We start from the raw sequence: 70,719 nt of genomic DNA on the forward strand, positions 1-70,719 counted from the left end.
AGTGCTCCTGGAGACCAGAAGAGGGCACTAGGTCACCTGGGACTGGACTCCCTATGGGCGCTGGCAATGGAACGCAGGTCTTCTGCGAGAGCAGCAAGCATTCTCCAGCTCTCCCGCCCCAGGCGTTAGAATTTGTATTCCTCAGTGCTCTGTCCAGTCTCAGAAATGACCCTCTGACACTCCACCTCAGAAGGACCTTCTGCCTCAGAAACCGCATCCGTTTGCTAAACCACCTTACTCTCCATGAATGACTTGGGCAGGACCCGACATCCCCAGCTGCTGTCTTTGTCAGCCCTGGCCTTGAGTGTTATGGAACACAGTCACCATTGGTCCAGCTCCCCTTCTCTGCTACTGGGGCAGCTGGCTATCCTTCTTCAAAGGAGAGCCAGGCTGTCATGGAGATAGCGGTAAGGCAGGGAGTTGAGGGCTTAGTCCTCATCGGCTCTCCCAAACTCTCAGCTACTCTTCTCCCAACTTTGTCGTTGTCCAAGACGGAAGAACAGCTCAGAGGCACAAACAGCCCCTCCTCCACATGGCCTTCTTGGTGGCCTTTTGGTTCCTAGGGGGAGGAAGAGCCTCTACCATTCTTTTCGGGATGGATACTGTTCTTAGCGGGATGGAGATTGATACATGCCTTGTGGGGTGCTGCCCCCCTGGCTTCCTTTCCTCCCAGATTTTAGCATAACCTGTGGTTAATAGAGAAATTCAGTCATTCCTAAAGCCCATATGTAGGCTTAGATTTTTTTAAAAAAATCTTTGTTTAGGGTTCTTAAGCGCTTCAACCCTCCCTTCTAACGCACTGACCAGAGGTAGGGGAGAAAGAAGGTTAGAAAGGAAAGGGTGTGTGGGCCTGTTTAGAAGTAGTTCCTTGGGGCTGGAGAGATGGCTGGGCTGGAGAGATGGCGGTTAAGAGCACCCGACTGCTCTTCCAGAGGTCATGAGTTCAATTCCCAGCAACCACATGGTGGCTCACAACCATCTGTAAAGAGATTTGATGCCCTCTTCTGGTGTGTCTGAGGACAGTTACAGTGTACTTATATATAATAAATAAATAAATCTTTAAAAAAAAAAAAGAAGTAGTTCCTTGGGGTGGGGGATTCCACTCTTCATTGTCAGTTCAATAGCAAACATCAAACACCATGCTCAGCAGAAATAGCAAGGTTCCGCCGAACTGGCACGAGTCAGCTGGAGACCAGGATCAACTGGAATACCACGATAAATTCTTTGGTGCGTTTCCCTCTATGATGTGAAAGCCAGCGAAGACCAGTGAAGCCTTGCACAGGCTGCAACGCAGAACTGTTCTCTCACTGTCTGTGGGGTTCCACTCATATTCTTTCCCCACACCACGCGGCCTCTCAAATGTCTGCTTTCAGCCAAACATCACAGGCCCTCACAAGGCAACTTCCAGGAAAACGTCACATGACTGAGTTGTTAAAGAAGCTAGACATTTCCACTTCATCTGTCACCCAGCCCGATGGCACCCCCAATTCCCTAATGGCACCACTCAGTCTGCAGGGCTCCTGGTCCCTTCTTTCTGTGTTCTGACATCAGAGCCCTGACCATATTATGACCTGCAGCTGTAGGTTTTCTTACAGGCTGGGGTTCTAGAGGCCTTTTAGTGGGACACCCATTATAGACCACTAGAGCAGTGGCTTGAAGGGGATCTTTGTTGCAGGTGACAAAGAGCCAAGCTGCGGCAGCATGAGGCACATTCTGAGCACTATTCTGAGTCCTTATTCTTCACAGTTTTTGTATTTTTAATTTTTTTATTTATTTTTATTTTATGCACATTGGTGATTTGACTACAAGTATATCTGTGTGAGAGTGTTGGATCCCTGGACATGAGTTAAGACAGTCGTGAGTTGTCATGTAGGTGTTGTGAATTGAATCCTGGTCCTCTGGAAGAGCAGCTCTTAACCACTGAACCATCTCTCCAGCTCCCTGGTTTGTTGCTGTTGTTGTTGTTGTTGTTGTTGTTGTTGTTGTTGTTGTAGACAAGGTCTTACTGTGTAGCCCTGTTTGTCCTGGAACTTGCTATGTAGAACAGTCAGTCTTCGAACTCACAGAGATCCACCTGCCTCTGCCTCCAAAGTGCTGGGATTAAAGATGTGCACCGCCATGCCCAATCTTCTCTAAACAACCCAGACTTTTTACAAGTTTGTCTATTCTTCAAATACCAGCTTTCCCTGTTTTGCTCAACTGGTCTCACCTCATGGTCTCAGATATTTGAGTTCAAACAATCCTCCTGTCTCAGCCTTCTGAGTGGCTGAGAGCAGCTTTATATTGGTGACTACTATTTTCCATAATTTACATCCTGTACTGGATATTTTAACGTCCACTTGACACAAGCCAAGTCATCTAAGAGGACAAAACCTCAATCGAGAAAATGCTTCCACAAGATCAGGTTCTAGGCAAAGCTATAGAGCTTTTTCTTAATCAGTGATTGATGGGGGAGGGCTCAGTCCATTGTGAGTGGAGCCACCCCTGGGCTGGTAGTCTTGGGTTCTATAGGAAGACAGACTGAGCAAGCCATGGAGAGCAAGTCAGTAAGCAGCACTCCTTCATAGCCTCCGCATTGGTTCCTGCCTCCAGGTACCTGCCTGTTTGAGTTTCTGCCCTGACTTCCTTTGATGATGAACAGTGATATGGGTGTGTAAGACCAATAAACTCTTTCCTCCTTGCATTGTTTTGGTCATGGCGTTTCACCGCAGCAATAGGAACACTGACTATGATACATCCTTGGCCTCAGTGGACCTGCTCTGTGATGGTCATTCTACAGAAACATCACGAGTTGGAGAGAAATGAGGACAGGTGGGTTGGTCACAGACAGAAGGCATCCCGTAAGGAACAGTGTACAGTAAATGATATGGTACCACCTGCATTCAGGGTAGGTCTTCCCACCTCAGTTTACCCAATTTACTGCTCCACAGACATACCCAAAGGTTTGGTGATCCTAGATCCTGTCACCCAAGTTAACAGTGTTAACTGTAACACTAGGAAAATACAATCTTGTCCTTTTTTTTTTAAAGAGTTATTTATTTTATGTATGCGAGTACACTGTAGCTGTTTTCAGACACACCAGAAGAGGGTGTCAGATCTCATTACAGATGGTTGTGAGCCACCATGTGGTTGCTGGGATTTGAACACAGGACCTCTGGAAGAGCAATCAGTGCTCTCAACCCCTGAGCCATCTCTCCAGCCCACAATCTTGTTCTTTAAAACAACAAAAACAGTGAAGCCTGTTGAGATGAAGGGAGAGACAGCCCGAGCAAGTATGTGAAGGCCCTGGGAGGAACGATGCCCCTATTTTAGGTCATCTTTCTGGATGGAGGTGTGGGCTTTGGGGAAAGGAAAAGAGATTTATGCTTCTTGCTTAATCCAGGCTTTACCGAGGGTTGTGGACACAGCCAGACAGTTTCCCTAGTGGGAGAATGGGGCTGTCTGTGGCCCAGACAGTGACCAGGCTGTGTCCTCTCAGTGCTGTGACCACAGACAATGGAGGAAAGCTAAGGCCTAGAGGAAAACCCTGTGCTCCAGAAGAGAGGCCTCCTGTGCCAGCAGGCGGACTGCCCTAGGATGTCTTCAGTTCGGGCTGCCCTGAATCCCTGCACAACCTCCTTCCCTGTACCAACTACTTAAAGAGTCACACATAGCAGATAGCTGTGTGCAGAAGGACTGAGAAGGAATCTCTCAAACAATACCCAAGCTGGGAGCACCCTATTGGGAAGGGGTGGGATGGTGAGGACACCGGTTTTCCCTTCCCCTGTGGGTCCCTGGGGGATGGAGGAGCAGTTGGGGCAGAGCAGGTAAGAGGCAGATCTACAGTACCACAGAGAATAGCTAACACTCAGGTTCCTTTACAGAGGCCGGAAGTGCTGCCCATTCTGAACCAGCTCTCTATAGAAGGCAAATAGGGCAAATTGTTACCATGCGGGAGCAGCAGCAGCAGGCTGGAGGGAAACAGTGTAACACCACACGGAATGAAGAAGGTGGTTAACCCTGTCATCTTGACTTCAGAAAGTCAAAATAGGAAGGTAACCTCTAGCATAGTAATTCTGTTTGATTGGGGGTAGTAATAAAATGATGTAGCTTTAACATTAAGAACAAGACTGTTAGAGAAAATGATTCCTTGCAGAAGACTGTGTAAGACAAGTCATAGCTCTGGGCAGAACCATAGATCCCAGCAGCCGCTCCATTGCTTTGTTTCGTCGGCCGCTTTGTAAAAGCATGTTTATAGACACCGTCCATTTCCGTCTCCGGCTGCGGGAGAAAAGTCTGACTTTGCAGTTTATCACAGAATGCCAGATTTCCCCAGCATGTAATTTAATCTCTTGCTTGGAGACCTCTGCATTATGTGGTTATCACAAATTTATTCTTTAATAAAAATGCATGCTTTGCAGTCCCTATTTTATTAATTTGGCATGTCATTTCATCCATCACCACGGACGCCAGGAATTCCGCTCGTCACAGTTATGGGCCCGCTAGCAGGGGGTGCTCATGCTGCGTCACAGATCCCCATTCCCAGGCTTTGTGGAAATAAGTGTCTTGATCTGCAGGGGACAGGGCTGGAATGGCAGCTGTCATCAGTCCTAGCAGGGCTGCAGTGTCAGTGTCAACATCATCATAATGGGATTTTTTTTCCCTTCTTACAGAACATCTTCTGTCCTCCAGGAAAGAGGTAGCTGTCCCTGTGGAAGTCAGGACAGCCAGTCCTATGAGAAAAAAAAAGCTGTCCCCCAGCAGGAGTCCTGGCCCCTCTGATGACATCAGAACCCCCAGGAGGGCAGGCTGGACCCTGGAGGAGGGGCCACCGGCAGTTTGCAGAGTTGCCCCTAACTGTTATCAAAGTAAAAGGTGGCTTTGACAGTGCAACTCTGTGCTAGCATTCCTCACTTTATCTACTTAAAAATGATGAGACCACCACACTTCATTGCGACAGCCCAGGTGATTCTCTCATTGCTCATTTTGGTGGAGCTGGAGAACTAATGACTGAACCTCACGGGTGTGGGTTCCTGACTCAGAGGTACGATTCTCAGCTGGCCACGTGAACTGCAGTGGCTGCCTCTCCTGTCTTTCCTGAAAGAAGCTCCCACTCCTTTAGAATATGGAGGACCTAAGTTCTAGGCCCCAGCGTCATGGAAGGTCTGTGATGAGTGGGCTCATGGTGGGGGACAGAGCGGGGACCTTGGTGATGGGGAATGTAATTCCTTATGCCCTCCTCTCTACCCTGGAGCAGGGCCAGGCCGCTTCCCCTCCCTTCTTTACATCCCTTCTGTGGGAGGAGGGGGCTCTGGACACAGAATGACGCCCAAAAGGTGGTAGGCAGTAAGAGGACTGCTGCCTTCACTGTGTCCCTCAAATGGGCCTGCTGCCCCCACATGGGAACTTCATAACTGTCTCCCACCAAGCCCAAAGCGAGCCTCGGCAAAATGAGGCAAGGCAGCAAAACAAGAAGTAAAACCTTTAAATGAGATCTAAATAAGGGGAGACTGAGGCCTGGTTGGGCGCTTGTGTGTGCATATTAGTGTCCCCTAGGTCTCCTTTGACAGCTGTCCTGTGGGACCCTCCATACTGACTTTGAAGTAAGGCTCTAGAAAGTACTATGTGCATCTTTAGCAGATCTCGATGTGCTCCGAGTGATTCACTCATGTGCAGCATCTGTAAAACGGGAACCTGAACAGAGCAATTTTACCCAGCATCCTCCCCCCCTCGGTGCTCCTGTGTCTGGTGTTTCTGCCTCTGCCCTTCTAGAAGCCCAGCAGAATGTTGGTGGCTTTGCAGCCAACGGTTTAGAGCACTGGTTCTCAACCCGTGGACCACGACCCCTTTGTGCAAATCTCTGTCTCTGAAAACATTACCGTTCATAATGGTGGCAGATTTACTGTTATGAAGTAGCAATGAAAATGATTTTATGGCTGGGGGTTACCATAGCATGAGGGATTGTATTAAAGGGTCCCAGCATTAGGAAGGCGGAGACCCACTGGTTTAGAGAAATGATCTTTTTTTCCAAATAGACAGTAAATATAGACCCTCTTCATTTCCTTTCTCTCTTCCCCGTATGCATGTGCATCAGAAGAAGATAAAGTGTTGCACGATCATTTATATTTTTAGTCTTTTGCTTCTCTCATCTCTTTGTGGCAGTTCAGCTAGCCCTTTCCTCCTTCCTGCAGTGCTCTGCTTGTGTATGGAGCAAGACTTCCTAGTGGGTTTTCCTTGCTTTGCCCACCTTCAGTCCTATTCTAAGAAAACCAGACCAGCTCCAGCTGCATATGTAGCAGAGGATGGCCTTGTTGGGCACCAACGGAAGGAGAAGCCCTTGGTCCTGCCAAGGCTGGACCTCCCCAGTGTAGGGGAATGTCGGGGAGAGGCGGGAAGGGGGGGCTGATGGGGAGGGGAACACCCTTATAGATGAAGGGAAGGGGAACAGGATAGGGAAAATGGGATCTTTGGGAAAACGGGAAAGGGAATAATATTTGAAATATAAATTTAAAAAAATCCAATAAAAGAGGAGGAAGAGGAAGAAGAGGAGGAGGAGGAGGGGAGGAGGAGGAGGAGGAGGAGGGGGAGGGGAAGGGGAGGAGGAGGAGACCAGACCACACCCTGCCCCAGACACTCCATATGGTTCGGAACAGTAGCTTTCATGCTGCCTTGCCCAAGGTAACTCCATGTCACCAGCAGCACTTGGTATGGACATATTAAAACCATATCAGAGGGCTTGGAGATGGCCCAGAAGTAGCATGATCCCTGCACTTGCAGAGGACCCAAGTTCATTTCCAGCACCCACATTAGGTGCCTCCCAACAGGCAGGAACTCCAGCTCTAGGGGATCAGACGCCTCTGGTTTCTGCGGGCAGCTGCATACACATGCACAGATTTATGCAGAGACATACTTGCGTGCACATACTCATGTAGAGACACCATCACATGAAGACAAAGAATAAGTAAAATAAATGTTGAAATGACATATCATAGGACCAGGTCCCAGAACTTATGGAGTACATCATAACAAGGAAAGGTGGCGTGCTGTCACCTGGAACCCATAAAAAGGAGATGTGTAACACTGAAATGGCTGTGACAGCCCCACTGACCTGTTATCCAGACACCCTGTGAAGGAACCATCAGGCAGAGAACTCCTGACTTACTCAGGATTCTAACTCAATTGGTTCCCAGGACTTTACATGGTCCAGTTGAATTTCAATTGTTTACAAATCCACCCACCCATCCACCCACCCACCCATCCATCCATCCATCCATCCATCCCACCTATCTCTTTAGACATGTCCAAACCTTACGTCCATTGATGGTTCTCTGCTTGTTTATGTCTCCGCCTGCAGCTTGGTTTTGCCTCCAGCAGCTGAGCCAAGCTCAGTTCTTTTTAGTGTCTTGTCTCCTACCTGCAGTGATGTTTCTGCAACGCTATCAGCTCTGTCCACAGTGTGTTCTGTGAGTGAGTGAGTGAGTGTGTGTGTGTGTGTGTGTGTGTGTGTGTGTGTGTGTGTGTGTGTGTTGGGGGCGGGGGAAGGGTTGTAGTCCCTGAGAGGCAAGCCTCAGGAGCTGTCAAAATGACGGCACCTGTCAAAATAGTGGCACCTGTCACAATAGTGTCATTTCCTGCCTCAGCCTGCTGTCACAGGAGCTGTCCACGGTGGCAGCAACTCCTTTCCTACCTCAGCCTTAGCGAGGTACAGCTTCGGGAACTGTCCACGGTGGCAGCAGCGCTTCCTCTCTTCCAGTCTCAGCAAGCAGCTCACGCGTGATGGTGTCTTAGCCAAAGCCACCTTCAACCAGGAAGGTCTTCCCATCTCAACCCATGGGCCCAATGCAGGGGAAAGGGGGTGAAAAAGAGCTACCAATCCTGAGGAGAAAAATCCACCAGTCCCTGAGCTTCTTACCAATCCCCGAACAAGAAAACCCACCAATCCTTGAGCTCCCCAGGCTCAGACTTGAAATCTAACCAATCTTTACTCTGGAAATCTTAGCCCCGAAAAAGCTCCACCCCCTAAGAAATCCTACATAAGCCCCGCCCCGCGCTCTTGTCCTATTCCCTGCTGTCCCTTATGGGAGTTCTCTCTCTCGTGTGTGTGTGTGTGTGTGTGTGTGTGTGTGTGTGTGTGTGTGTGTACACATGTGTGTGCGTGAATGCCACAGCCCATGCACGGACAGAGGACAATATGCTCTTTTTTGAGGTTCAGTCATCATAAATATACTGCAATTGAGAGCTCTTTTTACTTTTAGAATTTCTTTTTAGTGCTTCTATGGCTCTCACGGATCTGCTGAAATTTCCTGTTTGTTTATGCATGTTGTCCCTTCTCTGATCTATGCTCATAACTAAAGTCCCCTCTGACCACTGTATCAATGTACTGTCTACCCACATGTTTTCCTCATGTATCTGGTAATTGTTTTTCCTGGGACAGGTTTTCTCTGTGTGGCCGTGGCTGACCTGGACTCAATGTGTAGACCAGACTGGCCTTGAACTCACAGAGATCTGCTTGTTCCTGGTCCTGAGTGCTGGAACTAAAGGTGTGTGCTACCATGCCTGACTTTATTTTATTATTATTTTTAAAAATAGGCGTTTTACCTGCATGCAAGTCTGTGCACCACTTGCATGCCTGGCCCATAAGCATGCCAAGAGAGGATACCATAGACAGAGGAACTAGACTTATAGGGGGTTGTCGGTTGCCAGGTGGGTGCTGGGAGTCAAACCTGGATCTTCTGGAAGAACACCCATGCTCAGAACCAGTGAGGCATTTCTAGGGCACCATGGTAATTTTTAACTTTATGCTGTTCATTGTGAACAAAGACTTGTTGAGACACAAGGAAATAGTATCTATCTAGGAAGGACAGGTTTCCTCCGTGGTCAGAACACTCACGTGACAGGATGACCCAACTTATCTGAAGTCGAGCAGTTGAGACCAGGATGTGCTGAGACTTTAATGAGGTTCCGTCATTGTAAATACACTGCAACTTCCCTGCAGCAGAAGCCAGGGGTCTGAATGTGGATGAGATCGAAGCTCAGATCTCCAAAGCTTCACCACTGAACCACAGAGACCCACAAATGGGTCTGGTTCCTGCCCAGCCTGGTTTTCTGTGACTCTGGGCACCTCTGGCTGCCCCTGTCCTATCCTCAGACTTCAGAAAGCTGTGGTGTGTACTCAGATGAGACCTTTCATCCAAGAGGGACTCCTCCTAGGACTCCAGCCCCCAGTTACATACTCGAGGCCCATATGCTCTATGAGACCTACAGGAAGACTAGACATGGAACACAGGCCCCATGCTGGACTGGGAGAGCGTGTCCACGTCACCCACTCATTGCGCATGCCGTAAACCTGCTGCCTCTCTTTTCTCTACAGAAGTGAAAGCAGCCACCGTTCCAGTGCCCAGGCTTCCTGGCATCTTTAGGCATTTTGATGACGTCAGGAAAACGAGCAATGTGGGTGTGGCTTGTCCAGCTGTTCCCCCATGGTCCAGTGGGCGGGACCACATTCTGTGGGCAGACTTCGCTCTGTCAGCCTCCACAGCCTGCGGGGAGGCAGACGTCGCGTAAGGCTGATTTTTGCAAACCTGAAAAGACTGGAGCCAAGCACTTCAGGGCAGCGATTCCCATCTGTCCTCAGTCACGATGGCCTCACCAGTCATGAGCCTCAGCTCAACCCTCAGACCGTTTGGTGCGAATGAATTTTTCACTACAGTAAAAATAGGTTTGTTATTCTCTGAAACAGAGTGTCCCTCTGCTCTCCGAGGGTAATTACTCACTCTAAAATCCCAGCGTCTCATAATATCGCTCCCTGAATTTTAGTCATTTTTTTTTATGCCAAGTCACCGATGTGCTCAGGCTTTCTGTGTATTTTTATTGCTTGAGTTAGAGCCACAATCTTAATTAGAAAAATTTGAACCAGGTATGGTGGCGAATGCCTATAATCCAAGCACTCCAGAGGCTGAGGTAGGAGGCTTGAGATATCCACAGAGCACCAATAACAATTTTAAATTCCTTCATTAGTATAATGAAACAGAAAGGCGAATGTAAGCCTCATCTGGGAAGTCTTTTCTGTGGGGGTTTAAGCATGCCAGTGTGTAGGGTTCGATGCTTTAATATGTACAGCCCACATCAGGAGTTTTATTTTTGCTGTGGGAGGGTTCAGACGCTATTTGCATGAAGCCTGCACCTGCCTTAGAGTTTTCTGGGCACTAGGATGCAGGCCTTGCCTAGAGTCGATGGTTTGACAGGCCATAGAGTCCATAGGATAGAGTGGACATGCTCCTGGAGCTCCCTGTGGCTAGAGCCTGGGAGGGCTGCCTTCCTGATGCTAGACCTCACAGAGTGTGGGCATGCAGAGGCTCCAGAGGCAGCTGTGAGCCAGGTACCTGTGAGGCCTGGACATGTATGTTCACATCATGCTTGTTCCAAGAACAGGAAGGAATAGAGGGGTTGGAGAGACGACTCAGCAGTTAAGAGTGCTTCCTGCTCTTGTAGAGGAACTGGGCTTGGTTCCTAGCACTCACTGTTTATAACCCTAACTCCAGGGAAATCCAATGCCCTCTTCTGGCCTCTGCACATTACATGCATATGATACAAACAAAGTCATGTACACACAACATGAGCACGAACACACACACACACACACACACACACACACACATACAAATAAAATAAAGAACTACCTAGGCATGGTGACATTTTAATCCCAGCTCTTAGGAGACAGAGGCAGGCAGATTTCAAGACCACCCTGGTGTACATCACAGGAGTGTGAGTTCCAGACCAGTCAGGTATACCATAGTGAGACAGTGTCTTAAGAATAAGTAAATACAGTTGGGCAGTGGTGGTGACGCATGTCTACAAACCCAATACTTGGAAGGCAGAGGCAAGCAGAATTTGAGGCCAGCCAGGGTTACACAGAGAAACCCTATTTCAAACAAACAAATAAAACAAAAAATCCTCAAACAAAACAAAACAAAAGGAATAAATAAATAAATCTTTAAAAGGCGATATTGGTGGGGATTTAGCTCAGTTTGCTAGCAAACATAAGGTTCTGGGTGTGGACCTCAGCCTCAGTTAAAAAGGAGCTCAGGGCGTTGAGGTGAGAGAGACAGGATCCTTCTCTTACCACAGTCTAGTGTACACTGCTAAGGAGTCCTTGAACACGCCATTCCATCTTGCCTAGGCAGGGCATCTGCCAATGGGAAGGTATAGGGCAGACTCAGTGCCAGCAGCTTGATAATACTGTGTGTCCCCAGGCCCTGGTGTGGGCCTCCAGGACTGAGCTCTGTATGGCTGACCAGCCTGGCCTCAGAACCAGTGCTCCCCACTACCGTTTCATTGACAATAAAGGACAAGTGGTCTTCCCCGTGTCCTGTGGGTTTGCGTGTGGCAGACTTTTGTAATTGGTGGCAGACGTGAAGCTACTTTTTGTGAATACTTCCAATGATGCAGAAAGCTGTGTCTCAGATAATCAGTATCCCCACCCCCACTTATCTTACTTTAACAGGAGGCATGTGAATTATCATTTTGGAGGGCGTCATCTTTAGCTTGGGTGTGTGTACATGGTAGGAAAAGAGGCTGTGACTCCTGGGAGACCTGGCTCAGTCTCCATAGGTGGAACTGTCATCCTGCCTTCCTCAGGAGCTGTCACCATCTCCATTTCAAAACAGGGACATCAGAGTCCCTCCATGGAACAAGTTGGTCAGTGGTACACCAGCAGGAAAACAGAAGAAGTGAAACAAGTGATCTGACAGAAACCTCAGTGCAGCCACAGGCAGGGGCTGGGCCTTGAGGGAATTCCATGCGGCTCGCTGAAGCCATGGGAGACATGTTGGCAATGGAAGTCAGCACGGGGTAGCATGTTAGGAGACCGTGAGCACAGGACAGCAGCGGTTAATGTCCCAAGTGTCTGTAAGCACACTCTGGATAGAAAGGGACACAAGCGAGGGAGAAAGTCTGAGTGCTCTGGGGTGAGAGCTTGGATTCTGTAATACCTTCACTTCTACACACATACATGCACGCACGCACAGAGGAGGAGGCAGAATAGGAACCAGCAACACAGTGTGTTTCTCTAGGACTTTGCTATTCAACAAGAAACTTGAGGGGACAACAAGGAGAGGGGGAGCCACCCCACCCCCCCCAAGGTAGGTTATATCCTGCCATGCCTGGGCCCCAAGGTTGGCTTGCTGTTGGGTCCTGGCTTTGCTGCTCTCAGTGCATGGAGCACAGGAAGGTTGCCTCGCTGTCTCTGACTCAGTTTCCTCACCGGTTAAATGGAGGGCAGCAGTGCTTAGCTGCTCTAGGGCTTACTCAATGTGTGTGATAAAATGGTGTATCTCTCTGAAGAGAGGCAGACATGTGCCTTCTGGTATCTATCACCTTCTCCTCAAAGTCCCTGCTATGATTTCACTATTGCTACTCCACATTTTACTACAAGTCCTATTCATAGTATAGAGGGGAAAAGAAAAGGATGAGAAAATCCATTCAAATTAGGAAGGAAGCAATTCCACACAGAGCAGCTTCTAAAAGAGCTCCACATCTAAGAGTCAGCTTAACCAGAGAGATGAGGGGCATGTATGCTAAAGGCCATGAAGGTCAGTTAAAAACAACAGACAGCAGGAAGATTTGTCCTCAAGGCATCTGGAGATGGAACACTCCAGATATGCTTGGCGTTTGTCTTACCTCTTAACACGGGCCTTGGGGAGCAAGAAGGGAGCTGATCCTTTCTTCCCACCTCTTTACTGTTAAACTGTATCTTGTCAACATTACCAGATGTGACTAAAAGACAACTCCGTTGTCTGTGCTCAGTCACAAAAGATCTCCACCCAGAAGGACACACATTATTTGATCCCACAGCAATGTCTGGAGCCACAAGAGCTGAAGCATTGCTAATGGGGAACCTGCTGTGTGAGGCACAGACTTCCCAGGCACCCCTCCACCTCACCCACAACATACATACATACATACATACATACATACATTTATTTATTTATGTATTTATTTATTTATTTATTTATTTTCTGAGCCAGGGTTTCTCTGTGTAGTCCTGCCAGTCTTGGAGCTCACTCTGAAGACCAGGATGGGCTTGAACTCAGAGATCCTTCTGCTTCTGCCTCTCAAGTGCTGGGACTAATGTACCACGTGCCTGGCTGAAATTAAATATGCTGAAGTGCTCTGGCCACTAACAATGCTATTTACATGAATGACGTATTTGTTCTGGGAAAATATATGGAAACTCACTTATACACACTGACATCACAGTGACCACAGAGCAGGAAGAAACACACATCTGGAGGTTGTGCTGAGGCGGCCTCTGTAGGCAGCCCTGCCCTCCCTCCAGCCACAGTGCATCGTTGAGGACCCCATAGAAAGCCTTTCAAGACATTGTAAGCTTTCATGTTATTTTACAAAATAATTGTATTAGCAAAGTTAGAGTCTCTACCGCTTTTACCTTGTGTGAGTGATCCCACCGCCATGACAGAATGTCTGACATAAACAACCTAATGGGTTATTTTGTTATTTTGCTCATAGTTTCTGAGGTCTCAGTCCATGGTCAGGAGGGCACAGGGGAGAAGAACATCTCAGCGAGCCATACCAGCTGGCTGCTTTTCTTCACTTCACTGGGCCTCCAGCCCATGATGGATACAACCACATTCTGGATGAATCTTCGTCCTTAGTCTTCCTGGAAACCAGCCCAACACGTGCAGAACTAACCTCATTGGTCTTAATCTAATGAAGCTGCCAATCAAGATGGATCATGTGGTGTTGTGAATCCTTTGTAGCAATGCTTTAATTATTTACTATTTGTTGACAAACTATCGCTGTAGATATGGGAAATCTTGAGGAGAGGAGATACACTAGCGGTGGCATCAATGAACGATGCATGGTTTCCCACAAAGCACTGAGAATCTGGGTGGGAAAGTGAGGCCTCAGCTGCAGGATCCATAGATGCTTGTGGCCCCTGTGGTGCAGATCTGCTGTGAGGTTCAAATTTTGCAGGGCCTTGGTGTGGGTTCGCTACAGATGTCTACCATATTCCCACTGGAGCCTTCTAGTGGAGCTGTGAGCCTCCATGCTCAGTGAAATGGAGCTGTGTGTATCTTTATACAGACCCAGTCTTGCAGTTTCTGGCTACATCAAACCTCTCTTCTGGTAGCGTTTATCTCTCTTCCAGGTTGATCCTGGTAGCTCTGGAGCTCTGGGAGGATCCTGATTGCTGTTTCAGGATGGAGATTGGGAAAGAACCAAATTCAGCAGGTGCGATGTGTCAGGGAGCTTTGAGAAACACGGGGCCATGTGAACGGAAAGTTGCTTGTTGTTCATGAGTGTAAGTGTCTTGACTCTGGTCACTGCACCAGATAGCAGATAAGAGTTCTCTGGGTGGCCATAACTCCAGCTAGAGAACACAGCACCAGGAGTAAGTAACACTGGTAACAGAGGAGATACAATTGCCAGTTCAAAACGTTTGGATACTTGCTTTCCAGATGGTGGCCCTGTTTACAGAGGTTGTAAAACCTTCTGGACTTGTGGATTACTTAGCAGAAGTAGGTCACTGTGTGCACACAGGGGTGGGGTGGGGAGTGGTGTGTTGGAGGTGGTATCTGCTCTCTGCTTTCCTGATCCACTAAGATGTGAGGAGTTCCGCCATATGCTCCCAGCACCATGGGCTGACTCGCTCTCATTTCCACCTTCTCTGCCATGACAGACTGCCTCTCCTGGGCTGTACGCTACAATAAACACTCACTCTTCTTACCTGTTTCTTTCAGTTTGTTTGTTTTTTTTTTTTGTTTGTTTTTTTTTCATGGTGATAAGAAAAGAAGCCAGTGCACAGAGGAGTCGTGGCCCAGCACTGACTAGGCTGAAGGGAGGCCGTGGAGGATGCAGCTGAGTGGCTGCTGATCTGTGGCTTGCTCTCACTGTTGTCTATTTTTCTATTTCTGGGAAGAGATGCCATGACTGAGACAACTTATACAATAAAACATTTAATTCAAGGGTTCCAAGAGCTGCAAAGGGTTAGAGTTTATGACAGGGAGCAAGGACATAGATAGGTAGGCATGGTGCCAAAGCAGTACCTGGGAATAGCATGGGGGGGAGGGGCTTTTGAAGCCTCAAAGTCCATTCCCAGTGACACACCTCCTAATCCTTCCCAAACAGTTCCATCAACCTGGGATCAAGAATTCAAATACATGAGCCTACTTTAGTCATCTTCTTTTAAATCACATTTGCTGAATTTTAAGATGCACCACAGAAGCTGGGGGAGGGGTTGGCTACAGCTACATTTCAAAACAAAATACATCAAAACGGTCGGAGAGTGCCTGTTCCCAGGAACCCTGTTTACTGGACTCAATTCGGTGTGAAATTTCTGCACGTTACCTTCTTTCTGCAAGCTCTGTTGTTATTCAAAGTCCAAGGCAGAGGCCTAGACTTCTTTCTCTGTTTATCTCCACCTTGGTGTATTTCAGCCTGATTCCTAATAGAGAGGATGGAGTAGAGTAGAAGGAACCCTGTCCCCACAAGCTTTTCTGCTTAGTGGCCAGACTTTGGCTCTGCTCCCTGTCCCCAATACTAAACTCTCTCTAGATGTCACTAGGTATCTTTTGAGTCACCCATCCACATCAAGCTGACAAGCCCCATGGGGTCTCTGCCATTTGTATCCCAACAACCATGACCTCCCTTCCCCAAACCTGCAAACCCAGCTCTTTCTAGCCTCCAGCCACAGCCTTCTGTTTCCTGCACTGTATCTGGGCTCTGGATTTTCTGCTCACTTTCTGCAGTGTTGTTGTCCAAAGTCTCTGTAGAGCTGCTCCCTACTCCTCCGGGGCTCCATGTTCCCAAACACCAGATCTCATTGACTGAGACAACGCCCCTAAACTTTCCAAATACTTTCCAGGGGCTCAGCAGATATGTATGTGTCTATCTTTTGGTGACCAGGAGAGGAAGTAAGCATTACACTGGAGACCTTCTTAGAGCATCAGAATGCACCTAGGTCTTACAGTGGATATGCTTAACGCTCTATCCAGATTCGATGCTATCATTCTGTAAGTTGTGTAAATCAGCCAAACATCTGAGAAAGGCAGAGTGTAAATCTTTCATGTTAGATTCTCGAATTACTTCCAGCAAGGGCTGGTACACAGGGCAGTGCCTTGGGCCTGTCCCTTCATAGATCTCTTTGGCTGAGTACAGGGTACCCTCCAGCCTCAGCACGTAGATGTGATTTTGATTAACCTGTGTTACCAGGCCCATTCCTTGGATGAAAACCTAGTGCTTTCTGATAAGAGAAGAACTGGGGTTCCCTTATCAGAGGGGGTCTGGTCCTCCCAGAAAAAGTACAGTTTTGCTAGAGTACAGCTGAGGCAGGCAGGATGGGTCCTAAGGTACCCAGTTCAGCCTGTAGCCTGGGGTGGAGACAGCCAGGTAAGGGTAAACACCACACTCTCTTACTGGCACCGGGATGATGGCTCAGGGGTCAGGCAGTACTGAGCAGAGTGGAGTGAGGGTGAATGCGGCCCAACAGACACCAGATCCTCTCTTAGAAGCAGGTGGTTACAGATGCCTTTGGGCAAGCCTAAGGTCAGAGGGTCTCTTAGGATGGGCATGTTCAGAACCACCTGTCCGTTTCCACATCTCTACCTAGTGGTTTTCCACCTCACATCCTTAGGGGCAGACTCCTGCCTGCAGGGACCCTCCTTGGAATAGGAGTCCAAGTCAGTGTGGTGGTGCCAAGAAGCCTGGGTTTCCGTTCAGTGCTTCCGTCCCTAAGGGTTTTTAAACAAGCCCGAATATAATCCCTCACCGGGATGGAGTGATGTGGTGGTCCTAGTCGCACTGTGCAGGAAAAATGTTTGGCAGGCTGAGAAGGAACGGGAGGTGTCACGCTGCCGTGGAGTTGCTATGCTAGGGTGGAAGAACTGGGAGGAGCTCTTTGGATGATTCGTAGGGAGTTACCTGCAGCTCGAGAAAACGGAGCAGAGGAGAGACAGTCCGGGATAGGGGTGGGGATTAAGGTGGGGTACACCTGCTGGCTTCCCCCTAGCCCTCAATCTATTTCCTCGGTATTGTAGCAGGCTTGAGACTCCACCTGTTAGATCCTTTTCTCCATTCATGTCTGCCAATGGATCGAATTGGAAAGGTATTTTCAAAGCATTTGTTCTGTAAACAGATGCCCAGACCCTTGTCATCCCGCACGGAATCTGCCTACCTTTCTTAAAGATTTGGTTTTCAAAACACGTAGGTAACCAGATGGCTTTCAGCATCCTTCAGTTTGGGTTGTTTTCGTGATTTAAATATACACATATTTTTTAAACAGGTAAGCGGTATCACTGGCTACGCTCGCCTGACAGTTCCACCAACAGCTAGGCTCTTACTCTGCGTGCCCGGAGGGTATGTGACCCTGTGCACAGATCACTTTCCCTGGCTGGGGCGCTGTCCAGCTCCTGGGTCCTGCGTTCTGGGTCCGCGGCCCCAGCTCCAGCGCACAAGGGGCCGAGTGCACCCTCTCGCTGTCCTCTTGAGTCCACGGCGACTAGCCCGGTAGCGCCCCACGCGGATGGGCTGCTTCACCACTCGGGCTCCAGCCCAGGTCACCGCGCCAAGGAGTGGCAGGGGCGCAGTCCCGGGACCGCGCAGGGGAGGGGACGCGGGGGGGGGCTACAGTTGGGGGCGTGTCAAGGAAGGTAATCCAGCCTGGGGGGGGCGCGGGGGGTGGGGGCCGAGCGCCGGGCCGGCGGGCAGCTGGGCCCCTGAGCCGCCCGCGTACGTCCAGCGCGCCGCCTTGCCGGCAAACAGCAGACCAACCGAGGCCACGCCCGCGCGCGTTGCGTGTCCCCGCCCGCTCGTCGGTCGGAGCGCGGCTGGCGGCGCGGTGGCGGCTCGGCACGGCGGTGGCCGGTCGCAGGCGGCCGGGCGGAGTAGCAGACTGCGCCGAAGCCGCCCCAGGCGCAGGGCTCGCGGCGGCGGAGAGCGCCGGACTCATCGAGGCCCGCGGCCACCCGCGCCTTTCAATGGGCAGCTCGCACTTGCTCAACAAGGGCCTGCCGCTGGGTAAGGCCGCGCGCGCGCATTTCCGGCTGCGGGCGGGGGGCGGGGGCGGGGCGGCCGGGCGCGCGCAGCGCTGGCTTTGTGTACGAGTGCGCGTGCGCGCTCGGCGCGCGCGCTGGGGACCCGTGCGGCTAACGGGTGGTGCGCATGCGCGAACTGCTGTACAGGCGTGCGCGTGCGTGTGCGCGTCCCTATTTTCCGCTGCCCGCTCGCGACCCGTGCAGGTGACAAAGGGGTCTGTGGTGTTACGACCCAGGCTGTGACGAGCGGGGCCTATCCTCCTGGCCCGCGGCCCCGCGAGAATCCTTCTCGTGGATACCCAGGCGGGACCTAGGTGTTCCCAGAGTGAGGAGCCTGCGGATTCCGCATGGGCCTCGGGTCGGCAAATCCGGGAGCGGGTAGTCTCTAGAGGTGGCACTGAGGGGACGTGGGTGGCCTACATGCCTATCACCCCTCTAGACGACTTAGTGATGCTCAGCTTGGCCCCTGGATTTGGACCACTTAAGTTTTTTATTCATTTATGAAAGTCCTTAAGCCACAGGGGTCCTGCCTGTGGAGGGCAGTCCTTCCTTGGCAGCGTTCCCTGGCCGCGCAGCCTGGCGCACGCGCAGTGAAGACGACCCCACCTTCGGGCGGGGCAGCCCAGAGGTTTCAGAGCTCCGGAGGAGCTTTGGCCCGCTGTCCAAGCGCCCCATGGTGTCTATCTCTGGCGCTGCCACCTTAATGATGACAGGGCTTGACCCGAGCTCTGCCCTCACAAGGGTACTGCCTTCTTCCTCATAACCTGAAAGATGGCAGAGGAAGAATCCTTGCAGCGTGTGCTGCCAGCAGGAAATAAGAACTGTGGGCAGGAGGGAAAAAGGGAGGCGCCCTGTGATGGCCTACTGCACCTCTTATCAGACAAGGCCATTTTGCAGATCCTGTCAGTCTGTTTCAGGGTGTGGCGGGGTAAGGCCCTCCAGGCCTGCCTCCATCCTGGACTGGTGGTGGGTACTCCTCCCCCACACTGCAACACACACACACACACACACACACACACACACACACACACACACACACACACACACACATATATACACACACACACACACACCCACACGTATGTGTGTGTTTGTGGGAAGAGACTCTGCACTCAAACCAGCAGGGTTATAGGCCAGAATTTCCCATGGGTTGGGGAGGATAGGCCCAGCCATTGCCTTCCAGAAATAAGCAGGACAGCCTTCATCCTGGCCTTGCCTGTCAAACCTTTCCTGGTCCAGAGCCATGCCCCTTGTCTTGATGAGCTTTCAATTGGTTAGGACAAATTTGCCTTCTAGGAAAGAAAAGGGAAAGAATTTAGTTGTCCAGTATTCAGGAAGGTGAACCTGTGAGACAGGGTGTCAGCAAGATGATACCTAGTGGTTTTATTCCCCAGGTAGTGTGTTACCTTACTGTGTTCTGCTTTGTCACTTCCAGAATCCGAGAGCACATGGCTATTATAAAAAAGAATGCACAGGATGCTTACCCCAGTGTGGGCAGCATGTAGGACATCGGGGCTACTGCCCTAGAGTGGGGCCAACATCTTTGAGTCCTGGGGTAGCATGATCTCTGGAAGAATGATGGCAGGGCATGGTTATGGGCCTGGGCTCATGTGTGATCTCTCTGTTTCATCTGCAACATGGGGTGACAGCTGTGAGATGTGCCAAGTTCAGGGACAGCATTGTGGGTAGTGTGGGGTAATATTGTTCCCTGGAACTGTATGTGTTTCCTTGTCTTGTTACTATTTACGGTGGCAGCTGTGGTTTGAGGCTGCCCTTTTCTCTGCTCTGGAGCTTGGTCAGGCATGGCCCTGCTGTGTGTGTTAGCCTGGCTTCCACAGATGTCTGAGGGCACTGTGCCATGTTAGTTGTACATAATGTGGACTGGGGCCTGTAGATTCTTGGTGGGACCTCCGTGATACGCTGCTCTTGCGGTGGCCTCTGATCTCTCTTCTGTAACCTGTGGGTCTTTGACGAGTTTCAGCCAAGTGCTTCGCCTTTCTCCAGAAGATCCTCATGCTCAGAGAGGTCTGGTATCCCCTTCAGGGTTCCAAGTGGGATCAGATCCCTGGCTCCAGCCTTCCAACAGCTCACTGTTTCCTACCTGCCTTTTGAACTTCATTGGTGAGTGCCCTCTGGCAAGAAACTTCTGTGAGCATTCATCCTCAGTCCTGGGTACTGCTGAGGACACTCTTGGCTAGGGCCCTGTCCGTGTGACCTACTAGCCCTGTGGCTCCCTGGCATGGTATGTGAAGCAGACCTGTCCTGAGGTCTTTTCTGCACGGCAACACCTTTACACTAGCTTTCATTCTACTAGTGTCAGGAAAGGATTTGGCTTGCATGGTGCTGGGCAGGGTGGCCTGCCTGTAAGCCCTGAGATGTAAGCTGCTACACAGGAGAAGTAGCAGCTTATGTGGAGTTGGTTTTGTAGTTCAGCTATGTCACCTGAAGTCTGCCAGCACCAGGGCCTGCATTCTGCATCCTCCCAGTCACTGCCATCAGTGACTCGCTGAGTTCTGTGGGGTAGGTATGTTCAGCCTCCTGAGTCTTTCAGCAGTCCTGCAGCAGCTGTAGCACCCTTGACCCTCAGGTTCTGAGGGTCATGATCATGAACGTGTTCTGTCTTTCCCAAGCCCAGACTGTTACTGTGTCAGGTGGTAGCTTTAAAGACATGACCATTTTCTATAAAGCTGAAACTTTGTGTGTGGCCTCTTGTCAGATTTGCCTGACTTAGCTTCTGTGAGGTCCTAGGTCTTTGTGTGTCCACAGTCAGCATCAGACCTGTGTTATAAAGGCAGTGTAGGAGCTTGAAGGCTTTGGGGACAGGGCTGCATTGGCTTGCGTGGGTCAAAGAAAAATTTAGTAGGCTTGGGATGTTGTTGTGGACCAGAGGTGCTGGTTTGTCCCTCACAGGGAGGCATGGAAGTGGGGACCCAGAAAGATCTGCACTCCTCCCCAGGCATTGCTATCCCTTGTTTTGTGTGACTGTGGTGTTCTTCCTGCCACTGTCTGCAGTAGAAATACACAGGGCTGCTTCGTCTGGAGATAAGTCTCCAGTGAAGCTTTCTGTAAATCCCATGACCTCTGTGTCCTTTACAAGGCCAGGGCTCTCTACAGCATTGGAAAGATGTCCTATTAAGAAAAACAGGGAGGGTGGCAGCCCCTAATAAACCGGATTGTGTTCTTCCAGTAAGAATAGTTTTCTCAGCTGGGCAGGTGTTCTCGAGTGTCAAGATGGGCAGTATTTGTTGTAACACACAGAGGCAAACTGATACACATGGACACAAAATAGCCAACATGACTGGAGATGAGTCTGGGTGGCAAGTCTATGCCCTTTATCATGTTTTCTATTCTGAGCCTTTCCTGATGTGTGGTACAAGTCATAGCTGACTATGGAACTCTTGTTTCTCATGGACACCTTCAGTGCCACCTCATTGTCCTGCTGGACTTTCCCCATGCCTTTGGCAGGGCCTCCCCTCCCCTGGAGGCTCATGTAGCAGTGCTTTGCATAGCTTACTCCTGTTGCCCTTACTTTTCAGCTCCATTCTTGTCAGGTAGCAGACACTTCCACCTGATCTGAGTGTCAGGCTCTGGCCTCTGGGTAGGGACCAGCCCATAGCATAGCTTTGTAATGCGAGAGGGCTATTTGGGATTAGAACTGGCCTTGTACTCCAGAAGGATCTGTGCTTAGAGGTAGGGGGAGACCCCCTCTGTCCCTGGGAAATTTTTCCCAGAGGGCCTTTAAGGAGGATGGGAGTGACTGAAGGGTAGGAGTGGCTGAAGGGTAGGAGGGATCAGGTCTTGGTTGAGAAGTGCTGGCCATTCCCAGAAGGAAGTTTTTGATTGGTCAGTTGGTTGGTTGAGATAGGGTCCCAGAGTCCCCACGGCCCAGGTGACTGTTGTTTTTGATATTGCAGATGGCGGTGGGCCATGCAAGGGACAAACTTTGCACCCTTGTCAGAGCTTCCAGCATCCTGACTTTTGGTCTGTTCTTCTGCAGTGGCTCTGTAGTGCCCTCTGCTGGGAAAGTTCAGCATGGCACCTACTAGGGGAAGGGTTGGGCCTGTGGCAGGTGCCTGGCACGGGCAGGCTGTGACTCTAGGGCGTTGTTGCAGCTTTACTGACTGGCTCTGCATTGTCTGTAGTGTTCCTCAGGGCTGGGCATATCTGGAGGTTAGCACTGAGCACATGTGCTGGGAATCCACAGAGAGAGCTTGTGATAAAGTTTGTGAGTATTCTGGAAAGAGATATTCCCCAAATACGTTGGGTGCTAGGTTCTGAGGCCCCAGCGTACTTTGGATTGGTGGCCATGTGTAGCCTTTATGGATGAGCATTGACTAGCAGGTGGTCTTGTCTCTTGGTGGTGCTAAGGGTGGCAAGGCCAGGCTCCATCTTAGCATCCTAGCATCCTAGCATCCTGATATCCAGCTAAACTGAGGGGTTGGCCCTTGTGTGGGGTCCAAATGCTAGGAACAGAGACCAGGGCTTTGGTTGCTCAGTGCCACACTTTGGGGATTGGGCCTTTGTGCTCACCTGTAATGCCTAGGTTTCTAGGCTATAGGTCCTACCAAAATGTGTGTGCGTGTCAAGGCCCACCCTTTCAGCACAACGAGGCAGCGCTTTCAGGAGAAGCAGGTGACTGTTAGCTGTGCTGGGATGCTTTGAGCAGGGATTGGGAAGGAAGTTGGGTAGAATGTTGGAAAGCCAGCATCTAGCAAGCTTTTCTGAAAGCCTCATTAAAAGGTCCATGTTGGGACATGATTGGGACAGCCTTAGATGTCAAGAAATGTAAGTATAAAAGAGAAACTCCCAGGACCAGCTGGTAGGCCCCATTCTGTAGTTGCACGTTCCTGTATTCAGTAGAGGCTGCCTTTACCTCTCTCAGTTTGAGAACACAAGGCTAAGCCAGAAGTCTGTGGGGTAACCAACTACAGAGCTGCTCTAGGTCCACATAGATGACTTGGGGGCTTGCTCTAACCTAGAATCACAAACTCAGGGTGAGTGAGTGCCTTGCTGTCCAGGTTGGTCTTCCGGCTGCTGCTGCCGGACAGGGCTAAGGATATAGCAAAAAGCTTCACTTTCATGAAGCTTCCTGGAGTCTGAGTTTTAGCTGGCCTTTGATGGCATTTTAACTTGTCTCTTGTGTTTGATTTTTAGTAAGACTTTGAACCCGACGCAGGCTTCAGTGGCTGCTGTGGAGCAGAAGCCTGAGAGATTTGGTTGGAGACAATAAGACGTGGGATGAGGCTCCGTGACAGAACGCGGTTCGGCCTGGGGATTCTGAAGACAAAAAGCTTTGGACAGGCGAATTCATGGTCGTGGAAACCCCGCCCCAATTAAGCAATGTCAGGTTGGTAGGGGCTGCAAAGTGAAGCCATCTCTGCGAAGGAACTACAAGAGGGACATGGGCTGCATAAGTCAGGCAGGCTGACCTTTGCTGACGGTTGTGGGATGCCCGAGGAATATGCTTGGTGTTTGCAGGCTGCCTTGGATCTCAGACCCCAGCCTAGCCACATCTGCATCTGTAGGTCCTCTGTGAGGCATTGTCTACAGGGTGAGAAGATGGAGTTTCTATTAGACTGTCAGTCTGGGCAGGTCCTTGAGGAGCTAGAGGCCACTTCCTAGGCAGTTGGCTCAGACTGTGCTTTAAGGGCTTGCTTCGTAACCTTAGAGGATTTGTTGGCATGGGCATTGCTCGCCACAGTGGTGATTCTTAAAAAATATGGTGTTCAAGCCAGGGAATGGGAAAAGTAGAAGCTTGCCAACACCTTTAAAGTAGCAGTAAGTCCATTACCTGCTACAAGAAGTAACACTTTGATGTGAGAAAAGCTACTTTGTGAGTCCAAGCTGAAGCACAGTTAGATTGTTGCTGTTTGTCCACCTCTGTTGCCTGGTGATAGGAATAGCTAGGGACAGGGTCCATAGAGCTCAAGGAGGGAGTATGCAAATGCACGCCTGTGCCCTTGCAGATCCCATCTTGAAGGCTAGGTCCATCTAATCTCAGCACCTTTACTTTTACGTTTATGAAGGCATAGATGGGTCTAGCTATGTCGTCTCAGGCACATTGACCCTGGGAAGGGTTCTGTACAGCAACACCTCTATCCCACAGCTGGAGATCTTGGGCTTAGTGTTGTCTAGAAGGTAACTCCATTGTCTCTGGGTGGTCGGTGAGACCTGTGTCAGCCCAGGTACCCAGGTCCAGGCCTGGGAACACGTAGAGCCTTGCTGTACATGGGTGTGACAGTCCCTAGAGCATTGTCTTTATGTGACATGGATTCTTTGAGGCACTTCTTGGTACTGGAAGTTTGGGGTAGCCTCTGTAACTGAAGGCGAGAAAGGTGAGTGTGGACTGCACAGGCTGCTGCTAGCCAGCAACTACTGCGGGCTCCCTCTGGCCTGCTCAGCGCAAGACTGTGGTGACTTGTTTCTTGTCCTCCATTTCTCACTGTGCCTTGGTCAGCTTTTGGAAGGGCTGGACAAAGTCCTGCCTTGTGCTGTGCTACCTGCTACCATGGACCTACCTTTAGCCTCCTTAAGGTGTCTGCTGCCCAGCTGGAGGTGGCCAGACAGTACCTGGGAAATCCTTGCTCCTGTATTTGGCCCCAGGTGGGGTCTAGTTTAGTGTGTCATGTTGGGAACAAACTGATTTTGTATCCACAAAGGCTTTGATGGAGCTAGGAATCAGACCCAGGGCCTCACACCCACTAGACAGATGCTCTTCTCCTGAGTTGCACTCCAGGCCTAAGGTTCTTTCTCACCTTGATCTGGGAGGAGGGTTCTGAGAGTGTCATTACCCCTGCTTGCCCCCCTTTTTTTCTTCACTGTCTCACTGTTTTTAGCCTTTGAAATCTACCACTAGGAATGATATTAATTAAGGTCATATGCTAAACATCACTCTGTGGTCACTCTGTGGGGTTCTGGGCAGTCACATGGTGGTTTTAGGCATCAAAGAGCAACCAGGCACTTTCCTGAATCGAATCATTTTGTGATCTGCACATTCCTGTGTTGACAAGACAGCCTATGGCTGTAGGGAGTCAGGGTGGAGGTGCCTCCTACCTCCCCTGACCTCCTGTCTACCACAGCCTCCCTAGGGTCTACAAGGATTTCAGGTCCTATGCCCTTGAGGGATTGATGGACTGAGTCTACTCAGTCATCAGTAAGCTATAGAAAACTATTTTCTTCTTCACAGTTTTAATTTGCTTTTTACAAAGCCCCAGGTAACCCCATGTAACTCAGGTGCTGAGTACAGCAAGTCCTCAGGGCTGATCTTTCCAACTCGAGTGGGTAGTACTGCCCTCAGGGCACAGACTGGAGCTGCCGAGGGCATTAAGTAGTCTGCTCCTCTCTTGCAGGCGTCCGACCTCCCATCATGAACGGGCCCATGCACCCCCGGCCCCTGGTGGCGCTGCTGGATGGCCGGGACTGCACAGTGGAGATGCCTATCCTGAAGGATGTGGCCACAGTAGCCTTCTGTGATGCGCAGTCCACACAGGAGATCCATGAGAAGGTAGTGTCATATGCACCTAGTAATAGTTGGCTAATCTTTATGGGAGTATAGGGGACTCCAGAGCCTGAGCCAGGCAACCTCAGGCTGCAGTCTGAGTCAGCACACAGCCTGTTCCTTGGCCTCTGGCCACAGTGGGTCTGAATACCACCTGGTCTTGTGTGGCCTGTCCCTGTGCCTGGCCTGGTCAGGAGGTGTAGAGATGGCTTACTCTGTAGCTTCTTGACATATATCATAGCCAGTTCATTGGAAGCGGAACTGTGGGCACCTGGCAGTGATTGTGCTTGATGCTACCTGGCATACAGAAAAAAGGACCGATATCCTCACCCAGCGCCTGCCTAGAGCTTGAGGTCGGGTGGTTAGCAGCTCTGAGCAGCTCCTGTGATTCATGTTTGCTCAGATATGTTGTGTTTCTTTATTACCTGGAGTGTATTCATTTAGTTTCTGCTTGTATCAAGGTTAATTCATACTTTGTATTGAAGACAGCTTGAAAATGTTCTTAAAACAGTCTAAAGAGTTACTTCAGGAGCTGACAGGGATTGAAACCACAAGGGACCTGGCACCTGCTTGTATGGATGGTCTGCATGGTTAGCCTGAGATTTGCTTCACTGGGAAGACCGGTGAGCTCTGTTCTTGTCAGCACTATGGCCTCAAAGGCTGGGTCTTTTGGCCCATTGCAGATGTTGCCTCAAACCCAGAGCGCAGTGAAACCCATATCTGAACTTATCTTCACATAGCCTATTACTCAGCCTTCTAAGTCTGCCAGGTATGGGATTTAGCATGTAGTGAACCTACAGCCTTGCTTCCCAGTGGCTGCAGAGTATCTGGGACAGTCATTTCAGTCTGAGCCCAGTGCATGTCTGTAGTCCTTGGGTACTTGTCACTTCTGTATAGACAATCAGTTATAAGAAGGTAAGACTCTGTGAGTAGAATAGAGCTTCTGATCTACAGGAGACCCAGTCTGACTACGGGATGGACTGCCTTCCGCCAAGAGAAAAACTGAGATTGTCATGTTGAAGGTCATGAGGTAGATGTGAAGGAACAAAGTTGAAAACACAGGGCTTAAGACACTAAAGCTAAAAGTAAAAATTATCACTTAGGGCATAGAAGCAAGCAAGCAAGCAGAGATCAGAAGTCTTGATTCTTAGGCCTTGGGGAGAAGAGTGGCGAATGGGAGGGGAGTAGCAGCAAGGAGTAGGTAAGTTAATGAAACACAGGACTCAGAGGGGAGGAGCTGGTTGTACAGACTGAGAATACAGTGGTGGATGGATTCCCCACACAATAGGAAACTGTGTTAATTAAGGGCCTTGAGCCTGTAGCGTAGCGTGGCGTGGGCAGTAATCAGTGGTACTCTATACTGTTACACACCCTTATAGCATGTTACACACCCTTATAGCATGCCAGCAACCATACTGGGGGCCACTGTCCTAGCAGACATAACCTGCATTCACAGTCATACCTTACCTGATTCACAGTAGCCCAAACTGGACAACCACCCAGTGTCCTGTGGTGACATGCGGGGCACAGATTCTGCCACAGATTCTGGCCCAGGCAAGGTATGACCACAGGCACATAGCACCTTGGGTACATGGCACTGAGGGAAATCACCTTCCCTCTTTCTGCTGGCTGGAAATTGGGTGTGATAGCTGAAGCTTGGGTAGAAACCTTCTACTCTAAGAGGTAAGGGATATACAGAGAATGGCACAGCCACAAGACAGGAGAATGGTACCCAAATAACTGTGAAAATGCAATAGGGCATGTGGAATCACACCTGTCTCTAGGTGTGGAAAGGAGATAATTGTCTTATATATCCTTGCTATATGATAATTTCCACCTTTTTAGAGCAAAAAGTCCTCACAACTGGCTGGGTGTGACTGTCTGCAATGTGCATGAGCACCTTAAGTGTCAGTGAAGCACGTGATGAAGAAAACTTTACAGAGACCTTGGCTCTTCTGACGTGGATCCAGGAGGAGTATTAGAGGGACTGTGGATGTGAGAAAGTCACCTTGTGGCAGAAATCTCAGAGCATCCCTGGGCTGTACAACTTGTCAGCCAAATGATCTTTAGCCCAGGGCTGCATGGAGCCCAGGAGGAACCCAGGGACACGGCTCTCAGCATGTGCTAAGTGAGGACTTAGGGGAGTAGATGTCTCCGAAGGGATCCTGTGGAGATGGGAGAATGACGCTCTATGACCCATGGGTAGAGAACACCCCAGGCCAGAGGAAGTCTCTTACACCTAAGATGCTCAAAAAAAAAAGTGGGCAGAAGTGTCTAATATGACCAGCAGGCTGCAAAGGCCCTGACCTTGGGCTCAAGCTGTAGACACATCTGGAATCAGGACAGTCGTTGAGAGGAGAGGGTTTCACTGTGTGCAGGAGTCCATTGCCACAGGTCAACAGGGCCCGAGACTCTGAGACCCATTGCTTATGCTTTGATGGAACAAAGCAGGGAACCAAGGAACGTGTGTGGCCCTCAGGTATTTGGGCAAAGTGCTGTTGAACTAAGATCCGGGGCTGGGATGGTTTCTGGTTGGATGGCAGCAGTTGGAAGAGCAGGAGACTTAATGCAACTTCAGAAGGAATCTGTAGGTATTCCAAATACTCACAGGGAAAAGAAGCAGCAGTAAAATTGAGTGAGGTCAAGCGAGCCCTTTGTGCCCTGGCCCAAGGGCCACATGTGAGATCTTCATGCTCTCCCAGTCAGCAGGAAAAGGAGTCCTTGCAGAAAGCTGGCAAGAGAAGTACTGCTTATGTTAACCACTGAGCAAGTCCCTTTCTGGCCCCATGAAAACTCAAAATTCACGGCAAGTGTCCAGCTGATCACTGACACGGTAGGAGACCTGGATGCCACTTCCTTCTGTGGAGCAGGACAGCTGCAAGGACCCCAGGTGTCTGTGAAGTTGGATAGTCTGCAGCTTGACTGTGTCAGCAGGAAAATATCTGGCGTGATGGTGAGGTGGGAAGAGCTGCAGTTTCATATGATAGCTGTTGCTGTTCATACCAGGTGATAAAACCATGCAGTAGGGTTGGGGATTTAGCTCAGAGGTAGAGCGCTTGCCTAGCAAACGCAAGGCCCTGGGTTCGATCCCCAGCTCTGAAAAAAAAAAAAAAACCATGCAGTATGGTTTGGAGTTTCAGTGTTCTCTCAGCAGGAGGTTGCCCTGACCTTGAAACCTCATGGTTTGGGGCATATGCTCCGTTCAAAACTTGTTGCCACTGGGTGCACTCAGGACCCATTTCCAGCCAAAGATAGCTGACCTACATTAGTCATTCATCGCATGTTCTGCCTGCTTTGAACATCTGGGACCCAGATTCTTCCATTCTGGTGTTGAGGACCAAGTCCACTAGGGTCAGATCTCTAACCTGGTTACACAGCTGATGGATGAGGAGATTGAGCTGCTTGCAAAGGATAGTTTCTTGGAGCCCTATCCTAAGTGGACAGACCCAGAAGCACCCATAGAAGAGGTACAGGCTAGGTGTTGGTGGTGACCTGGGCTGTAGACCTTTGCCCACTGTCTAGCAAGCTCACCCCTAGTATGCTTTTGTCCTGCATCTGGGCACAGGTGACTTCATACTAAGTACAAAAAAAAGACACCATGAAAAAAAAATTCACAGAGAAACATAGGCAGATTTCACCCAGGAAGGCAAATTCATGCACCAGTAGTAGATGAACAAACAGTAGAGTGTGTTTTAGTTGCAGAAAACCCAGGGTTGATATCAGCATGTCAGTTGGCCAACATGTCATAGGCAGTTGGACAACAGTGCCTAGAGCCTCAGAGGACCTTCCATTTCTAAGAAATTAATACAAGGAAATGAATTCACTAGCTTTTTATCAAGGAAGAGTATCACTGGCAGCACTCAGTGCAGTAGGAAGTTCAGATTCTTTGATTCCCCCTTCCCTGTTGGTACGTTCTGCAGTGCGTTGAAATATGCTCATGGTTAAGTGCTGAGGATAAAAAGCAGGCAGGCTGTCCACATACATGGTGACACATACACAACATAGGTATCTAGGGTATATATCTATCCTGTCCACAGTCAACCCTTTGCACACATAGTGAGGGACCCATGAGCATTTGGTTGTTGGGTGTTAAATCTGTCCAAAACTACAGACCCATCTTAATGCTACCCTGAGATCTTTCCATCTGGTCTGCACTGCTCTAACTGCCATGGGCCTCAACAGATAACCATTATGTGGAACTGATCTCTACTTTCCCCAGCCTCACCTGTTCTACGGAGCTGTCCCAGGTCCTTCCTGTGCTCGTGACTGACCATCAGAAGTCCATACAGCACAAAGTAGTCAATGACGTCCCTAAATCTTCCCTTATTCCTATCCCAAAGGCTGCCTCAGCTGCCTGTTCCCCTTTCACTCTTCCCCACATGGGTTCTCCATGACATCCCACTCTCAAATGGGTGACCGCTTTTCTATACAGGTCTAAGTATAATTGGGGCACATGTGGCCCCAATTCCCTCCTTGAAGACAGGGGCAACCATGAGTCTTTGCCCCCAAACTTATGCCACTCACCCTAGCATCCCAGAGACCCCTGTTTTAGCTTCTTATGATCTTCCCTCAGCTCCTAGCTGCGTCTTCCGTGCGTAGTAGTCTAAATGTTCCCTGGACCCAAGATGAGTGGGGAGGCTGTCCCTGTATTTGCCCTTAGGGTTCTTCATGACAGGCGAAGGCTGTTCTGCCTCAGTGACAGCTGTCTGCATTCTAGGCCGTGCACCTGGCTATTGAGGTTGTGTAGTAGAAAAGGGAGGCTGCATCAGCCTTTCCCCGGGGAGCAGCCCACTGCCCCAGAACGATGCCTTATGGCACTATTTTTTTTTAGCTGTCTTATTATGTTCTTATGTCTTTACCTCTCTTCCGACTCTTATTCCACCCTAATCCCTTCCAACCCCCAACACTAGTGAGGAGAGAAAGAAGATCAAAGAGGTAAGGGGGTGTAGACCTCTTTAGACTACTTCCTGCTGATTAGGGATGTTGTGTTTCTTGGTGCCAGTCCAATCAGCAGTTGCTGTCTTTGGAGTACCTCTGGCCTCTCTCGGGGCTCTGGCATTTATTCCTTCTCCAGAGTCCCCAGAATTAAGCTATCTGCAGCTGACAAAGGTCATACCTCTCCTAGAGCATAATTAATAGCTGTGGACAAACTGAAGCAGCTCCATATCCCACACGTTACCTGAGGCCCACAGCTAACTAGACCAGCCGGCAGGACCTGTGTGGAGGAGGACAGGTGCCAGAGTTGGCTTATTACAGAGTGTAGCGCCCTCTAGAGGCTGGCCCTGCCACTCCCAATAACGTGCTTCTGAGTATGTTCGTTAACATGGGTGCCCTTCACACCTCTTCACGGAGACTGGTGAGGACTGGGCCTCATTGTTTTGGGCATGGAGTCTGGTTGTTGGCAGGTGGTGCTAGTAGTCTTTGCCTCTGCACACCATCCACAGCCTCTCTGCTGAGTCTCTAATGGTGGCATGCTGCTCTTCTGAGAGAGCTGTTCTTGAGAGAGCACAGCTGTCCCTGCATGGTGTCCCCTCTGCCTCCCATGCCCCACTGTTTTGGCTGGCCACTCAGCCTTTGGGTACCTTTGGTGGGTCCTGGACAGCTTAGTAAGCAACCTGTTTTCCTTCCATGCAGGTACTGAATGAGGCAGTGGGCGCCCTGATGTACCATACCATCACACTGACCAGAGAAGATCTGGAGAAGTTTAAAGCTCTCAGAATCATCGTCCGAATTGGCAGCGGGTTTGACAACATAGACATCAAGTCAGCTGGTGATCTAGGTAGGAGCTCTGAAGCCCCTGTCTCCATTTACCAGGGTGTCTCACTTAACCTTCAGGCTCTGTTGGGCAATCCCAGCCTGCTGGGACTGCTCCTTGGGGTGAAGATGATTTGGGGCTATGGGCAGGACAGGTTGTGGGGGTCTGCACAGGACATGGGTGTAACTTTATTCACTGTGTTGTCACCAACTGACCAGGCCTAGGGTTTAGGCTGAAACCAGGGACCAGTCAGAGAGGTCATTGTCCTCTTCCCAGAACAGGGACTGTGTGCCATAGTCATACTTGTACATACATGAAACCATGTGTGCTCAAATTGTACACATATGCATGACTCTGCATCTGTGTATGCAGTTTTATTGAAGCAGTATGGCCATACTTAGCCATTTTAGCCTGTTTCTGTGCTAGTGGCCAACTGACAAAGCAAGGCTGCAGTCTACAGTGTCTGCCGTTGACATCATTCTGCCTTCTGTTCCTTAAGGCTGTCTGGGGAACCACAGGGCAGCTGAGAACTTGAGTAGTGTGGTGGGAAAGTCCGTCTTGTTCTGTTGGTTCATGCTGGCCTGGCATGCCACAGGGGCCAGAAGCTGGCCTGCCTTTCCTCTGGCAAGGCCCCACCATTTCTCTCTATAGTACCTAGAACTCACAGACTCCACTCTTGAGCTAGGGATGGCCAAGTTCCGCCCACTGTGGCCCAGATATGGGAAGGGCTGGGTCTTGTTTGCCTTATGTCTTCTCAGGGGTCAGTTTTGTTTCTGAGCCTCCAGGCTACCTACTACTGCTCCCTGTTCCCTTGCTTATTTCAAGGGAGTTGTTTCTAGAGGATGTGTGGGTCCTGTCTTGGTTCCTCCTGTGTCAGGTACCTCTAATTCTTAAGATAGTTTCTACAAAAACAGTCCTGTCCCAGCACCTCAGTGAGAAGCACAGGCAGAAGCATCCAGCCAAGGTGGGAAGTAGAGTTGTGGCCACTGTGGAGGATGGGCTCATGGTGGGATGGTGGGATCCTCCTCTGAGGACAAGGACCATGGGCAGCCCAAGGCAGCACAGACTGTGTCAGCTTACAGTGCCTGAGCTTGGGCTCTTGGGATAATTGGGGCACTGAGGTTAGGAAAGAGAAGCCCCATCTGACTTGTTCCCAGGACAGTGGGCATTGCTGAGCTCTGAAGTCAGGGCATTCCTGGCCTTGGAAGCTCTGGGGATCTGGAAGTTGTGATTCATGTAGTATCAATAGGTGGGGGCCGGCCAGTCCCAAGATGCACCTTGGCACTGGCCCTTTGCCAGTGTGGCCATGGCTGCTTAGGAATTTTGAGTGCCCAGTGATCCACGCGGGGAAGAAATGAGTACTGATGGGATTGGTCACCTGCACATCCAGACTATTCAGGCTAGGGATGGTCAGAGAAGCACTTAGCTGTCCCTGCTCTGTCTGTTTGCTTGTTGGTTGTCACATCTTTGTTGTACAAGGCTGTGACTCCAGGTTTAAGTGTGCCCAATGATAGAGACAGGTAGTCCTATCTGGTGGCTGTGGGATGTGTCTTCTGATGTGTTTCTGCTGAAGCACTACCCTGAGGTTGCGCTCGGACTGCAGCACCTCTGATTGTGATGACAGGAGGCTGTGGGCCTGGTACATGTGTCTCCATGTGTATTCTAGGCATCGCAGTGTGCAATGTACCAGCAGCATCTGTGGAAGAAACAGCAGACTCCACCCTGTGCCACATTCTGAACCTATACCGACGAACTACCTGGCTACACCAGGCGCTTCGGGAAGGCACTCGGGTCCAGAGTGTAGAGCAGATCCGAGAGGTGGCTTCAGGGGCTGCCAGGATCCGTGGAGAGACCTTGGGCATCATTGGACTAGGTGCGTTGGCCACTGTGACTCAGCACAAATGGCCTTTGTCTGTCTGTCCCCCTTGCACTTCATAAAGTTGAGGCCCCGGACTTTCTGGTTGTGTTGCTATCCTCAGCTCAGGATAGGACATAGGATAGAAAGTCCAGGGGCAGGGCTGAAGACACTAGGCTATGTCTTTCACAGGTGCCATCCATGGAGGTCATTCATGCATGGGCACGTGTGTATATTATATGTGGATGAAACAGATAGGGTATACACATGGACACGCTTAGATATGTATACAGTTACATACACACGCTGTAACTGACATGTTATTACTGAAGCACCACCTTGAGGGTGTGCTCTGGCTATAGCACCTTTGACTGTTGGTGTCATGGGGCTGTGGGCCTGGTACATGTGTACCCCACAGCTCCAAAGACTTGAGTGGTATGGCCTCAGGGCCTACTTCTGTCCTGCTTAGGTGGTACTCAGTTCCCACCCTCTCACTGCTGTTTGCTTTTTGTTGGTCCCCATTTGTTATGTGTCCCATAGAAATGGCACAGTAAGTTGTGCCACAGTTTCACCATTGAGGGCTCCCTTGTCACCAGACAGCCTACCCTTGGCTGACCCTAGCTGCACTGTACTCCTTCCTCAGCACTGCTGCTGCTTCAGTAGATGGGAAATGTGTGTGGGTCACCTGAGCTACTGAAGAGATAGACTTGGTATGTAGTTGTTGTCCCAGTGGACACTCACGGCAGGGCTGTTTGGTATTCCATGGCTCTGAATGTACCCTTCCTGTCCAGTGTATAGGATGAGTTAGTACCTCCTACCTCAGGGTTGTAGCCCTGAGACTCATTGAGGGTGAAGAAAGATAAACATGGGTAGAGTGAGGGTCAGGGGTGTCACTAGGCAGATTTTGGTGGTCAAGTTCTTGCCCTCCAGTCTGCTTGGTCTTACTCTGTTAGTGGCTCAGCCATGTGTCCTTTTGGTACCCTGCCTTGCAATGATACTTGATACTTTGCCCAGTGTGCCACGTGGCTGCCACTGACTACCTTTTGGCCTATCCTGCTGTCTTCTCTGCTGTGTCAAGCTGACTACTGTAGTCAAAGCTCCCCAGGTTTCAGGATCCATAGATGGTGACATGTATTCCATGTGAATGATGTAGATGACACAGACATGGTGATGCATGTGGACATATTTGTGTGTGAGTGTACAGTATATACAAGGGAGGATGGTAAATTGTGCCTCCTCAGAGGACAGCAAGGGCTCAGAAGGGAGTTGCTGTACCCTCTATCTTGGGGACCCCCTAGTCATGTAATTGCTACCAACTACAGAACAATTCTGAGGCTGGCTTCCATATACTGTGGCCTCGCTCTGGAAGGGAGATGACCACCTGCCCCCAGGTATCCCTGCTGCCTCCTGCTCTTCTTTCTCCGACCTGTGGAGGCTGCCTTCAGTGTAGACTTGGTGATTAGTTCTTGTTCAGAAGAGAGGACACACAGGCAGTGTGCGCTGTAAGTTTTGCTTCTGTAACATGGATGTGCCAGCTACTTTCCCATGTCTGTTGGCCTTCACACCCAGTCTTCTGCCTTCCCCTTCCTTGTTCTCTATCAAATATTTGCAAAATGCTCTGTTATAACTGAAAGATACTCTGTTTCTTTCCTGGAGTATACATTGTATTTCTGCCTGAGACAGCCCTGTACCTTTTCCAGCTAATGCTCCCTTGCTGCAGTCTCTGTATGCCATCTGGTACAGCTTGCTAGGTTCATCAGCCCCACTGAAAGGGACAAGTTTCCTGAGTTTGTGTTCTTCCAACAGACATGAGGTTCTAGGTGTTGTCTACATGTCTGTCTTACTCAGAAGCTCTTACTGTTAAACAGGATTCTGTTGATCTGTTTAGCCACTGGGCAGATGAAGCGGCTGTGAACAACTTTGGACATGTAACAACTTTGGACATGTCTTTTTGTGCATGTGATACTATTTTCCCGATTTAACCAGAAGTGCAATGACTTGACAGCAGGCAGGAGACCACCCAGGCTTTCTTCAAGCAGGTGTGTGACTTTGGCAGTTCTTAGCTGGGTAGCTGCTCTAGGACGTGGACTTTCAACGTCAGTGTTGCCTCTGCTGGGTTTCAGTCTGTACTGTCCCAGAGCCTGAGTGCCTTTCTTGCTGGAATGCCTGATCATTTGAGAACCTTGTACCTGTGTTTGAGGTGTGGTGCTTGTCAAGTTCTTTTTGTTTCTTCTTGGTGTGGATCTGCAAGATTCCATCTATGTTTTGACTCAGGCTTCATCAGACAAGTGTATTGACACCATGGCACCTGCTTAATATCTGTGATGAGAGCAGATTCTGGTTCTGAAGAAGTCCAGCCATTTCTTGTAAGTTGCTACCTTTTGTGTCTTAAGTAGTCTGCCTGCTCAAGGGCTATGAAAATAGTGCTTTCTTCTCGAAGTTTCATGGTTTTGATTTTACAAGTCTCAGATCACCTGAAATCACACACCTTGCCCACTGTTGTGAGAGTATTTTGACAGGAAATATAGACAAATATGTTTGTGTCTTTCCACAATGTCTGAATTTGTGGAATAACAATAAATTCACAGGGCTCAGTGGTTTCAGTGGCAACAATTTGCTAGGTAATTCTCCCTCCCCAGTAATCTGGCCAAGGCGAATGCAGGATTTTTTATTTTTAGGACAGGGTCTCGCTATGTAGTCCTGTGGGACCTACAACTTGATAACGAATAGCTCTGGCATTAGAGGAGTGTACTACCACACCCAGTGTTTTGTTCCAATCTTTTCTTTTTTGGATATTTAAAGTCTGATTTATTTATTACCCTTAAAGACTTATTTTTAACTGCACTCACTCAGGCTTAGAAGTAGAAGCTCTTAGTGAAGACAACATACTTCTCTTGGGGATGTGTTCCTGGTATTTTCTTTGGCTTCCTTCATTCTTTTGGCCAAAAGTTTAGCACATTCTGCAGCCTCCTCATTATTCTTAGTACATTGTGTTGGTGTTTGTGTTGTAGGTCACATGGAGTAACACAGCACTGAGTCTTGGGTGCTTTGGTCCTGGGCTTCTTACCTTCTTTGTATAAGGGCTTTCTGAAAACATTGGCAGATGTCTTTAGTGACATTTTTATTGCTTTTCTATGTTCACCATGACCAAGGATTTAACAAAGTATTTAATTTGAGGGCTCATGGTTCCAAAAGGGTAAAGTCCATAACCATCATGGTGAGGAACATGACAGCAGGAGGGCATAGTGCTGGAGAAGTAGCTGAGAGCTTACACCTGATTCACAAGCACGGGGGCTGGGGGGCGGGGAGAGAAAGAGAGAGAGAGAGAGACAGAGAGACAAAGACAGACAGACAGACAGACAGAGACAGAGACAGAGACAGAGACAGAGACAGACAGAGACAGAATGGGAGCCACTTTCATTCAGAACACCACAACAGACATCACTTCCTTTAGAGAGCTTGTAAAGCATTTGGATTTTGCTAGCTCTTTTGGACCCCAACTCCCAGTGTGCAGTAGTATCTGTCAGTCCAGAAATCAATCTCTCTCAATCTCTCTCCCTCTCCCATTCCCTCCCCCACTTCATAATAACCAAAATGAGATCACTGTGATTGGTACCCACAGTGCATTTATTCTCAAATAAACTAGTATTTCCTCTCTCCAGTTCTCTTGATCCATAACAATAATGGACCTTATTCAGTAGCAGTTACACTTTGCTGTCTGTAAGTTAAGATGTCTTGCTTCATGGGAAAACCTCGTTTGTCATTTGTCTTAGGGTTTCTATTACTGTGAAAAGATACCATGACTATGGCAACTCTTATAAATTTAATTTTAAATTAAATTTGGGGCTGTCTTGTAGTTCAGAGGTCAGTCCATTATTGTGGCAGGTAGCATGGCAGACGATAGGCAGACGTAGTGCTGGAGAAGGAGCTAAGAGTTCTAAGTCTCGATCTGAAGGCAGCAGGAAGAAACTAAATAACACTTCCTCCCCACACTTCCTAATGGTGCCACTCCCTATGGACATATGTAGGCCATTTTGTTCAAACCACCACATTCCACCCCCTGACCCTCATATGCTTATAGCCATCTCATAATGCAAAGTGTATTTAGTCCAACTTCAAAAGTCCCCATAGTCTATCATAGTCGCAACAATGAAGTTCCAAGTTCAGAGTCTCTTCTGAGACTCATGCAGTCTCTTAACTGTACTTTCCTATGACAAAATAAAAAAATCAGATCACATATGTCCTGCCTATAATGACATAGGATGTACTGACCATTTCTAAAGGAAGCATAGTAAGGAAATACAGGACTAAAGCAAGACCAAAAACCAGCTGGATAAACTCCAAACTCTGTATCTCCATGTCTGATGTCAAAGTGCTCTTTAGGTCTCCAACTCCTGTCAGTTTTGTTGACTACAACGCACTTCTTTCTCTTGGACCGGGTCCGCTCCCTCTTAGCGGCTTTCCCAGGAGGCATCTCATGTCTCTGGTATCCAACATTTTGAAGTCTTCAAGGCAATCTAGGCTTCACTTTCACAGTTTCACATGTCCTCTCTAGGCTTCCACACAGGGATATCCCTGACACATTCCTGGCCTAAGTAGCTTTCTTAGTCTTGGAGGAAGAGTCCATAACCCTTTTTTTTTCTATCTTTGACTCTAAACTCAGAACCGTGTGTCTGAAAGCTGCCAAGTTCTGCTGCTTGCTGGGGCTGAAACATGGCCCCTTCATTCAATTACAACTTCGTTAGCTTTCTGGTTTTGATGGTTTCCTTTACTACTTAAGCTTCGCTATCTTGGAACTTGCTTTGTAGACCTGGCTTTCCTTGACTCTGAAGTCGGCTTGCCTAGTCTCCTCAGTTCTGGGATTAAAGATGTGGGCCATCATGCTTGGACATGAGCTTTTCATTGGTTCTTTTTCACAAATTGGAAGCTTAACTGGCAGGGGTCGGGATGGGGGGTCTTGCCCTGAGGTCACTGCTCCTTTATTCCATTTAATATCAGGCTTTTCTTTAATCTCTGTATCTTCTTGAACACAGGATTGTAGGCGTAGATTTTTCAAAACCTACTTTAATAAGGGTTCTTAACTGCTTTAACCTCCCTTCTAGCCCACTACCCATCAGAGGGAGTGGAAAGGAAAGGCTAATAGAGCAAAAGAGGATGTGGACCTGTTTAGAAATAGTTCTTTGGGGGTGATTCCAGTCTTCGTTGTCAGGATGTTAGCATTTTTGTCCACACGACTCAGCAGTGGTAGCTAGACTCACTCACAGACACCATTCACAAATCAGCAGTTCAATCCAAAGAAACCACGTAACTCTGCCAATCGGCCTGGGTCCATGGAAGCAGCAACAAACTGCCAGAGTATCACAAGAAGTTCTTTGTGCATTTTTCCTCTACGAAGTCACAACAAATGATGATCAGCAAAGAAGGCAAGGAGAACCAATGCCACAGCATCGTTAGTGAAGACCAGCATCTGCGAAGCCCAGCAAAGAGTAGCAAGGCAACCAATGCACAGAGTTGTCCACTGTCTGTTGGGTTACCCTTGTACACTTTGCAAACATCGTGTGTCCTCTGAAGTGTTTGCTCCAGCAAAACATCACATGCCCCTTTTCCAGGCTGCTTCCAGAAAAACACATGTCTTTTCTCAGCAAAACATTCTTTCATATGACAGTTTCCAGAGAAACCTCACATGACACAACTGAGTTTCCAAAGAAACAAGAAATTTCCACTTCAGAGGATTTAGCTCCATTCTTCTTTCTGGTGTTCCTTTCCTCCTCGAATTGTACATTTTATGTTTTTTCCTTGCCCTGCTTGCTTCTTTTCATTACAGATTTGCATAAGAGCACTAAGAACTCCAGGTTAGAGTCAATACTAGGCTGTTTGAGATTTCCTCTGCCAACCTAATTAATCCATAACTCTTCAGTTTAGCTTCAGGCAGACTTTTTGGACAAGGGCAAAAAGTAGCCACATTCTTTGACAAAATATCACAAGAACAACCTCTAGGTCACATGCTAAAATTCTTCTCCTTTGACCAGGACCCTACAGTTCAAATTGCCCTCAGCACCACTGCCTTCCTTGTTCTTACTAGTATGACCCATTAAGCAATGCTTAAAGCATTCTGTTGTTTTTCTAATCCAAAGTCCACATTTCTCCAAACAAAATAATGGACCAACCTGTCACAGGACTATCCCAGTCCCTAGTACCAACATCTGTCTTCGGATTTCTATTGCTGTGAAGAGACACCGTGACCATGGCAGTTCTTCTAAAGGAAAACATCTAGTTGGGGCTGGCTTACAGTTCAAAGGTTTATGTAGGCAGATACGGTGCTGGAGAAGGAGCTGAGAGTTCCACATTCTTTAATCAGAAGGCAGCAGCAGGAGACTGAATCACACTTCCTCCAACAAGGCTACTCATAATGCCACTCTCTACAGTCTTATGGGTCCATTTTCATTCAGACAGACCACCATATCATTCATTTCTCTTTTTTTCTTTTAGTTTGAAGAGTTGTTCAAAACTCTTTTCTCTGTGTAGTGGTGGTTTCTGATAGTTTCACTTTAGAATCAGCTCATCAGTTTGTGTTTTGTTTAGTCCTTGTGTTATGGAGTACAATTCACCATGTCCTCAAGACGTTACATAGCCCTAGTATTTTGTGTTTTGATTTTTCTTAGTAGAGTTCTATAGTGATCAAAACAGAACTTTTATACAGAGTTTATAAAACTTGTTAATGTGCTTTCCCAATGCTGGTGATAAGACCTAAGTACCACCCCTCCAGCCAAGTGCTTGGTATAACTACTGTTAGAATGTGTGTGTTTTAATCTCCTGTAGTGTTTAGAAACACAGCTGCTCTTTGCATATTGACCTGTCCTGCAGTTTCCCTAGATTCTGGTTTGTAAGTTCTCCAGGCATTTCTCCACACCCCGCTGGCTCACCCGCAATGCTCTATGTGCTCTCTCCGCCAGCGTGTTTCACTGCCTTCCATTCTTTTTCTTGCTCCATTGGCATTAGCTGTGATGGTCAGTGCTTTATAAACTTCATTTTTCTCTCTGCTTTAGTTTGGGTCATTTTTTTTTTTTTTTTCTTTTTTTTCGGAGCTGGGGACCGAACTCAGGGCCTTGCGCTTGCTAGGCAAGCGCTCTACCACTGAGCTAAATCCCCAACCCCTAGTTTGGGTCATTTCTATTGGCTGCTGTTTGTCTTCAGTATTAGACCTTCTAATAAATTCTTCATTGCAGAATTTTTTTGTAGCGTTTCCAGCTCTAGAACAGGTGTCTGTGACAGGTGCTACAGTTGACTGTCCTCTCGAGTTTTTCACATGTACACAGGGTGCTGTCACATATTCCCAGCAGGTATCAGAAGTCCTCTCAGCTGATCCCTCAGCTGGTTTTACTTGTATCTGTTATAACTTTGTGGTACACTAAGTCTCATCTAGAAAGAAAATAGTGGAGACCTAAGTAAGTGACATTTATCCCTACAGCGGTTGTTCTGTGCTGGGATGGTACTGACTGACAGCTTTTGGTACTTCAGGAAACAGCTCTCTTTGATCACCCTCTACCCGTTTTTTTAGGCAGACCCCAGCGTTCGCATTAGGGAGGTTTTCTCCAAGTCTCTCCTGCTCACATTCTCAGCAGCAGCTGTCCTGTACTAGAAGCTGTTCTGTGACCTCTGTCATTCTACTTAGATTCTGCAGAGATCAACTGGCTGGCTGCTCTGCAGAGTCCTCCCTCCTGGCCTGTGACTGGTGTGTCCCTGGGCTCAGCATTCCTTTATAGACTTCCGTTATGTCAGACCCTCCTGACTCACCTTCCCTGTCTTTTGTGGCCTAGTCCTGCAGAGTCACTGGGAGGGCCTTCGGGCTTTGCTGGGCCCTGCCCTCCCTGTTGGTCCTGATGCTCTAGTGGAATCCTCACACTTGCTTTCATCTCCTTTGTGTCTCCCACAAACCTGAGTTTCCTGGGAGGCTGTCCTGGCTACCCTCTTTAAAACTGCCTGTGTCCTACCAACACCTACCAACATGCCTGAGTCTTCTCTTTGCTCATTTCTTGGTGGGTATTAGCTTTCTCTCTTGATGGCTGCAGCAGGAGAGGCTTACGTCCCCGGCATTCTCTTACCAGCAGCCTGTGATGCATGCTCCATCTGTATCCAGCATGCTGCTGGTGTGTGGATGTGTGGAGCTGCCCCCATACTATGCTCTTCAGCCCGTGGCTTCCATGTCAGAGCCAGGCTTGCCTCAGATGACACAGAATGTGGATTTGTGCAATTGGGCCAGGAAGGTGGCAGATACAGTGTACCCTCTCTGCTGCTAGATCCTTTTTTTCTTTCAAGATCTATTTCTTAATTTGTTTGAGGGGGGTGGGGGTATGAATGCAGATGCTCACAGATGCCAGAGGTGTCAGATTCCCCTGATGTTGTAATTAAATGTGGTTCTAAGCTGCTTGACATGAATGTTGGGAATTGAACTTGGTTCCTCTACAAGAACAGCAAGCATTGTCCTCTGAGCCAACTCTTCAAATCCCTGCTGCTGGATTCTAATGTTCACAATGGTCCCAGCATGTACTGATGTGGCCAGAATTGAGATTCCAAGGATGTCTGATAAGTGGACCCACTGATAAGTGGTCCGAGAAGGGGGCTAAGTTGATTGGGTATTGACTCTGTACATTAGTGAGAATAGCTGATCAATGGTAGGGTGCTGGAGGGTGACAGCTAGCATTGTTCCTCCCACACCTTAATTGGAAGCAGATATCTTGGCAGAATGTTTGTGACTGAGATCCCAGAGATCTGGTATAACATTGGCAGACAGGCAAAGTTCTATGTGAGGCCCTTTGAATTATGGCTATGAAGCCAGCCTCAAGCTCTGAGGATGCATGTCTCACTTCATCTTGACTCTGCCAGGTCGTGTGGGCCAGGCGGTGGCACTTCGGGCAAAGGCTTTTGGCTTCAACGTCCTCTTCTATGACCCATACCTATCTGATGGAATCGAGCGGGCCCTGGGGCTGCAGCGTGTGAGCACACTGCAGGACCTGCTCTTCCACAGTGACTGCGTTACCCTGCATTGCGGCCTCAATGAGCACAACCACCACCTCATCAATGACTTTACAGTCAAGCAGGTGCGCTGCAGCTGCCCTACCACCCCCTTCCCCCTCCCACAGGGCAGTGCTGTCCCTTCTTCACAGTGTAGCCCTCTACTCTTCCCTCAGGGTTTATCCTTCTCCCTTCTCCCCAGGAGACAATAGACCTCTGACCTAGACAGCAGCAGTAATTAAATTCTTGGGCCTGTCTCAGTCCATTGATGGACCAGGGTGTACTTGCTGGTGCTACTGCCCACCCTGGCCCAGGGTACCTCCCAGAACTAGTCTGTGTCAGGCCATGCCCTGGTGGGTGGGAAGTGAGATTTGCTTGTGGGTGTGCCATTACAATGAGAAGCCCCAGTGTCAGTCACTCACATGATCATCCTGTCTTCTCAGATGAGACAAGGAGCCTTCCTGGTGAACACAGCCCGTGGTGGCCTGGTGGATGAGAAGGCACTAGCCCAGGCCCTGAAGGAAGGGCGGATCCGTGGCGCAGCGCTGGACGTGCATGAGTCAGAGCCTTTCAGGTGCCCCTGTGCCCTAAGATGGACTATGCCCACCAGCCGAGGACTGTGACTTGGGGACCATGTCTTTCAGCACTGCCCTCTAGCTGGCTGGGTTAGGGGAGGGTTTGCTGTCTGCTTTCAAGAGGGGACAAGAGCCTCAAGAATCTGTCTAGCCTTGGCCACAGTAATGGGCTGGGCTTAGGCTTGGCTTGTTTTCCATTTGTCTCTTGATGTCCATGGTAGCCCCATGGTCCCCGGGCTCAGCAGGGCCAAGGCACACGCTAGCTTGGCTCCACACGCAGCCTCTAGTTTTGTCTGGGCTGACTTCCTGGCAAAGCCCATCATGGGAGAGCAGACCAGTTGAGTGATTAGTCACTGAAGAACAGACAGTGGAGTCTGCCTGAGAGCCCTCGTTCCTAGGGTTTGGTTTGTTCTGCTGGGCAGGGCTGTGCCAGCACCCCATTAGGGCTCCTCTAAGGCTCAGAAGACCCTCCGTCCCTTACTGTTAAGACCTTGGGGTAGGTTTGATGGTCCTGCAGTTCCACTTTTACAGACGCCTTGGGAAAGGTCAGGGGCCCTCAGATCCCAGGGCTGGTTGCCTTCTACACCTCTCCAGACTTGGGTGCTCAGATCATTCTGACTGTATGTGCTATCCTCAGCTTTAGCCAGGGACCCTTAAAGGATGCACCCAACCTCATCTGCACCCCCCATGCTGCATGGTACAGTGAGCAGGCGTCCATTGAGATGCGAGAGGAGGCAGCCCGGGAAATCCGACGAGCCATCACAGGTGGGTAGCCATGCTATCAGACTGACAAGTTTGTTTTATGCCTGTTCAAGGGAGGTAACACTTGGTTATTCCTTTATGGGGTGTCCCTTGGTGTGAAGTTGAGTAACACATGTATCATTTTTGTACATGAAGACCTGCCATGTTGGGTGCTGTCAGCTGCTTGTGAGCTGAGGGCTCAGGTGTAGGGCTAGTCTCCAGGTTGGGAGCTGACTTCACATGCAGAGGCTCTGTGGTGTTCACAGCCAGGGCTGTGGGAAGAAGGGTGGCTCTGGGTCTGCCTTCTGGCCCCTACAGAGGCCGCAGCTTTAACCCACGTTGTTGTCTCTCTCTGGTGTATCTTCCAACATCCTAGGCCGGATCCCAGATAGCTTGAAAAACTGTGTCAACAAGGACCACCTGACAGCTGCCACCCACTGGGCCAGCATGGACCCTGCTGTGGTACACCCTGAGCTCAATGGGGCTGCCTACAGGTGAGCAGGCAGGAGAGGGGACAGTCTCTAAGACAATGAGGCTTAAAGCTGGACCTTGGCTAGTAGGTAATGCGTGGGTAATATGGCTGGGGATACACCCTTATGTAAGACCCTGTGGATGTGAGAGGATTGAGTTGGATGGGATAGTCTACTTACTTGGGGCACAAGGTTTGACTTGGGAGCCTCCTGGACAGGAATGCTGGGCAGAACTATTGTTGGGCCAGAGAATAGTAAGGAGTCAGGGAATGGGGCTTGGGGAAGACTTCAAGTGAGAAGCCAGGCATTGATGCTGACCGGCACTGACCAAGTGCTTACTGCCTCCAACTTTTCTGGACCTTGGGGGTCATTGATAACCGTGCAGAAAGGGCTGCGTATAGCAGATGGGTCTCCATAGATCTCACACGTCTGCCCTTCTCCCCCAGCAGGTACCCTCCAGGTGTGGTGAGTGTGGCCCCCACTGGCATCCCAGCTGCTGTGGAAGGTATTGTTCCCAGCGCCATGTCCCTGTCCCATGGCCTGCCCCCTGTGGCCCACCCACCCCACGCTCCTTCTCCTGGCCAGACTGTCAAGCCTGAGGCGGATAGAGACCATACGACTGACCAGTTGTAGCCTGTGAGGAGCTCTCCAGCCTTGACACCTGGTGGAGGGAGCTGCACACCCTTGGACCCAAGTGTGCAGAGGTGGCATCCAGTGTGGCCCTAGCACTCCAGAGACTGGCCCGGGCGTGCACCAGGCGGGGCAAGAGGAAGCACGTCCCCAAGTTGATTGTAGTTGTCCCGTCCTGTGGGCTGGCTCACTGTCCTGTGTCCTTTGCGTTCCTCGTTTAAGCAAAAGAAGTTAGTAGCTAATTCTATCACGAATGTTCTTGTCTGTGTACAGTTTTTAGAACATTACCAAGGATTTGTTTGCTTAGCTGTCAACAAAAAGAAAACCTGAGGGAGCATTCAGCAAGTCAGTTTGAGATTATTTTTCCTTTTCTACGTTGGAACGTGCCCCGGAATGTGGCCGTCGGCACACTTCTCAGGACAATGAATCCTTCCTGTTTTTCTTTTTATGCCACACAGTGCATTGTTTTTCTACCTGCTTGTCTTATTTTTAGAATAATTTAGAAAAACAACAAAGGCTGTTTTTCCTAATTTTGGCATGAACCCCTTGTTCCAAATGAAGACGGCATCGCGAGTGGCTCTGAGGTGTGTCTGCAGTGCCCAGTGTGCTCAGGACCATCGGGGTCTGTCCTGGGGAAGGCAGGGGTTGGCAGACCCTTGCCTACGTGGTGCCGTCCTGCTGATGTGGTAGGCTAGCAATATTTTGGTTAAAATCATGTTTGTGACTGTAACCATTTGTATGAATTATTTTAAAGAAATAAAAATCCCAGAAAGAGCCGGCACGCCTGGCCCCAGCTTTAATGGCTTCATCAAGTGGGAGCACTGGTGGGTCCCTTCTGGGCCTAACTCTCATGACCTCCAGGGCCTGACTCAGCTTCTGGGGAGCAGGCAGTCCTGGGGAGACCCAGAAGAGGGCAGCAGCAGGTAGGACTATAGTCCCCACTACATCTTCAGGGGACAGAGGGCCCTGGTTGGGGAGGCCATTCTCACATGCAGGGAAGGAGGTCTGTGTGTGAGACTACCCCTTTTGTCTAGACAACAGCCCCTAGGCCAGCAGCTCTTGGACTGACATTTTGGACAGATCCACTGAAGGAAATAACCAGCAGAAAATTAAACAGAAATTTTAGCATGTAAGCACAGTGCCAGGCTGCTTATGATTCTGTTTCCTATTTCTTCCACTGCAATGTCTTTAGATGCAGGCCCTGATCCACGGAACTGATTTGATGGTGATTTCCAAAAGGCTCTGAGCCTGGCACCATTGGTCCAGCCTGGGAATCAACCAAAGAGGCACTGCCTCTGAGGATGCTGAAATAGTTGAAACTAGAAACAAGCCTTGTGAGTAGAACTGTAGAGCTTCAGTGAACAGGTGGCATCAATCCCAGAGCTCAGCTGTTTGTTTTTAATGGGTCAAATTTATATGGAATAATGAGTGTCTGCCATCTGGGTTATGAGACAAGGGCATAGTAAAATGCAGACGGTGACTGGGAGATGGCTCATGGGTAAGTACACTGGCTCTGCAGGCATGAGGGCTCATGTTTGAGTCCCCAGCACCTATGTAAAAAGCCAGGCGTGTACCTGTTACTCCGGCACTGGGAGACAGACAGGTGGGTCTGGGAGCTTGTGGATAAGCAAGCCTAGCCAAACAGGGAGCTTCCAGTTCAGTGAGAGGCCCTGTCACAAGGTAGAGTGATAGAATGTGACAGCTGGCATTCTGCTCTGACCCCTGCATCTATACCCATACTCTTTCGTGCACCTCACCCCCTCAAAGCAGGCAGGGTATCAATAGACCAATTCAGAACCAGATTAGTGGGCTAAAAGAGCAGGGAAACAGGGAGAATAGATTGGGGTACAAGTGTGTATGTTCCTGTGTCTGTATCTGCATGCAAATGTGTGTGAGAGCTTAGGACCTCAGCAAGGGGAACAAAGGAAGGAGCTTCACCCTTCAGTGGGCAGAACTGTAGAATGACTGGTCAGAGAGGGGTAGTTTGCTCAAATAGGATCAAAAAACACAAATCCTAGGGGCACAAACTGGGGCTGATTGTGTTTAGACTCCTTAGTAACACCTGCTTTTAGGAAAGACTGAGCAAGATACCTGAATGGTAGGGCGGGCAAGAGTGCTTGCTTTGGGAGCGAGAAGAAGGCTTGAGTCCCTGCAGCAGGAGGGAGAGGCTGCTTCAGTCCTGAGGAGCACTTGGGCAGGCCGGACAAGGAGCAAAGCAGGACCTGAGGATGGGTAGACCAGAGGGCCTGCTTCAGGGACCTCGGGCCTGTCCACATCCCCTTCTATGGCTTCTCTCAACCCCTCTATTTGGATAAGGATTTGGGAGAGGGTGGACATTCTAGGGCAACCTCGGCAGGGACATAGCAGTAGCCAGACTCCTCTTCTTGTGGCCATCCTAATCTGGCCTCACACTGATCCCAGAGTGGGCCCAGGGAGGCCAGGAAACACCCTCTTCTCCCCGATGCTCTGATTCAGAGCCCAGAGTGACTCTGGAAATGGATTTTCCAGCAAAAAACAACTATTAAAACGGAAGAATGGAGGAAGGCCAGCTGCCAGTCCCTCCTCTGGCTGCTGGCTCTCTGAGTAAAGAAACCATCTGGTCTGCTGGGCCTGAGCCCAGGGCCCAGAGGAGGAGCTCTAATCTCTCTGAGCAGTGCCGTTGACCCCCAGCTGGCCCTGTGGCCCCCTTCCTGCCTAGTCTTTTCCCACCTTGGACCCAAGCCCTAGAGGCCTCTACAGATGCCCAGACAGGTGGCCTGGGCCATCATGTGCTGACCATGCTGGGAACCTGAGTCTTTCCCGTACCAACACTGAGTTGAGTCCACATCTGCTCCCCTCCTCCCACCCACCATAGACCTGAGCCCTGACCACTTCTCCAGATCACCATGATGGCCTGCTCCCCAGGATCCACCTCTGCCAGTGGCCAGAGAGGACTCTGTTTCTTTTGCTGTGGTATAGCATGTTTAGAAGTGGCTTGAGGAAGAAAGGATTTATCTTACAACTCTGAGTTCACATTCCATCACTGAGGTAAGTCAGGGGAGGAACTCAAGGCAAGAACTTGGAGGCAGGAACTGAAGCAGAGGCCATAGAGGAGTGCTTCCTACTGGCTTGCTTCTCTTGGTTTTCAGTCTGCCTTAAACAACTCAGGGCCACCTGCCCAGGGGTGGCACCACCAATAGTGGGTTGGGCCCTCCCACATTAATCATTAATCAAAATGCCCTACTGGCCAATGTTATGGAGGCATTTTCTCAGTTAAGATTCCCTCTTCCCAGACATGTCTAGGTTTGTGCCAAGTTGACAAAACCCAACCAGGACAGTGTATAAAGATTTAGAAATCTCTAATAGATCGTTCATGGATCACCTTGAGCAATAGCCAAGAAGTACAGAAGGATGGAAGGTCATAGGCCTTCCCAGGCCTGGACTGGTTTGTGTCTCATCAGAGAAGTCTATAAACCAAAGACGTAAAGGCACCCTCCCACAGGCAGTGTCTGCTTCTCATTTAAGTAGTTATTTTGTAGTGTCAGCATTGGATGTCTGCATGGGGCCCTGCACTGCATGCTGGTGAAGCACCACTTACTCACAACCTCCATTCAGCCCTGGTGTGCCGCAGACTGTCATGGGTGAGCAGATGTGTGGTGAGATTCTCGGGGGTGGAGTTCAGAGACACAGCTGCGAGCAATCTGAGGAGACAGTCCCATGCTGCGTCTCCTTCACTGCATGATGATGGTACCTGTTTCTTACAGCCCCTCAACATGCATATCCTCAAATTCCACAGACCAGTCATGTGGAGACATGGTGCCTGTGTTTACCGTTCCTTTTCTATTGCTTGTGAAGCCTTTGTATTGCCTGCTGTGTGTGTGTGTGTGTGTGTGTGTATTGTGCATATGTGTATATATACATATACATTTCCATATATAGGTACATTTGCATGAGTATGCATGTGTGTATGTACATGTTTACATGTATGTGGTGCACATGTGTATAGGTGTGCATGTAAACATGTGCACATGAGTGTGGAAACCTGAGTTTGATGCTGGTTCCTTGGCCACTCTCCACATTGTATCCTTCGGCAAGTTCTCTCAATTGAACCCAGAGTCCATTGATTTGGCTAGTCTAACTAGTCAGCTTACTCCAGGTTTCCATGTCTCTGCCTCCCGTGTATGGGATTATACCATGCCCATCTGCTGGGTGAATGTCGGGGATTTGAACGTCAGTTCTTTCTTCTTGCACAGCAAGTCATTTACCCACTGGGTCATCTCCCCAGGCCCTTCAGCCATTTTTATTGTGTAAATAAAGCCACTGTACAAACGACGGCTTTGCATGACATTTTCATGCATGTTATAGTGACCTTTGTGTTCCCCCTTTGTTACTTGCTCACACACACACACCCCTTGATTTTTTACTTAGGGAGTTCTTCCTGGTGCTTTTTCTTATTGATTTACAAGAGTTCTTTGCATAGTTTGGGAAGCTCTACTTTTACCTGTGGCACACGTTGTAAATCATTTCCTCATCTGTTACGTCTGGCTCACATGTTCCTGGTTGCTCTATGTCCAAGATTAGGAATGGCTCCCCCTCACTCACAGCAGTGCTCTGCTCTTGTGTCTGCTGAGGTGGAGGAGGGATGTGGCCCATAAGGAGAAGGATGTGTCCCATGGGTAGCATGCAGAACATCTAGGAGGCCCCAAAGTAGTCACCACCATGTGGGTGGGCTCCTTAACTTGTTGATGTCTGGATTAATTGGGTCCAGAAGGCAAGGTTTCCTACAAGGAATGATCTAAAACTAACAGGGTTGAAAGATTGTAGGTCCGAGCATTTAGCACTTACATCTCTTCCCAAGGCTGAAAGCTTATGGGGTTTTGGGGTTCTTAGGGCCCTCGCCAAGGCAGACCAGCCCTCTAATACAAGACACTGGGCAATGCCCAGGATGTAGGCTGCTCCTGTCCTGACTTTGGTATGCCCTGCCTGAGCACTACTTTCGTCCCCAGGACCCAGAGTAGAGCATACAAATCAGCCCCTCCTCAGGAAGCCATGCGTGGAATGGCCCTCAGGGCAGCTGCCTGTCCTATACGGATTGCATTCACTCCCAGGCTTGGCTTCACATCCTTGAGGAGTCCTCCTTATGTGACCTCCATTGGTGTCCATTGAAGTAAGGCTGCCATGCTGGGCCTGGCACCATAGACTCCCTATCTATAGGTATTCTGTCCTCTGTTTTGTCCCTGCAGCCCTTTCCCCAGCTTTGTGGATAGAGAGGGAGGAGGCCCATGATGGCATTTATGGTATCAGAGCCAGCTGATGTGTGAACATGGTGGGTGAACAATGGCCTGGCCATGAGGACAATGACTGAGGAGGAATTTGGGCTCAGGGCCACTTCACACTGAGTAAGAGTGTTTTCCCCCAAGACCAAGGGTCTTTCGCCCCTCCTGGCCTTCCTTTGCCCCTGCCCTCTGCCCCTTGCCCATCACCTATCATCTATCCTGGTCCTGGCTTTGCCCTTGCACATTGTTCCTTGGATTCCCAGACCTGGTGAAGGGGCCCCGGAAAGCAGATTCTCCAAGTGGGGCACTGTGGCCCAGGCCTTCCAGAGTGGGCACCTGCCTTGGTCAGGGTGTTCAACATCACAGAAGAGGCCCTGCTTCTCGGGGAAGGGCCAGCTTCTCGGGGTTGCTTATTCCCAGCCTCCAGGGCTAAACTTTGTTTTTGGCTACACTACAGTGCAGCCCAGTCTGTTATCTCCCATCTGTGACCCCCCAGGTACCTGAGGCAACATTCTGAAAACCCCTTGAGCTTTCTCCAGGATCTCACCACATGCTCTGTGCATCTCTCGGGCTGCACATCGAAGACTACTCCAGGATAAAGACCAGAGCTGCTGCCCAGGCCCGGTCTCACGCTTGGCCTATCTCTGTCCTATGATATGTCTGGTGTGATCTGAGCCTCTGACCTTTAGGTGCAGCTTGGCACTAGAACTGGCTGGAGATGAACCTCACCGGCTCAAAGTAAGGGGCCAGGGCAAGGGGCATGCAGACATGAACCAGATAGATGGGACAGGCACAGGGCTCTGTCCCCACCTGGCCCGGAGTGGGTAGAACCAGGGGCTAGGCAAGGAAGTGTATGTGTGTGTCTGTGTCTGTGTGTCTGTGTGTATCTGTGTGTGTGTGTCTGTGTGTATCTGTGTGTATGTATGTGTGTGTGTGTCTGTGTGTATCTGTATCTCTCTCTCTCTGTGTGTGTCTGTATCTGTGTGTGTGTATGTGTGTGTGTGTGTGTGTGTGTGTGTGTGTGTGTGTGTGTGGGGGGTTGGACTAGGCAGAAGATGTTCAGGTTTGGGGCTAGGGTTGGCCAAGGTTAAGTCCAGTTTGAGGAGATGGGTCAACTAGAACAGGTCAAGACCAAAGCTGCAGTTGACTATTGTATCAACCTGTTGTGTCCTTGTTAGGGTTTTTATTGCTGTGATGAAACACCATGACCAAAGCAGCCTGGGGAGGAAAGGGTTTACTCGGCTTACACTTCCACATCACAGGTCATCATCAAAGGAAGTCAGGACAGGAACTCAAGCATGGCAGGAATTTGGAGGCAGGAGCCGATACAGAGACCATGGAGGAGTACTGTCTACTGGTTTTTTTTCTCCATGGCCTGTTCTGCCTGCCTTTTTTTTTTTTTTTTTTAAGAAATAGAACCCAGGACCACCCCCCACAATGAGCTGGGCCCTCTCCACTCAATCACTAATTATGAGAATACCCTACAAGTTTGTATAGAGCCTGAGCTCACACAGGCATTTTCTCAATTGAGGTTCCTTCCTCTGAGATGACTTCAGCTTGTGTCAAGTTGACATAAAGCCATCCAGCATTACTGACCTCTTGTCAACTTGATACACAAACATGTCACTGTTAAGCCATACTTTTTCATTCCTGTCCATCCCCAAGACCACACATTACTATAGACAACATAAAATATTTTATAAACTTAAAAAGTCCCATACTCTTACAAATTCAAATACTTAAAAGTTCACAGTCTTTTTTTTTTTTTTTAAAGAATTCAAGGTCTATTTTAAAACCCAAGTCTAAACTGTGGACTCTTATAAAGTGAAAAATAAATTAAATACTTCAGAATGGAGAACAAGGGTGCAGACAAGGCAAAACTGAAGTGAAAACAGTTTAATCACTAATTACCCACGTCTGGGATCCACTTACAACCTTCTGGGCTCCTCCAAAGGGACTGGGTCATTTTTCTGGCTCCGCCTTCTGCTACATATTCAGAATATTTTCTAGACTCGGGCCAGCTTCACTCCGTGGCTTCTGTTCTTTTTTTTTTTTTTTTTTTTTTTTTTTTTTTTGTTCTTTTTTTTTGAGCTGGGGACCTAACCCAGGGCCTTGCGCTTCCCAGGTAAGCGCTCTACCACTGAGCTAAATCCCCAGCCCCAATGGCTTCTGTTCTTGATGGTCCTCTCATGGCACTGGTGTCTCCAAAATCCTGGGATTTCCTGGTACAGCTGGGCTGCACTTTGACCAATAGCCTCTCTTGGGCTCTCTTCACAGTGCCAAGCTTCAGCTTCTCTCCATTATCCCTTCTATCCTGGGGCTTCAAATGCTGCTGAGGCTGTACCTTCACCAATGACCTCAGCCGACCTCTTCATGCCTTCAGTACAGTTCCATCTTGGAGACTCTTACACATGACCAAGTTTGGCTGCCAGCGTAAGGGCCACCTCTGGAGCACAGCTTCTGCGTGCTAACTGAGGAAACACTTCCCAGCAGATTTCACCTCAGTAATGCTGGTCTTCTTTTTAAAATAGGGTTTCTCCGTGTAGCCCTGGGTGTTCTGGAACTCACTCTATAGACCAGGGTGGCCTTAAACTCAGAGGTCCGCCTGCCTCTGCCTCCAGACTGCTGGAATTAAAGGGATTTGCCACCAACTCCCAGCTTCTGGTCTCTCCTCCGCCCCCCCACCCCACACCCCACCCCTGAGCTGAGGACTGAACCCAGGGCCTTGTGCTTGCTAGGCAAGCACTCTACCACTGAGCTAAATCCCCAACCCCTTCTGGTCTCTTCTTAATCACAGCTCCTATCTTAGCTCCAGCTGACCAGCATCCCAACAAGACAAAGCTTTTACTTTAGTGGTTCTGGTCTCTCATTAACCACTGCTCATTTTTCAGCTCCAACTGATCAGACACTGCACAGTTTTGTTTTGTTTTTCACACAATAGGTATGGTAGAGTCGTTGCTTTCTTCTGAAACACCCCAGGCCTCCACTCTCTGCACTGCTTTCAAGCCCTCCCAGAACAGCCCACTGAGCACTCAGCACTCAATGGCTCTTCTAGTTCCTCCAAAATCCTCCTCCAAACATCACAGTCAGGTCCATCACAGCAATACCCCACTCCTGGTACTGATCTCTGTCTTTGTTAGAGTTTCTATTTTGGTGATGAAACACCATGCCCAAAGTAACTGGAGAGGAAAGGATTTATTTGGCTTATACTTCCATATCACTGTTCATCACTGAGGCAGATGAGGACAGGAACTAAAGCAGGGCAGACCTGAGCTGAATCAGAGGCCATGGAGAGGTATTATTTACTGTTTTGTTCTTTGTGGCTTGCTCAGCCTGCTTTCTTACAGAACTCAGGACCACTATCTCAGAGATGGCCCCACCCACAATGGGTTGGGCCCTCCCCCATCAATCACTAATTAAGAAAGCCCTCTACCTACTGATCTGTGAATGTATGTGGAGTGAGGAGGACTCCTCCAGGGCCTGGCTACCATCAAGGAGAGCAGGCCTGAACACCAGCCCTGGGGCCTGGTAACTGTCAGAGAGGGAGCCAGGGCCAGGGAAACCAAGATGCAGGGCCAGAAGCCAGCTTTCCAATAAAAGTGGTGAATGTTTTAGCAAATGTAGAATCCTGGAAATTGCTTAGGAAAAAAACCCAACCTTGGGCCTAGCCAGCTTGGCTAATGACAGGGGAGCTCCTGGCTCCTGGACATGTGTGAATGATGGCTACTGGGCCAAGGTGGATGCAGTGTAGGCCCTGCTAGGCCTCTTCAGGGGAGCTATGTGATGACTTCACATTTGCGCCCCTCCTCAGCCACGCCCTGGGGGGTGGTCCAGTCTCAGCTGACTTTGCTCTGTGACAGCTGAGCCCTTTCCTTTCATTAGTGTGCCTTATTCTTTTCCCCAGCCAACCTCCGACATGTCCTCTCATGACAGAAGCCATTTGTCAGCAGGATTACCTCCATGCTACGGCCCAGCCTGGGCTTGAGTCTGTATTCAAACCACAGCCCTCCTGGGGCACTGACTACCTGGCTTGGTTCGTCTCAGGCAGAGCTTGCTTACTCTCTGGGAGCCCAGTCTATCTGTCTTCTCCCATGCAGGGCTCTGGGCAGAGAGATTAGTGCACAGACCCCCGACTGCCACCAAACCGCAGCCTGGGACCCTGCAGCCTCTGTGGTGTTAAGTGTTGCCTCACTCCTAGGGATGCTTGCTGTTGGCTGAGTGGACCAACTTCTGTCATCTTCTTTGTGTCTTCTTATGTGTAGGAGCCTCTTCCCAGGACATGGTCCCCACAGAGGATGCTGGTCTGTGTGATTACAGATAGGCACTGTTTGAGGCTCTTCAGGTGGTAAGAGTGAGGAACGCACAGGAAGGGCAGAGTCAAGGGTGTTCTGTGTGCTAACTCACCAGGCAGATGACTTTGGTTGTGGGCAGCTGTGGCTAGTGCAAGGCCACAAGTTCTGGGAGTCCCCCATTCTATTAGCTCTGTAGACCCAGGGTCAGCCCAGGAAAGAGGGCTTGGGCATGATGAGTAAACCCCAACTGGTCTTGAAGAGAGCATTGAGAGGTGGCCAAGGTCCAGTCACTGCCCACTGGCTCTCTTGCAGATACACAGGATATCTTCTGTCCGTGCTGGCCCCAGGCAAAGCAGGGTCACCCTGGCAGCCCCCAGCCCAGTGTGGGGGAGGAACTGAGGCTAGAGGAGCCAGTCACACCCAAAATGAAAACCACATGCTGGGCCTGGCTCTCCCTCAAGCCACAGGCCCACAGCTCCCTCTCCCTCTCTTTTGCTCCCCAGCCGCTCCTCTAGGGTGTAGGGTGTGGGGAGCCTGAAAACAGAGGACATCAACAGGAGAGCTCAAGAGACAAATGTAGCTTCCTGATGGCTGCCAGGCCCTCAGCCTCTACCTCATCCAAGCTGAGGGTCCCTAGTTGTCCTTTTCTCTAAGGACCTAAAATTTGTTGTGGGAGATGCCCATGTAGGGCTGCTGGGTGGGGCACAGTAAGGGGCCCTGGCAAGCATCTGTGGGTGGAGCATTGGGGTGAGTGAGGACAGTCATTCGAGAAAGGCCTGGTGCTGGCAAAGATGGGTCAACCAACACCAGATGGCTTGTGCCCCCACCCCCCAGCTACTTCACCCTGTCTGAGGCCACTGTCCGAGCATGGTTGCTGGATTGCTCTGATCCGGCCTCAGGATGATAGGGCCCAAGGACTGGGCTCCTGACTTAGGATCTCCAGTTTCAGTACACACTGAGGCACCATGCTTCAAGACCCAGCCCTGGAACAACAAGGGCTGCCACCTGTCAAATGAGAAACAGGCTCACAGGCATGGCCTTAGCACCGCTACTCAGGCCCAGCTGAAGTGCCAGCATGCAGTCAGATGTGCTCAGGCTTACCCGGTAGACATCCTGCATGCAGGTGTATATAGTATGGCCTCTTCCCTGGGACCTCATCCAGGAGTGCCTGTCCACCCATAGCCAGTCTACTGGCCCCAGAGACCACACCCAGAGCCCATCTTGGGTGGGATTGAGCAAGAAATACAGTGCTGGGTGGGCAAGTCTCCTGCCTCAGCCCAGTGATTAGCCAGGCCTCCCCTAGGGTCAACACACACACACACACACACACACACACACACACACACACACACACACACACACACACACACACACACACACACACACACCACACACAACACACCAAACACACCACATACCACACACCACACACACACACACACACACACAGAGCACACACCACACACCACCGCCCCCCACCACCACTCTCGAACACACAGGAAACAAGCCCAACCCACATGTGCACCCCATTAAGACCTCAGGTAGGCCCCAAGGAAGCTACAAGAAGACAGTAAATTCAATAAGGCAGCTGTACACACAGCTAATCTCCAGACACAAACCCCTTTCAGATTCAAGTACTTCCATCCAGAGAGGCCAGGAGGAAAGGTAGCATTGGTGACAGTGATGGAAACTCTAAACCGGGAACAGATGCAGCATGCCAGAGCTACAGGGGACGTCTTGACAGGGCTGCTGTGGGACACAGGTCCCAGCGCTGAAAGGGAGCCTTGCTTATGTGCTACAGGGATACACTGCTTATGAGATGATACCCAGCAACACACCTTCACTCAAAGCAAACACATCGTTCTGACGACAATGACCAAGATTTCCTCTGGAGCTAGGTAAATTCACTGTCAGGTTACTATGGAAAAATAAACAAGAGGTGGTTAGGTATGGGCTTCCCTTCCGGAAGGCTTCATGTTCACATGGTAAGGGCTGTGGGGCTGAGAGGGTGACTCGGTGATAGAGCAGTGTCTGGCACACATAAGGCATGAGCTGGATCCTTAGCACTGAGCGAGCTGCTTCTCCTGCCAAGTGAGGACACACAGTACCCGCCACTGTCCTAAGAGCGAGGTGGAGCATGTGTGGATGCCTTGGCTGGGGACTAACACTGGAAAACAACTCACTCCTTACAAATAAGCCACTCTCCCGTATTCAGTTAGAGCACGTCTCCTGGGAAGACGTAAAGCAATGTCTATTCGCTTTACGTAAGGGGGGCTTGACAGACTAAAGCAAGCGTTCTGTCCAGACCCAGCTTCAGCTCAGTGAGTTCATTAGGGGCTACACACAAGGGCTTGAGTAACTTCCGGGTGTCTGCAGTTATTTACAGTAGCAGTTAATTAAAATCAATTACAGTAGAAATTAGCAATTGGGAGGGGCTTTGTGAGGGTCATGTAGTCCTATGGTTTCATGAGCCTCCCCATCTCTTCGTTGGGGTTTCTATTGCTACGATAAAACATCATGGCCAAAAACCCACGTGGGAAGGAAAAGGTTTATTTCCCACACTTCCACGTCTCAGGAAATCGGGGCAGAAACCTGGAGGCAGGAACTGAAGCGGAGGTGTACTGCTTACTGGCTTGCTCAGCCTGGGTTATCATAGCTCCGAGATCCACCAGCCCAGAGGTGGCACCATAGTGAGCTGGGTCCTCCCGCATCACAATAAAATGCATCACGGGCCCATCTGGGAGGGGCATTTTCTCAATTGAGGTTCCCTCTTCTCAAATGACAGTGGCTTGTGTCGAGGTGACATGGCTAGCCGACTGATCTCGTGATCCCAGTGCAGGCGATCAGAGCTTCCCGGTAGGGGTGGTCCATCCTTAGGAAACATCCACCGTGCATGACAGCACAGACTGAGACGCATGCTCATACCACAGCAGAAGCAGGTGCTCATGGGTACGGAGTCTCCTCTTGAGGTGACTGTGTTTATGTGTGGTGACACGCTGCTGAGTTGCTCCCCATGAAGGGGTGACTTTTATGCTATTGAATGACATGTCAAAACTTAAGAAATGGCTTAAGAAAAAGGCCACGTTGTTGCCCCTCAAATTTGATGCCGCCGTGGAAACCATACAAGAGAGGCAGGTACAGCCCATCTAGCATTGCAGGGCCCAGGCCACCCTGTTCAAAGAGTGAGCTCAGGGTGAGGGGCTGGGTTCTTCCCCACTCTTTGCAGGAGATGCCTGATCACCAATATAGGCAGCAGAGCCAAGCCCAGCACCCCAGAGACCCAGACCCAGTCCAGACATCCTGGCTGAGGACGGTGACCCTGTGGTCCCAGCTTAAACGAGAGAGCATCTCTGGCTGAGCCCTGGGCATTTAGACGAGCACAGGCTCTGTCCTACGTTGGGGGTCTGAGGGTCCCTGGTACCTCACCACAACAGCAGTCATGAAGCCGGGACTAAGGCCCTTCTGAGACGAGGTGCCCTATTGTACCTCACCCCACGGAAGGCTGTGGCTAGAGGCTAGTCATACCTGGCCTGTAGCACCACAGGCCTGGGTTCCTCACTGGAAAACTGGGAGTGGACGGAGGTGGAGGTCAGCGTTGTGCGGATGGGGACTCGGAAGGGGCAGCCAGAGGAAAGCGCATTCCCACACAGTTAGCTCATGGTTTACACATCCCAGCAGGCTGATAAGGTCACGGAAGGGGAGAAGCTCAGAGCTGGAAGCATCATTGAGATGATGAGCCAAGACCTGCCCAAGCCAGAACTCTGGGGGCCTTTGGGGTCGCCCAGCTCTGGCAGCCTAGGCTACTAGTTCCGAGCTGGTCTCCTAGCACTACCCCCGACCCCATCCCGGTCCTCCATGGTAGGGCCTTCCCCAGCTCAGCCTTTGTCTCCCCCAGAACCTTTCCTGAGACCCAGTGCTCAGCCCACTCTCAGGGAATCCATGCAGGGCTTTTTACTTACTCCACCCCCCTAAGAAGTGTTTACGTGTGACAGCCAAAGAGCACTGTGGATACAGATTTAGGAGTTGAACCATTTTTTCCCCAGGACAAAACTATGGTGGCTTCAAGGCCAGGCTGTTGCTAACCGCAGTAAGTCTCGTCGGTGACTTGTTCCATCGCATTGAGATACTAAAACCGCCTGTCTGCCCTCCGTGACAGCAGCCCCTCACAGAGCCCAACAGTTTCTCGCCACTGTCTTGCTCGCCGCACCCACACTGCAGGACACCTAGTGCTGCTGCCTACCCCTGTCACTCGCCTGTCACCACCCTCCCACCCAACACTTGTTTAACTGTCTTTTGACGCCATCTCTGCCGTTCCTGGGCTTTCAAGACTCCAGGCTTTGCTGAGGCCTCGGCAGTCTGAGTGTGCTGATAGCAAACCCTGAACCATAGTGGTTTCCAGAATGCCTGGGGTCCTGAAATGAACGCCACACAAGCCAGCGACTGGAGTCTACTTGACAATTTTTTTTTTAATTTTAAAGATTTCAAAATTATGCGTGTATGTGTGATCAGTGTGTGGGTATGTGTATGTGAGTGTGGATTCTCACGGAGGACAGAAAAGAGCGTCTGATAGCTTGGAGCTGGAGTTACAGGCATTTGTAAGCTACCTAACATGGGCTCTGGGGTTCAAATTCCAGTCTGTCCCAGGAGCAGCAAGTGTTCTTAACCACAAGGCATCTCCCCGGCACACATACTTTTTTGAAAAGAATGAGTTTAGTTTTTATTTACGTGCCCATGGAAACCAAAGAGATTGTTGGATTTCCTAGAGCTGGAGTTATAGGAAGTTGTGAGAGCCACACAAGTGTGGGTGCTGGGTCTTCTGGAGAAACATCAAATGCTCCTAACCCCTGAGCCATTTCTCCAACCCTGTCACTTGACACCTCTTGTACATAGTTTACCAGTGACAGTGTACAGCCGTCGTACGTGGTCATGGACCACGGTGAGGGAGCAAACATGGGCAAAGGAACAGAGACGCTCACTGATCCTCCTCCCACCTGCCATCACCTGCTCATCCATGGGATCCCAGGTGACACTGTCCAGAAGCCACTGTCCTTCTCTAGGAGGACAGCACATCCTCCCAAGGACGCCTGTCTGTGTGACCTGCACTGAGTTGATGCTTCTTCTCGTGCTGAATCTACATCTTGTCTTTCTTCTCTAGAGAGGACCACATTTAACTGTCCTGAAATAGTGGCTGCCTGTCACATGGGGAAACATTGCTGTCCCCAGCAGTCAGGCGATGTCCTGACCACAAGGCTAACAGAGAGGTCGGGGGTACTTCTGTGACCTTGCTGTAGACAGCATGGTCTGGCTGCCTTCCTGTCTCCAGTGCCCATCACCACCACCACCAAGAGATGCCCGTGGGCATTTTTACAACCGTGGTAATCATCCTGCTGGGAACCACATCCTGGGGCTGGAGAAAGGAAGCTGAGCAACTGTAGACCAGAGCAGCCATGATGGGGGAGCAGTTGGCTTTGCCTTTTGAGCCTGGCCTGGGTGAGCGGCTTGTAGCAGCATCTCAGCTCTCTGTTCTCTACACCATCCATGTGGTCATTGGAGCATCACTGCGGATTTCCGGGATGATCTGGGAGGGAATTTCAACGGAGGAAATGCTTTCATTGGATTGATCTCTGGTCAACTTTGTGAGGCATTTTCTGCATTAGTGACTGATGCAGCAAGGGACCAGCCAACTGCGGGTAGGCAAGTGTACAGAAGCAAGGTGATCCAGTTGTGGAGAGCAAGCCAGTAGGCAGCATTCTTCCATGGTTCTGCTCCAGTTCCTGCCTCCAGCTTCCTGTTTCTTCCCTGACTTCCCCAAGTGAAGGACTGTAAGCTCTAAGACGCAATAAACCCTTTCCTCCCCAGTTGCTTTTGGTTATGATAGTCGTCACAACAGAAAATAATACAGGACAGTACTTATCGGTAGAAGGAATATACACTTAAAAAATCTCATATCTTCATGTTGATTTTAATTTTTTTCTTGAGATGTGGTCTCCTGATATATCTCTGACTTGCCTGGAACTCACTATGTTGACCAGGCTAGACTTAAACTCAGATTTGACACACAAGTGCTGGGATTAAAGGTGTATTGACCAATTTTTTAATTAGAAATTGTTATTACATTTTAATTAATGGGAGGGGTAAAGCATTCTCCTCTTTCACTGTGTAGATCCCAAGGATTAAAGTCATGTCTTCAGCCTTGGTAGCAAGTGTTTTTACATACTAATCCATGTCTGGGGGCTTTAAGTTTGAATTTTTATATAAAGTAATCATTATCACCAAAAATTATTCTACATGTTCTTTTCTGTTTATGTCATTGGTTTTCTTACCTTACTGCACTTGTACAAGGTCTAAGAAAACATTGGACATCGGCGACAGTGGTAGATGCTACTGTTTTGGCCACTGAAGGGTACACAGCTGCCTCAGAGTTTTTGTCATGTGACCAGGTTTGTCTGGACTTAACTGTGGGCCCATGCTCCAGCGGGATAGAGCCTTGCATCTCATAGTAGCCAGGAAAGAGGGAGGGGTACAGGAAGGGCCCTGGGCAAGGTGCTTCCCCAGTGACCCACTTCCTCAGCAGGACCCAGCTTCTTACAATTCTGGACCATGAGCTGCAGGCCAACCCTTTAATACATGTACCTGTGAGGGACATTTCACACATACATAAACCATGACAGGAACCTCGGGTTTGTTGTTGACATTGTTAATTTTGTTAATAATAATGGGCCCCTGGTCAAACTTACCTTTGTCTTGTCTCTCCGAGGTTTCTGAGATTCTCTTTAGTGAAGCGATCTGAGTTGGTCGCAGAGCCTGTCCTGGTTGACAAGGTCTCCTGGACAAGCTACACAAGTGACTGGTTTTAGTTTGGTTGTTTCTCGTCTTCATCTAGAGGTGATGCCTGTCTGGTTTTCTGGTTTTCTCCATGGAGGGTTTCTGTATTAAGAGACACTGAATTCATGAGTTGAGTTGCAGATTTTCCATCTTCTCATGCATTGGAAGGGCTGGAGTGACTCCAGGCTGACTCCTTCCAGCTCCGAGTCAGACCCGGGCCAGCGTGAGCACCTCTGCTTCTCCCGAACTTCCCAGGACTGATCACTTCTGAGCGCCTTTCCAGCTTCTTGTATTCCTCTAATTGTGTTTTTCTCATTCAGTAACTCTGGTCATTTGAATCCATCGAGGATCACCTGTGTGCTGCAGGCCCCCTAAAAGCTTCAAATTCTGACATCGTGACCCCTTCTGGAGGCTTCCCTCTTCATGAGTCCCATCTTATCTCTGATCGTTTGTGGTTCTAAATGTCAACAATTAGCACTGAATCGCGATGGTCATCCCTCACTGGGGACTTTCTGGCACAGACAACTGATTTCAGGAGGAATCACGTAGCCTCTTCTCTACCCCACTGCTTTCTTTTTACCCTCAGAATCCTCTAGTCACTATGTAGAGATCCACCTACCTCTGTCTCTTCGGTGCTGGGATAAAGGTGAGCCCCTCCGCACCCAGCTCCATTTATTTTCTCACGATGGATATAACATCCTTTCTCTGCATCCACTGCAGAACACCCAGTGCTGGGCTCTGCCTGTCCATCTCTATGGCTTTCTAGTGGCCCCGCACATCCAGATTGGAATTCAGGCTTTAGACAAATGGTTGCTACATCATTTCTGAGTGCTTAAAGGCTGGGGACAGTTTTAGTTACTTTAAAATGTGCTGGATTATAAGACCATTGAAACCAAACCACTTTCAGTTCACTCACCCGTGCACTTGAAGACTTGTCTCCTCTGTGAGGATGTGAGCTCTAATGTGTTATACACAGTCTGTCTCTTTGTCGGTCTCTCTGTTGCCACCCTGCCCTTGGCATCCCCATTCCTTGCTGACCCTGCACCGTGTCATGGCGACTCCTGTTAGGGTCGGTGCTCACGTCAGCACAGCTCACTGGTGGCCAGGCTTAGATTCTTGCTCTGTTCGCCTTCCCTGGCTTGTGCCCACTGGGCTGGCTGCTCTTTTGTTTTTGCTGGATCTGGCATAGGGAGAGCATGTGCTAGAGATTCTTCTCTGTGCTCAGTGGTGACATTTCTGGGCTGGTGTGGGATGCCCGAACCCTAGATGACATGCCACTGTCTGCAAGGAACTTCCGAGGCTGCAGCTCACCCTGTTGGCAAGCGCAAGCATTTCCCCTGTATTCTGGAAGGCCTGGGAGGGGAGTATAGTATTCTTCAAAGTGGCCCAGGCTCCCCAGGGGCACTTCCCCATCTCTCATCTTTTCATGGATTCCCAGAGTTTTTCAGTGGGGAAATGGCCGTACAACCTCTGTACATGCCTTCACCATGTAATGGAAGAGGTGGAAAGTCCTGGTGCATTAGAAATATATAGTGCCCTGTGCTCCCAGATGGGGAAAGCTGAAGCCCAGAGAGGCAAAGTCACCTTCTTGGGGACACACAGCCATATGTGAAGAAGCTGAAATCTCATCTCTCTGACCTCTGAGAGAGGGCATTGAGGAAGGGCTTAGAAACAAAACAAAACAAAACAAAACAAAGCAAAACAAAACAAAACTGCCCCTTTCTCAACAAGTGCTGAATACCCTGTTGGGTGTACTTAATGGTTCACAGAAAAAAACCTGGGGAAGGAGGTGGGTGGAGCTGAGAGAATCCTCCAGTGACTGTGATTCCCTTAGGGGCCAGGGTTGGAATGCCAGCCAGAGTGGGGGCAAAGGAAGTTCACCCTTTCCGTAGCTGCCCTGTGAGACTTGGCAAACAGAACTTAAGCAGCTTCACAAGGAGCTGCCCCTCAGCCTCCACCAGGCCCTGCAGACGGCTGGACCAGCAGAGGAGGCAGCGTTGGTCAGGTACCACATCGTACATTCTCTGTCAGGTGGTATCGTATGGTGCGCATCTCTTTCTCTGAATCATCGGGGGTAAACTGTATTGTTCACACCCTTTAAAACATCCTTTTCCAGATATGGTGGCACGCACCTTTAATCCAAGCACCTGAGAGGAAGAGGCAGGTGGATGATCTCTGTGAGTTCCAGGCCAGCAAGAGCTTCACAGGGACCCCGTGTCAGTAAAAATAAAGTCAAATAAACATCTTTCGAGCATTCCTAGAAGGAAGGGGAGCCAGATGCTGCCCAGGCTTAGCAGCTGCAGGGAACACCCTGGGTTTGACCCAGGTCAAGACTTTGTCCCCTCTGCCTCAGGCATCCGTCTAGACAGCTCCGTCCATCGTTCCATTATGGACAAATGAAGGCCTTGTTGGAGGTGCTGTCCCCAGCACTGCTTCAAGGCTAACCTGGGACCGGGATATGGTCCCTCTCCACTAAGGAAGTGGACTTAGGCCGGAGCTTGAATGTGAGGCATCCATGGGCAGCCCTGAGGGGCAGAGGGCCCCGGAGAACGGTGAAGGCCCCCAAGCTGAACCCTGGGGGGCAGACATGGGCCTTTCCAATATCTCAAGGCAAGAGACAACCTGGTCATCCTGGCCTGCACTGTCAGGAGTTTGCAAGGGGCTAGCAACTGGTCCAGTTGCTTCTAGGGAGAGAAAGACACGAACAGAGAAGTGCTTTAGTGTGATTCGCACACCATCAGCCCTGTTCCGGGACGGAATGAGGAATAAGCAGCTGGAAAATGAAGGTAAGAGCGAAAGCCTTGGAGATAGGAGATGGCGCGCAGCACGGGCCGCAGCTGTACTGCACTCAGAGACTGCTAGCTAAGCGGGGAGTCGGGGGGCATCCTCCCCACAGCCCCGAATCCCGAGCCAGAGTGTGGGTAGGAGCCTGCTGTAGGGCTGGGGCTTTGCCAGGCGGTTGGCCTGGTGTTTTTCCTTCCACGGCTCTGGCCCCAGGCCTGGTGAGCATTATGCTGACCCATATTTCCACTGCGCAGGGTGGAAAGTAGGACAGCAGTGTGGCTGGAGCCAGGGTGGTGGGAGTCAGGCGGAGGTGGGAGGCCAGATGCAGCAGCTCAGAATTTCCAGGCTGGGAAGTGGTTCCTGAGGCAGGGAGTGCCCTTCCCCGGGCCTCCTGGCTTCTCTGGGTCAGGGAAGGGGCTGAGCCTGAGGAGCTAGGGAGGGCATGTGTCTGGTTCTCTACACACCACCCCTCACTCTGCGTTTTGAGGGCCTTGATTGGTCTCAGGGACAGAACAACTGGTTCTTCCACTCTTCCCTACTGAGTGTCCCTGCTTCCTCCCCTGGGACTTGGAGGGTAGGCCCCCTTAGAGGTAGACCCCAACGTGGCCTGAACACTGAGGACTTAGGAGATACCCCTGATCTCAAGGCACAGAGTAGGGGCTACAGAGACCTCACGTATGGGTAGAATGGATTTGGCTCTTCTGACACTTGGAGTTTTATACCTACATGCCTCTCCGGAAGGACTGCAAAAGTTAGCAACAGTTTTTGCATTCTCTGAGGACGCAAGGATGGAAGGAGGGAAGAAAAGGGAAAGGCTGCCCCCACCTCCTCCAAATACGGTCTTGTGTGTAGCTCGGGCTAGCTTCGAACTTGTGATCCTTGACCTCGGCCTCTTAAATGCTGAGATTATAGGAGAGCTCAGCAAGTCGCTGAGATTTGCTTATGGATAGTGTTTAAATCTGTGGATCACGATGGGGAGAATTGCCGTTTTAGTAATAATTTGGTGAAAGGAGATGTCTTTCTGTTTGTTAGGTCTTTTCAAATTCTAAAGATAGTTTGTAGTTTTGGTTTTTTACTATAAAAGTTTGCACCGTTTTGGTTAAATTCACTTTTAAATATGATTTTTTTTTGGAGCTGAGGACCGAACCCAGGGCCTTGCGCTTGCCAGGCAAGTGCTCTACAACTGAGCTAAATCCCCAACCCCTTAAATATGATTCTTTTTCATGTAAATAGGTTTTTACAATTTTATTTTCATGCTATCCATTGCTGGTATACAGAAATCCAACTGAACCTTTAATATTGGCCTTGTATTTGCCACCTCGCTGAACTCACCAGTTCTAATATTCTGTATAGTTTTGTGTCGTGCAAACCACACCCATTCAACAAAGCAATTAACAACCACTTCCTCCCGGGGCCTTGGAACTTCCCAGTTTCAGGCTTTTGCCCTGACATACAGCTTAAGTCGTGAGTTCCCCCATTAGGAGCAGACCTTACATCCGTCGGGAAAGCAGTAGGTTTTAGTCACGACAGCAGTGCCACCACTGCTCCAGTGGGTGCGTCTCACCTGGCATGTGGGTATCTTACCACACAGGGAGCATAGCTGATCAGGACAGTTGGTGAGGATTCTCCCCAGCGGCCTTCATAGCACTGCCTTGCACTGTGAAGGTTGGGCAGTAAGGAAGGAGCTTTCAGTTTAGTCTCAGATCTATTTCACGTCCTGCGACCCAATTGTCTGGTGTCTCCAGCAATAGGGTCTCATCACCTAGTTCTGGTAGACAACCAGGAGAAATGGCAGTAGTCTTTAAGGTTTGTGGGGTCCCCGGCCAACAATTCAAAGAGAGGCAACTGAGGTCTGTAGCTGAGATTTTTACCCAACAACCTTACGACTCCTACGCTTGCCCCTTCTATTCATGTAAAATGCTTGTGTTCACACTCCTTCCTTGCTATCTGTACTGCTCTTCCAGATGTTCTGACAGATCTGTGAGACACGCAAGCATCACCACGACGCAACAGACCATTCTACAGATCTCTGAAGGGCCGTCCATTCCAAATAAGTACCATTTGGTCTCCAGCAGCTAAAGGAGGGCTTAAAAGGAACTGCTAACAGCATCCAGTACAACATGGAAAGATATCACTTCTATCATATCTTTTTGTTAAAAGAGCAATATTGGGGATGGAGGCATGGGTGGGAGTCACTATCCCTCCCTCCATGATCCACAGACATTTTACCTGAGCCATCAGCCTCCTCAGCCTCGAGTACGGCAGCTGCCGAGGGTCTGATGTACAGTTTCCCACCCTGACGATCTTGGAAAGGATGCTTGAGTTGCCAAGCTTGGCTCAGGTCAAGTGACCCTGGGTTAGCCTGGCATGCCTGGTGCTGCAGTTGGAAACCCAGTACTGACAGGCTCTGGGTCAGCATGGTGGAGCGTACCTTTCTATTGGCCACATAGGGTTCTGCAAAGACCCCAGGCTGGGCAACCAGTCTCCACCACCAGAGTAGTCTATATCATATACTCCGAGGGGATAACTTCCCACCCTTAGGTTAAGCTTAATGTTTTTCATCTGTATGTGTTCTTACATGTGTTCTTACATGTGTTTTGTGAATAAATGTATATTCTGCTACTCGGTCTGGTTCTTCCATTTCATTTTCCCATCATGCTGCTGGCTTTCCCTCATCTCATTTTAGTTCTCTGGACACCTTAGGGCAGCTGTTATAGAATTTTTGTATAGCTAGTTCATCTGCAGGTCTTTTTTATTGACAGTTTTTATTTATTTCCCCCCTGAAGTGTACAACGCTTTCCTAGTTTTGGTGGGTATTATGATTTTTTTTTGTTGTTGTTAAAATTTGAAATTGGAGACTAATACTGCCAGGACTCAGATGATCAGCTTCTCCCCAAGATCGGCCATTTTTGTCACTGGTCTGCTCCACTCATTTGTCATAGGTTGTTTCTGGGCCAAGGACCAGCTTGACGTGAAAACTTGTCTGCTCAGGACTTTTCAGAGCCTGCACCTTTCCCAGTCTGTGTGGTACCTGTAGAGTTAAAAAGTCTGAGCTTACTTCCGGGACTTGAAATCCCACAATCCCCACCCTGGAAATCTCCACCCCCAAGACGCCCTCTATAAAACCTGCCTCTCGATCAGTTCTTTGCTGTTTCTTGCTAGAGCAGAGGCAGCCACCCTCCTGTGTTCTCCCCCATAAATCTCTCGTGTGAGGTTTGCTGTGCAGTGTGTCTGTGTGGGATTCCTTGGCTCCTGACCGACAAGAGACCGTTGCCCTCAGTCGCCCTCAGAGCTTACTTTTTAACCTTCCCTCGCATATGCGGTTCCCCGAGAATAACTTAATAGTTGATATCTGAGCTTCCGAAGGAGGAGAGAGAATGATGAATGGGAATGGGGAGAAGACGCCCTCAATCCTTTAAAGCTCCTGGAAGTTAGCAGCTGGAATGGCAGGGTTGATTAGCTAATTCATGCTGCTCTGACCCAATTGCCTGACACAGACGAGGGAAGTTTATTTTGGCTTCCACGTTCAGGGCAGAGCAGTTGATCACGGTGGGGACGGCGTGGCGGAAATGCTCCCTTAGAGCAGGAGCGTGCGGTGGAGACACCTCATCCAATGGACAGGAGAGCCCCAGATCATAACCTTCAAGGCCTGTCCTTAGCAGCCCACCTCAGGGTGAGGCCCCACAACCTCTTACACAGCACCACCCAGGTGTTTGAACACAGAACCTCTGGAAGGAATTTCACCCTCAAAGCTTAACGGGCTCGCAACAATTAGAGCAGAGCAATGACCAGCCATTGACCTCCATGAACATCCGTGATCACAGCCTTGGGTAGGAAGACAGAGTCCTGGTGGCCACAAAGCATCTGCAGGTTGTGTGCAAACCACACCAGGAATGGACCCGTACTTGCCTGGAGGTGGGGAATGGGCAGCTGCTCATATGGGAAGCAACTGCGATTCTTGTTTAAGCCTCTTCTGGAAGTTGCGGCCTTCAGTAGACGTCACTGTTCCAACGCAGTCACACCAGCCAGACTCTCCAGTAGAAATGTTACCGTGTTGGAGTCAGCTTCCTGCCCATTCTCTGCGCCTCCTCCCACGGCCTCCAGTCTTGCCTCTTTTGGGTACTATTTCTTTGTTCAGGAGACTTTGAGTCTCCCTTAGTTTCAGTCTAAACAATTCCCTTTAGTCTTTCCCTTGAGGTGGCTTTACTAAGGAGAAATTCTGGATTATTGTGGAATGACAGCCTTTTCTAGAGCTACTGACTTTTTTTAATTGTTGATGTTGTTCCTTTGTCCACCCCACCGCCTTACATGGTTTCTGGTGAAGGCGAAGTATTAATTCTAATGGAGTAACCCTTGCCTCTGATGCTTTGGTTTTCTCTTGCCGATCAGGGACTCTGGCTTGGGAATGCTTAGCTGTGACTGGGACGGTCTTTTTGCGTGCTCCATACCTAGAACCAGTTGAGCTTCTTGGATGTGTACATTACTTTTCATCATCTGTTGTGGAAAATTTCAGCTGTTACTTTTTTCCACATAACTTTTCTCCTGCGAATGGAAATTCCTGAAAAGGAACCGTGTCTGGCTCTGAATGAGAAATCTCCTGGAAGTAGCCTGTGTCTGCAGAGGCTGACGGGCCAGCTAGAATCTCCGTGCTGTGGAGAGGTTGGGATTTGGTAGGCTCAGAAGTTAATTACTTTATCTTGGGCTAGTTTTAGCCTTCCGGAACAGCCAGGCCTTGTCTGTTTCTGAACTAATAACCCATGATCTTAGAACTAACATCTTGTGATAATTAATGAAAATCTCCTAGAACCTTTAACTTAGCAGGACACCAGCTTCCACTGAGAACCCAACAATGCCACCTGATGGGTCTGTATGTGACACAGTTGCCCAGTCTTGTTGTACCTACCTCTCCGGTGTATCCACCAATGTCTTTTAAAGATGCCTTGGTTTATGATAATTCTGTGTTCTGTAAAAATATAAAAACCCTGTGGACCACTCCCACGTCGGAACATGGAATGTGGGGTAACCTAAATCTGTGTTTCGGGGGCCATGGCCATTCAAAATGGCTCCAGTATAAGCTGTTTGTTATTCCCTTAAGACAAGAGCTGTGGCTTCTACAGACACTCTGCGTCTCCTCTTCTCCCCGTGAGACTCCACTTACGCAATTGTTTGTGTTTGATGGTTCCCTGCAAGACTCCGGCGTCTGTTTAGTTTCTGTTATCCTGTTTTCTTTCCCAGGCTGGATAATCTCAACCGAGCTACTCCTTTTATGGGCTTTTTAATTCCATCTTCCCAGCTCTCCTGTCGAGCTTCTGTAATGGGAAGTACGCGTATCACACCTTCCAACCTCAAGGCTTGTGCCGTCCTGTAATGTCTACCGTTCGCTGGTATCACTCCTCGGTGTGGTTCCGCTCTCACACTTGATCAGACATGGCTTCCTCTGTGGGGTGCAGCCGGTTTGTGGCGGGAGGCTGTGACGTTGTCCAGTTGGACCTGTAGCTTGTTATGGAGAAGAGCCTGGTTTGGAATTCACGCTAATCCTGCTTCTGCCTCCCAAGTGCTGGGATTGGATGTGTGAGCAACCATGGCTGGCTCTTAGCTCTCCGAGCATGCTTATGACTGTTAAAGTCTTTAACTAGTGTCGCCGAGGCCTGTGCTTCCTCGGTAAGTTTCTATAGCTGCTTTCTTTCTTATTCTCTGTGTATGGGCTGCACTTCCTTCTGCCTTTGCATGTTTTGTACATTTTTGTTGGAACCTGAACAATTGAGAGAGTATAATTGGACAGCTCTGGAAATTAGATCCTTCCCCTCTTCATGGGTTATTGTTTGTTGAGGTTTCCTTAGTGACTTTTCTGGCTTAAGTCTGAAATATTGGTATTCGTTGCCATGCAGGGCCATAAAGTCTTTTCCTGGTTAGCCCAGTGGTCAGTGAATTACTGGACTGAAGATGCCTGGAATCAATTAATCTTCCAGCTGTGGGGTTCTATCTATGTTGGGACATAGATAAACACTCATAGAAGGCACATCATAAGGGCATTAGCCCTCATTTCCTGCTTGCAGAACCTGAAGGTCAGTCAGAGGTGGCAATCAGGGGCCTTGTCAGGTCTTGCCTGAGCATTGGCATCTCCCGGGCTCTTGGACTATATGGCCTTCTAGGTTCCTAGAAATATGCCAGGAGCTCTCAATGTCCCTGTGCACTTCCAACCTCTGAGCTTTTCATTCTCAGTATTTCGGCCTCCATCTTTGGTCAACAGCCTTAATCATTACCTGCAGTTGTTTCCAACAGAAATCTCTGGGGAAAGGCTCAGACCCAAGTCATCAAAAGACAGTTTCCCAAGTGGGATCTTCTAGGAAGCTACCAGAAGGGGACATCGAGACGACTTTCTGGGAATGACGCTTTGAGAAGCCCCAGCCCCATGCTGTCCCAGGCCTCAGCTTCCAGGCTGATTTCCCTATCATTGGAGGGAAAGTTTGGATCTGAGGTAGCTAAAAGTTTACCATCTTCCCTAATTTTTTGACAAAATAACTTCCCACTTACTGTTGCAAGCTTTTGGTTAATTTCCAGAGCACCCAAAACCCTGTCCAGACATTTCTTCCTTTTTTAAAAAAAATTTTGTGAAACTCTGTAGTCTTGGCTACCCTGGAGCTAGGTTTGTAGAACAGGCTGACCTAGAACTCACAGAGATTCACCTGCCTTGGTCTACTAAGTGTCAAGTCCAAAGTAAACACCAATTCCCCAAACTCCGAAAAGGCTGTCCAAATATCCAGAAATGAGTTCAACATGGACCGGCAGTTAGACAAACGCCAACATTCCGTGTGAGCCTGCGAAACTGATTCCCTTCTACACAAAGGAGTAATTCCCCTCACCTTTGGCAGAGGGACACAGGGCTACTTGTGGCACCCATCCACATATCCAAAGCGCATGCTGGCTTTCAGGCTCCCCCGGTATCACAAGTACGAGGTACACATTTCAAAGTCCATGAGCAGCCTGCTTTCTCC

The 70,719-nt window shown here is 49.6% G+C and overlaps 1 protein-coding gene across 6 annotated transcripts; it reads left to right on the top strand.

Annotated features, from left to right (window-relative positions):
* Positions 1–17,788: 17,788 nt before the first annotated feature.
* Ctbp1 (C-terminal binding protein 1) lies at positions 17,789–45,349 on the top strand. 6 transcript variants are annotated; one of them, XM_032915982.1, is made up of 11 exons: positions 17,790–18,015; positions 23,187–23,379; positions 25,382–25,536; positions 31,165–31,309; positions 32,952–33,158; positions 42,024–42,238; positions 42,596–42,726; positions 43,365–43,492; positions 43,845–43,962; positions 44,388–44,443; positions 44,524–45,349. In XM_032915982.1, exons 2-11 carry the CDS (start codon positions 23,373–23,375, stop codon positions 44,535–44,537), a joined length of 1,176 nt encoding a protein of 391 aa, XP_032771873.1. In that variant the 5' UTR covers positions 17,790–18,015; positions 23,187–23,372; the 3' UTR covers positions 44,538–45,349. The 6 variants fall into 6 exon arrangements, with proteins under 6 accessions (XP_032771871.1, XP_032771872.1, XP_032771868.1 ...); XM_032915980.1 differs by lacking the exon at positions 23,187–23,379 and having other exon boundaries at positions 17,789–18,015; positions 44,385–44,443; XM_032915981.1 differs by lacking the exon at positions 23,187–23,379 and having other exon boundaries at positions 17,789–18,015; positions 44,524–44,650.
* Positions 45,350–70,719: the final 25,370 nt, after the last annotated feature.

The sequence above is a fragment of the Rattus rattus genome, chromosome 11, assembly GCF_011064425.1.
Source record: "Rattus rattus isolate New Zealand chromosome 11, Rrattus_CSIRO_v1, whole genome shotgun sequence".
NCBI classification, from domain to species: domain Eukaryota; kingdom Metazoa; phylum Chordata; class Mammalia; order Rodentia; family Muridae; genus Rattus; species Rattus rattus.

Excerpts from the sequence above, each read along its gene's own strand:
- Ctbp1 (XM_032915977.1), top strand. The coding sequence starts at position 17,976 with ATGGGCAGCTCGCACTTGCTCAACAAGGGCCTGCCGCTGG. Across the intron at positions 25,537-31,164 it reads CACAGGAGATCCATGAGAAG|GTACTGAATGAGGCAGTGGG; the intron begins GTAGTGTCATAT and ends CCTTCCATGCAG. Across the intron at positions 42,239-42,595 it reads ATGACTTTACAGTCAAGCAG|ATGAGACAAGGAGCCTTCCT; the intron begins GTGCGCTGCAGC and ends CTGTCTTCTCAG.